The sequence below is a fragment of the Amblyomma americanum genome, chromosome 3 (assembly GCF_052857255.1).
Source record: "Amblyomma americanum isolate KBUSLIRL-KWMA chromosome 3, ASM5285725v1, whole genome shotgun sequence".
In the NCBI taxonomy this organism is placed as follows: Eukaryota; Metazoa; Arthropoda; class Arachnida; order Ixodida; family Ixodidae; genus Amblyomma; species Amblyomma americanum.
The window spans coordinates 173,734,871-173,806,959 of record NC_135499.1 but is presented as its reverse complement, the minus strand read 5'-3'; positions in this window follow the sequence as shown (position 1 = coordinate 173,806,959).

The following is a 72,089-nucleotide window of genomic DNA, read 5'->3' as shown; positions in this document are numbered from 1 at the left end:
AGTTTTCGCATAGAAGTGTGCACATGAATGGTCGGGGCGCGCTTTTTAGTTCGTGTCTTTGTATCTGAAAGGATCAGTGCTACCGCAGCATGCTCCCAATAAATTCTACGCACGTACCCGTGTACCTGTACTAAATTTGCGTTTCCCTGCTTTCTCTTTCTGCGTCCCGGCAGCCATTATTTCAGCACTTTTTCCGAACTACTGCACCGGAAGACTTCGCAACACCCTTATTTTGTCCTTTTATGAGCCGCAATGTGTTGTATAGGCTGTCTCCGCATCTATCCTTTCCTTTTGTCATAGTTGGAGTGACCCGTGTAGTAAAACAACTATTATTTACTATATGCGAGTTGAAAACCAAAAGTTCAGACTTGTTTGAGAAGACTGCCATTCCACGGCATTTTATTGAGAAACGGCGTGGTCTTCTTTCTCGAATGTGTCTAGCGTTTTTCACCACAATAACTTTGAGCGAAGAAAAGCTGCTGAAAATTATGACCGGTGCATGCGCTGAAAAAGCAGGAGTTGAATGAAGGTCACAGATGGCGCGATAATCGATCGTGCGAAAAAGCTTCCCACTGGCGCACTTCATGCGATTGATATTGAAGATGACGCCCCGTAAAACAGGTGAGGCGAAAAAAAAAGAAGAAAGAAAAGAAAACTGTAATGGGATTTGGCGGCGGCGTGCCCTGTGAGAATAAACAGACCGGGAATAGGCTACGGAAACGAACTCATTCCTGACACTTTAGGATCGAAAAGCGGCAAGAAATGGGTTTTGGGAGCTAGTTTTCTTTGTTTATTGGTGCTTGTCAAGCTTACTTTATAGAGCGAAGTAGACACCTGATTTCCATTTCTACCGCTCCTCACAACCGCGAGCACCAAACTAACCTGGAGCTACTTACTCTGATTTCCCTCCTTTCAATGCAATTTTACAGGGACGCGACGACAGATGCAGGTAGACGACGCGGCGTATATAAAGCAGAAACGCCCGCGCTCCCCAAAGGCACAACATTCCATGCTGTGTGAAAAACTGAATTTCATATCAACCGCAATTTCTAGCTGCACTTCGCAGCGATATTGCTTTTAAACAGAGTCCTATTGCATCGTGTAATGTGTCCATGCTACCTTGCCAAGCGCTGTACTCTCGTTAACTTTTTGCATTATAATCTTGTTTGTCTGCAGTGTGCACCGTTCATTTTTTCTTCAGCTCTCGCAGAGTTGAAATAAATGCCTTCCTCACACAGTTTTTCTTTATTGCGCTTTAGTCTTGATATATCCTGCTTAGTCCCGAAGTGCAAATTGCGTTATAACATCACATTTAAGTTCGAAATTATGCCTGAAATATCTTTCGGCGCGTTTCTAACTCTTGATTTTGTGCTTCCAAATGTCCTGTAACAGCAAGTCGTGAAAGCTTTTAAGCACAAAAGAAAATTAGTCTCCTCTAGGTTCCAGTGTCCCTTGTGCGTGTAGGTTGAATTTTAATGAGTACCGTTTAGGTTCATAAATTTGCTTTAACACGTGTTTTAACGCACGTGAATCCACTTGCACTTCCTGTCCCCCACCATAAAATAGGCTGGCACTGGCATCTACCTTTTTTCGAGCTACTGAAGAGAAGTAAAACCGTATGCTTTGGTCAAACTCACTACATGGCAGTATAGGTGCTAAAATAAGCTGAGAAAAATATTTTATCGCACTTAACATCCTTCCATGGCTTCAGCACCTCCGTCTCAAACAGCGAGTTAAGTGATGATATATGTGCCTATTATCTATCCTCATTTTATTACGCTAGCCTTTCTCGACAGTGAAAACAGATTCGCGCAGGACAGAGGTACCTAATGTGAAGTTCCCCTGCTGACATTGCTCCAAGAGGAGTGCAATTTTTGTTGATTGAGCACAAGACAGTAACTGTGCTCAAGCAGTCAGATATCTATGGAGGCGCTTAAGTCACCTTTAGAGTGCAATTCGATAGCATTATATTTCACATCTGTCGCAGCATTTGTTGCACCATCTTTGTGGGTTTGCGTCAGTTTGCAATTTTCGCTCCATCAGCCCCCATATTTGGACTTCAAGCTGCAGTAGAAGGTATTCGCTATCCTAGAAGGTGCAGACATTTTCATATATCGCATTTGTTTTGTATGTTTCTGCCAAGAAACTAGGTTGCATACAACCCCATCTCTAGGTTGTGATGACGTCACAAGGTCACGTGACCTCTCATTACCAATCAGCAGATTTAGACTCGGTCATCGGCAGTGTTCGGTGTGACAACTCTGTTATCGCATTAATAGCAGTGGCTTTACCTCTGTTACGTGCGTTTCACGAAAAAAGACGCTTCTGATAATTTGAACAAACCACTCACTCTATTCTAGCAACAGGATTGGCAGCTGTTGGACCACGTATGCCCCACTAGGTGACCGCATGGTACACGTGAAAGCGGCGCATTGAACTCCTGCTCTCATCGCACCACCGTCTGTCAGCTCTTGTACTTCCACCCCGGAAAATGACGCATGTTAACGGCTCGAGTTCGATGGTCGTACTCGCAGTTGTGACAGATGGTTTGTACCACACCGCCGTACCGATTATCTCTGTCAGACCCTACAGTACCTACTTCCATTTCTTCTGAACGATTATGAAAAGAAGGATGTATATTTCGAGACCTACAGTAAAAAACAACTGCGACAGTATTTTGTAACCACTAAACAACCTGTCTACAATAATCGTGCTAACTTTGTATTGTATGTAAATTCCGCTATGTTTTCTGATGTTCAGGAAGAATTGAGGCCGAACGCCGATCACCTGAAATTCTCATTAACAACGATTGTTTTGTTAATAATTGTACGGTATAGTTGTTCGAATGATTGTTTGAAGATATGTACTTACACTGTAATTTAGTTTTTAACCACTGCTGCCTTGTACGGGCCCCCAGGCACCTTTCAAGCTGTCGTAGAACAGCTTTTACGCCTGGGGGCCTTCAACCTCGAGTTCAAATAAATAAATGCATTGAAATACCCGAAGCCTATTCGGCGAAATTGCGCTTCAGGACAAAATACCACAAAGGACTGCTGTCGCATTAAGTCGGCGGCTGGGGAAGAACGGGCTTGCAAGAAATGTGTCTAGGGTCATTTGAAGCAAGGCTGAATGGTATGCCAGTTGGTGGGACATGTCGACGAATAATTTTTACCAGCCGAAAAAAAGACGATGAACAAGAGGAGAACCTACACAGGACAAGGCTGGACTAACAACTGACATATTTATTGTGCACATTCCGTAGAGTAACCGTCACGAATGCGCCAAGCCAAACCAGACAACCTACGTTTAATTACTCATGAAGTCAATCTATTTCGTTGTCAGCACAATCGACGGAGAACTGGCGCAAGCATCACCATGTTTATCGATCAGATAGACTTCAAGGCCTATCTGAACAATAGATCAACAGTATAAATGATGAAGTGGCCTTCAGCACTGAGGTCCTGTATCTGAACGGGTGGAAGATGCAAGCAGTACTCCAAGAGCTTTCATGAGAGTTGTTGCTCAAAGCCACAGCAGTACCCAATCAAGTCTACATATTCACATACTTGGGGTGCTGTAACATTTCCTGATATCGGCCTTGGCACGCACTATCAAACGTCAAAAAAAATACAAGAAAATTTCCTGGAAGCGTAGAAGTTAGCTAGACGGCCGGAAAATCGGTACACATCGCTGGCCAAGATCGCCTGCCTGACCGGGCACCGCTGCGACCGCACGACAGTGTGTACTGCGACGACCACCTCAGCCGGAAAAGCCGGCAGCGAGCACAGCTTGGCGCGGTCACCGATTACCGAGCAAGCGTGGAGGATCGATTCCAAGCGGGGCCAGGCGTGCAGCGCTGGCGACTATCCTTCCGGCGCCTGGCGGGGACCCAGAAGGTCGGCGTTTCTCGCGGAGCCGCGTGACTGCGCCCGCCGCGCGATCCGCGATGTGCCACGACTGGGTGACGGCCGTTCAGCTGTCATTGGGCGGCGCCACTGTGAAAGCATTCCCGCACTCCTGCGCTCTTTCCCCTTCTTCCCATTCTTCTCTTTATACCCATCTGTTTCCACGTTTTTGGGCACGGAATGGTTTTAGCTTCCTTTCTCAGAAAACGCGGGTGAACATCGTCCAGAAACCGTGTCGAATCGGAGGCAGAACACGAATCGAATTTTCCGAACGGTACGAACGGCTTGGCGCCTACATAAAAATACCACTACGACAGGTGCAGAAGCACATTGTGCATGATGAAGATCACGTTGTCGGCGGCAGCTCTGCAACACTGTGTATGCTCAGCGATTGCACCTCATCATCGATATCATACTCATCAAACGTGAGATATAAGACACTGGGCGCCATGGAAGAAAAGAGAGGGTGGCTGGAAGTGGATGGTACAATAGGCGCATATTCTCGCGCCCGAGCTACGCCACGGATGTTACGTTTGTCTTTGGCTACAGCCCTGTGTGGTTAACTCGTGAGTGCGTTCGTCTCTGGCTCCTTCTGTGCTTCGAGAGGCTGGCGGCAGAAGTGCTTCGTGGTGTGGGTGGTGCCGCGAAGCATGGCGAGGACCTGACCCACTTCGGGAATGCGGCTTGCGCCATCCATCCCCTATCAGTGCTGCCCTTGCACTGCAACGCTCACATATAGGCTTGAAGAGGAGAAAGACCAATTTTTCAATCTTATAGCATTAGAGCTATACCATAAGCCTGCTGTCCCGGTTAGCTCAGTTCGTAGAGCGACTGCTCCGGTTAAGTGGCGGTCTCGGGTTCGAACCCCGTACCAGGTGAATTTTTCTTTCACTACGAAGTTTCTGAGAAAGCTGTATATCTTTCCTTTGTATCCGTATGGCTGCGCTTGGGTGGATGCCAATGAGTAAGTAGTCCCTCAGTGCCATTAGAGTTCTCGTCACATCAAATCTCCGACGGTGACCGCTGTCACAAAAATCGTTGATTGTTCGAGAAAGGTGATCCGACTTTGTGACCTGTTCAGAAATCTGCCCTGATGGGTCTTCCTGATTGGTTGAGAAGCCGCGTGACCTTCTGACATGATCGCAACCTGCGCACCGAATTGTGAGCTTCCATCAACAGAATAAAAATCATAGTCAGAAAAAATTGGGGGGGACATTTAAGCTCCGCCTTAAGGGTATGACACGATAACGAAATCGGTTAATCCGGAAGGCCATTCCGTACTTTACATTCACAGATCCCTGGGAGTCCTCATACCCTCAGGTCGTAGTGGGTGTAGCTGCCCTGCAGATGCTCCCAGGGGTGGGACTTGTGCGGCTCAGGTTGCTCTTCCCGAGCGACGAGTCGTTATTTTAACTGCCACCTGCAATGGTGGGCAGGTTGTGATGACGGCTCAAGGTCACGTCACCTAGATGGCCCACCTTCCTCCTAGGTTCCTCTCTGGGCACCGCCTGCCAGAGGCAAGGTCGTGATTTTTCTCTCACATCGCGGCGCCGGATTTTCTGGGTAACGGGTCCTTTGACGCAACGGCGTTAAAATGTGATATATGCAAACATCGGCACTGTGGCACCCCCGCAGATACCAGCTACTGCAGGTGGCAGTCAGAATATGGTGGTTTGTGGACCGACAATTGCAAAGAAAATGACGAAAACATACACAGAAAAATTGCGACAGAAGCTGGGACAAATGTGAAATCTATTGCTGTCGCATTCCACTCTGAAGATGAATTAGGTGTCCTCATAGTCTAAGGAGTGTGGACAACCTTAGACATCGATAAACCAAGTGATCTGGCCGGCTTTCGTAAAGAATACTCGACAATAGACCATATTCACACTATCAATCAGGCGATAGGGAAATGCGCAGAATACAACCAACACCTATATATAGCGTTCATTGATTACGAGAGAGCATTCGACTCAGTGGAAATCTCAGCAGTCATGCAGGGATTGCGAAATCACAGTGTAGAGGCGCCTTATGCGAAAATACTGGAAGATATCTATAGCAACTGCGCAGCTACCATACTCTTCCATAAAGTCAGCAATAAAATTCTAACAAGGAAGGGTGTCAGGCAGGGAGGCACGAGTTCACCAATGGTATTCGCCGCCTGTTTATAGGAGGTGTTCCGAGGCCTGAATTGGAAATAGTTGAGGATAAGAGTTAATAGAGAATGCTTAATATTGCCTGATGATATTGCCTTGCTGATGAAATTGAGCTGATGATATTGCTTTGCTGAGCCAATCAAGAGATGAACTGAAAAGCATTATCAATGAGTTAGACAAGCAGAGCAGAATGGTGGGTCTAAAAATTAACATGTAGAAAACCAAATTAATGTTCAACATTGTAGCAAGGGAACAGCAGTTCACGGTTATGTTGGTAGCTAGGTGCGGGAAGTGGTACAGGAATACGTCTACTTAGGGCAGGTAGTGACCGCTGGTCCGGATCATGATAGGGAAATAACTAGAAGAATAAGAATGGGGTGGAGCGCATATGACAGGCTGTCTCAGATCATGAAGGCTGTTTACCAATATACCTCCGCAAAAAAGTATAAACAGCTGCCCCTTAGCGGTAATCACCCATGGGGCAGAAGCGTGTAGGCTAACGAAATGGGTTCAGATTAAGTTAAGGACAGCAAAGTGAGCCATGGAAAAGAAAATGATAGGTGTAACATCAAGAGGCCGCAAACAGGCAGAGTGGGTGAGGGAACAAACGCGGCTTAATGACATCCTAGTCGAAATAAAGAACAAATGGGCTTGGGCAGGGCATGTAATGGGACGGCAAGATATCCGTTGGTCCTTAAGAGTAACGGAGTGGATTCCAAGAGAAAGCAAGCGTAGCAGAGGTGGCAGAAAGTTACAGGGGTGGATGAGATTGCGCGGATCCAGTGGCCGCAGCTGACAAAGGACAGGTTTAATTGGAGAGACACGGGAGAAGCCTTTGCCCTGCAGTGGGCGTAGTCAGGCTGATGATTATGGTAGTTTTTTCTCTTCCTCATCCCGGTTGAAGAGACGCTGTTCACAGTGCCTCCCTCACTTCTTGTTTATTTCAGTGATGTCATTATTTTTAGTTTAGTAAAACCAGGTCCACTCAACTGCTTTAATCTGTGTAGCGTACTTCCTTACCAGAAACTTTCTTTCCACATCGCATGACATTAACCTTTTAATGCTAAGTGTCGTGAATTCGCGACATACGGTTTGGCACCGAGTACTCACTGCAACATAGATTTTTTATGCAAAAGTTGATGCCAGTATATTCTCAGAAATCAGCGCTTTCCGTAAATTTTTTTTCCGTCACTGTAGGCCAGTTGCATGGAAAATGGGAGCGCAAATGTTCGACTTCCAGCCACCGTAACGGAATTCCCCGACCCTAACTGTCTGACAAGTGTTCCCAAGAAAGTAGGAGATTTGTTTGTTGAAAAATTGTTTACAAATTCTGGTCCTTCGAGTTGGTTCTAGGCTCTTGATTTACTCTATCGCATTACTCGGTCTCTAAGCAAAAACGTGAGGCAAAGCCAAATGTTGCTTATTGGCGACTTACCGATTTCTGCAATTTCAGCGGCGCTAATGTGATTTTGGCACCGGCTTTTGATTGTGGGCGATCAGATAGCCTAATGTGGCAGCGATAAATATTCTTTCATTCCTTTATCATTTTGTCATCCAATCGTTAAATAAAAATTATGTTAGGAGAGGCGTCTGCGTTGAGTTCGCACTGTTTTCAGCATTCTGATTACTCCATGGCATGTACGGACGATACTTCTCTCGCCGAGCTTTCACTTTCTGCTCCATCACAACTGCAAGGTAACTTTAATATTAGCAAGGAGTATTTGGCTACATCAACTTCACGAAAGGATCAAGTCGACCTTGAGACTTTCAGGACCCTCTATCAAAACTATAGACTAAGGATGAGTCGCGTAAAATGTAGCGGCAGTTAACTGGCCTCGTTGTTGTACGAGCATCAAGTGACGTCATCTGACATAACCCTCAATCACAAGCATCTCTCGCGTGCAGCTCTGTGGTTAGGGAAATGAGCGACTTAGCTTGGGAAAGGCTCGGCCCGGCAAACTTAGGAGACCGTTAAGAAACCTTACTGTTCAGAAACAGGTAGTAAGAGCGTTCCACAGCTGTGAAGTTTCTTATAAATGCGGTTCTTTTAATGTTTCAGAGCGTGTTAGAAGTATTCTTTCAGCTCTCCATATCGTGCCGCTTAGAAAGACGAACGGTGGTGCTACGCCCTTCTCGGCTGCGTCATCATTCGCTTCACAATGCCCTGAAGCGGCGACAACGGCTTCGTGGGGAAGCCACAGTTTACAGGACCCTCGCCAGCAATTTACGGCGGCTTTCCGGGCCTGTCCCGAATGCGACGCGATAGCTGGGTCATGGCAGCGCGCCATTAATGCAGGGGAGGGAAAATGAGCCGAAGATTACGCAGGCTGGGGCGCAATTTCCTATGAAACGCAGGCAGACTCACGGGTTTTGCCGCCGTCATTGTGCATGCCGAATAGGTGCGCCAAACTCAATCTAGTGTAATATCCGTGATTATAACTTGCACACGTGGACGAAAGCCTAGGGCTGGGTATTGTTTCAGTCCTTCTGATCTGCCTTGCTGTCATGTCATTTTTAAACTGGCTTTACTGTGACATTTAAATAGTGCTGCAATATGCCCTAACGTACATTATTTCTTCATGTATACGTTAACCTGAGGCGGGGATACATACCGGTATCGCCCGATTCTAACCCTTATCTCGTTTTTATGCTCACCTTGCAAAAGGGAAAGGCAAAGATTGTGCAAAAGGCAGAAGAGACCATCATTTATGAAATTAATATTGGGGCTTCTTGATAATTTATGGCCGAGTAAACAGCGTATTAAAGGTGCAGCTCAAAAACTTGTGAATGGCGGCACTTTGACTGTCTCTTGTGTAAGACCTTCTTAGGTGCATGATCTTTTGGAAAAAAGGCGCTTTAGTCTTCCTGTACTAGTTCTTCGTCCGGATCTTTTCCGCTCTGCTTCGTTGGCCATGGCCATTCCTGCTTTTAGGCGAGTCCTCCCCTCTCTGACAGTTATTTTGCGCTGCCTACGCAGCACAGTATGTCGTTCTCCGGACCATCGTAGCAACGAGCCCTCCAAGTACGTTGTGAGCTTCATTCTCGAGTAGCAGCAAGGATGTCCAACTGGTTTGCCTGTTAATGGTGGCGAGGAAAAGCAGCAAACACTGCACAGACTTGTCGATCCAAGCGCATCAGGCAAAATTACAAATCCCAAACTAAGGAGGCTGAACTTTTTACCTTTCGATTGCAATCGCACTGAGGCTGCTCTTAACGTGCTTTCGGTATTGTACCCAATTGTAGCGTTCTTGCTATCTTAAGGACCAACTTGTGAAAAAAAAAAGGCGCACGTTAGGACCGGCCAATTATGATACTGCATTAGGGGCTACAGGAATCGGTTGTGGACACAGTTGTGAATCAATAAGTTGAGTCAAAGTGTGCTTAGAAGTAATACTTTCTCCAAGAAAGCAGTATAGGGCAGCATGTTATTTCCCGCTGTGCTTTCCGCATAGATAATGGTAAAAAACAAAGCAGGGTTGTTTGGTGGTTGATAGAATTGGTGGTTGTTGTTAAACAGTGTGCAAAATATATATCTTAATTTTTATACGCGACACGCATCTTTATAGTAAAAGTTCAGACCTGAAACTCCCAACTCTCTGACGTAAAATATTGCCGAAAAATGGCGATTTCTTCAAATATTTCAGCTGAAGCAAAAAAGTGAGGAGTCGATATCAGGAAAGTCATTTGGGAGTGTGCTACCGATCAATGACACTTTGTTGTTGTTTGTTGTCATCGGCTTGCTCGCAGCCAAAAACAAAAATTGCTCCGATGGAAACTTTCGGAAACGTTGACAGAAATGGTTTTTCGTCAATAATAAAGTGCTTGTAATCGTGGCCGAGTGGTAAAAAGTTTACATTCAGTCCTTTTCTTTGCTTTCACCCTAAACGAAGCGGTTTCTTTGGACGCATGTTTGGTTTCATTCAGTTCGCACACTTTCGAGGACAGCGATGGCGATTAGAATTATTTCTGATCGAATGCCGAAACCTCGATGTCTAATAACGCATGGGGACCTTGCACTAAAGCTTTTTCCTCGCATGCGAGAGAGACTGGTTTCAAATCATAAAGGCATGTGGAAATTGTTAGTCTTCTTCAGCAAGCGTGCAAATCATTGCCGTATTTTCATTTAAGCTCAGTTTTTCAACGCAGCGGCACCTGACGGAAGAAAAGAAGAAGGAAAATAAGAAGGACGAACAAAGCGCTAGGCCAAGAATTAACTCTACTAAAGTCCTATTTTCAATTCCTAGTACCTCACAATGTTCTCCTCAAAAAGTCAGAAGGCGAGGCATTGCTATATAGCCACTGAAGTTTTAAAGAGGCAGCAAACGAGTCGCAGCAACTGTTTTGTAAACAAGAAAAAATAGAAAATAATGAACACCCGCTAACGGAGCTTTTCCACAATACCAGGTGTATATGCGGACTCTGGCTGCATTCCTCGGGGGCTCACGAGCACACTAATGCGCAAATCTGAGCGGTTTGAAATGACGGCAGCTACAGCCACCTAACATGATCTTTGTCCGCATATCGCTACATCCCTGCCTTATTAGGTTTGGCATAATGTGATCGGGAACAGACGCCCCCACAGCGACGTCAACACACGATCGCTCCGGTTTCGATACGGAGGCTAAGGAGTGATCTCATCGCTGTCTCATTTGATCTCGCTCCGGCTCAAGGCGAAGTGGCGGCGGCCTTCGTCTCACCAATGTGCTGAGACGCGACTGCTATACGCCTTGCGGCTAATTCCATATGACCAGGCCGTGGATGAAGGCGGGCAAATGGGTGTGTGTAGGAGCAGCCGGGTCCACTTTCCCCGCAGAGCTCGTTTCCGCAGTAGTCGCGGATTCGCACATAAAAGCACTGGCGGTGGCGTGTTAGACCTGTTGCAATGTCTTGAGGGGACTGTCGACCAAAACTGGTTGTATCATCTTCCGCAATTGGAGCAAACCGCATGTTGTGCCGTATAACATGCAACGAATCTTGATTTGAGTTCGATCATTTCTCGTGAAAACTCATAGCTCCCACGTGCACAAGTGAAAGTTAGGAAAAAACAGTCCTATTTATGTATGCCAGGCAGGACATGCGTACAAGCCACATATATAACGAATACTATGGGTAAGAGATTAAAGGCAAAAATGCAAGTCCACGTCTTACGTGTGTGAAGTAGTCTCACCTACGTAGGATGACTTCTCCGTTGATGCAGTGATGCATCTTTTATGAAGTGGCGGTCGTAGCCCGTCGGTGCCGTGTCAGTTGGCTGGGGTTGACCACGTCGTTGGTAACGTGGTCGGTGACGTGTTAAGGAGCAGTTGCCGGCGCCGTGGCTGGTCATGTGGTGCGGTTTCCAGAGGATGCGCTGACTGGCGAGGCGCGCTTGGCGGCGGCGGCTTCGGCGCACCAGCTGTGCTCCAAATGACGTCACTGCTCCTCGCGCATGCGCAGCACGGCTCTCCTGGTGCCACGCGAACCTGCTCCACCTCGGCCAGTGTAGCTTACGCTACTAAACTGGCCAACAAAGCATGCTGTCATCGGTGATGAACTCTCCCCCGCGCGAGCAGCAGACGACGTGTTTCGTGCTTAAGGCTGCTGCTTCCTGTCTACGAACTGCTACCTCGACATGACGTGGATCTCTCGCCAGTTTGACCGAAGTTCAAGTTGCAAACTCTCCCGCGATGCGAGTTCCGTCTATGCACCAATATTGTTTGTTGCAGCTCGTAATGAGCGTGGCTTCCGCGTTAATTATCACATGGCCATTAACTAATAACACCGAGTGGCAAAAGTACCATGCCCCTTGTTTTTTAACTTGCAAACCATAGGACAAAAAGCTGGCGTATAATGACGTCTACAGAGACCCGTCGGATGTTGACAGGGGCTGGAGTAATTATTCCGCTCGGGCTATTGAGCAAAAACAGAAATTACGTTCGGCATCTATGAATGCCTGGAGAGGACTTCCTGAGCAGTAATTGAGGCCCGTATAAATCGGATATTTTAAAGCTAACGTAACGAGGCCGGACTGAAAATTGCACTCAACCTTCACAAATATTTGATTATTATTTTCATTATTTGCCTACATATTTTTAATGCGTACCACTGAAACGTACGAAAAATGCAAAGCTTGAGGGAAAAATGGCTGGCGGTTTAACCTTGCTAAGCACAAAATATTGTGCGAAAGCATAGTTTTCTTGCGGGTGGACACTAGCGCCATGATACCTGAAAGCGCGATTGAGGTGTCCGCTGACCCTAGGAGCCAACTGTGCGCGGCTTCAACTTTTTCATCTTCAATATCAGTTTACCGAATGCAGGCTGGTGGTAATGGTGAAAAGCATTTATTTAGATATATTGTCACGTTGGCGTTAAGCGACCGCGAGTCGGCAGCGGCGTAGCCCTGGACGAGCGTTTCTCCAACACTTCGTTCTCCTCTTCTTGATAGGCGCGTTCGTCTCCACGAGCGCTAGCGTCGATATGTACAGAGGTGCTCGGGGAGAGGCCCCTAGTGGGTCTCGTCTCTTACAATACAAGGCGGGGTCCCTCATTGCGGGACTCCGTTGGTCCTGGCCGCTGCACAGGTCCGCCGAACCAGGGCCTGGCAGCCGAGCAGAGCCGCCTCCCAGTCCTCTCGGGTAGGGGAAGGGGTGATGGGGGGAGAGAAGGATTTTTCCTGCTTGCCCAAACCATGTGAAAGGTATCGGCCACCTACCCGCAGAATGAGCAGCGGCCGTCAAAAGAAGAATCAAAGTGCTTGAGAACCGCAGGGCACAGCAGGGTGTTTGCAAAGAGCCTAAGCAGAGTTCGTTCGCCAGCTTTACCCAGTCCCTTCATAGGAACCAGGCAGCGCCGGTGTGCGGCACGATAGTGCTCAGTAATATCATTAAAAGAAAGAAGAGGGCGGTGATCTGGGTTAAGGTCCTCCCAAGGAACACCATGCAGGTGTTCCTTGGGACAAGGTGCAATGCACAGCGCGAGAGTGTGTTGCTGCTTAACGCGGGACATGTTCGGCAAAATACCATGTGGAAAAAAAAATTGGCGGTGGTTTAGCTCTGGTTAAACCTGGAGTGAGGCGATAGCTACAGCTCGCCGAGTGTAACTTGGTCACGCGACCAACCACGTGACGAACCACGTCATCAGCCACGGCGCCGCGCCGCCGGCAGCTGATCCCCGCCACGTGACAGCGTGGCGGCGCAGCCACAGGGTGGAGGCGCCGCAACGCTGAAGGCTCGAAATGCTACCGTAATGTAGCTGTCGCTACAAAAAGCTGCGATAACCTAGTGCTCTCACCCAGTGGCCAGCGAAGCTGTACTGTGCTCGGTACCGCTGGTTCAAGCACCAGTCGCGGATATTTATTTGATTTATTTTTATTTATTGTTCACTTGGCACAAACCTACAAAAACCGCAAGATCTTTCTCGGAGTTAACCGATCTGTATAATGCGTTCGTATTAACAAAAGCAGCTACTTACAGATGTGTTAAACGCAGCTTCATGCAACAGTTCTTAATTTCCGTTGTAGTTGTAAATGCAAACTTGTATCCTAATTTTATTCCTTTCTTTGTAGCACCAGGCTGCCTCGTTTAATAAATATATTAGATAGATCGTGCCAGGAAATAGCCCTGCGGTACAATGGCCCGTTCTCGGGCACCCATCAAGAAGGGAGCATTTACGGTGCGCTTAATGAAAACATGTTACACGGTACTTCCATTAGCAACGCTTCCGGAGGCAGCAGTTTTCTAACATGCTCCTCAGGTGCTCTATAAAAAGTCGCTTTGAGAATTACATTAGCTACTTTTTTAATGTCGCTTTGTTCCTGTTTTGGATAAATTAGAAGTGTCGCCTGTGAACAAGAGGAAGCCAATTTGTTTGCAAACCTCAAGAGCCGAATTAATTGTTGAAACTTCGATACTTTCCTGTCATCGCATGCGGTTACGTCACTAAACGGCGACGGACGCTTAAATTGGATGCAGCAAACAAAAAAGAAATAACATGAATAAGCTCGCTAGTGATAAGCTGAGTTGGGTAACTTTTAATCAACAGCAAAGCACTAATCCGCGCTTGGAATTAAAATAATTAAGTGGTGATAACATCTGCAAACACATGATGGTATGACTGTTGGAAATTTAATTTTTTTTTTCTTGCTTCGTTACACGAGCTCATTGCTCAAAGTGGTGAAGATAGCCGGAGCAGTGCACTCATGTCAAGTTCATTTTGGCCACTAAATTGCTGTTGACGACGACTGCAAAAAAGCGTTTGTAAAGTCAGACTGACGCAATTAAAAAGAACATCATTAAAAAAAGTTTGGCTGTGCGCCATATTTCAGGATAGCTTCGCACAACCCTTTATTCCTCGTTCTTTTTTGCCAAGATTCTAGTCTTGTTGCGCAACTTGGAGTGTTCTATACTGTTGCGAAAATCGGGCAGAAATGTCGCTACTTGTTGTTGTTGTTACCCTCACACAATGGCACATGCCCGCATACGGGGTTGGCCAAGAATATGCCGCTACTTGTGACCATAATTGCAGTAACTTCTTTTCTTTCTTTAACGCGGCATGGCAATGACGCGGGGCTTATGAGGAATTATTCATTTATATTTTTTTTCCTTTTCGCCAGATCCATTTCTTCCCTCCAGCATTTAAGAGGGCCGCTTCATGTCGGCAATGTGTTTTACTTCCAGAAAGTAAGAAAGAAAGGGAAACGAAAGAAAGAAAGAAGGAAAGAAAGAAAGAAAGAAAGAAGGAAAAAAAGAAGGAAAGAAAGAAAGGAAGAAAGAAAGAAAGTAAGAAAGAAAGAAAGAAAGAAAGAAGAGAAGAAAGAAAGAAAGAAAGAAAGAAAGAAAGAACGAAAGAAAGAAAGAAAGAAAGAAAGAAAGAAAGAAAGAAAGAAAGAAAGAAAGAAAGAAAGAAAGAAAGAAAGAAAGAAAGAAAGAAAGGGCACTGCGTTTTTCTCACAGAAAAATTTCCTCTTCACACAGAAGCGGAACGGACTTTCTCTTTGTTCTTGACATGTTCACCCGCATTTTAATATTATTTTCATGCTTGAACGGCTTTCTCGCGCTTTAAGATCCTTGTCGTTTGTCAGTTAAACATTAAGCTCTATAAGCGCCTATTGAGGTTGAAATTTAAAGCGGACGCATTTCCCGATCTGCACGATGGCGATTCAGTCGATGATGAGAGAAACAGGTTGAATGTCACAAAATATAAGCGCCGCGACTAGTACACTTTCAGTGATTAATTATAGCCAGTTAACATTCTTTGTTGCAAAGTGTTACAAGATGCGCTTTATGGTTTTTCGTTGTGTCTGGGGTTTCGTTGTTTCCTATATTGAAATATTTCCGGTACCTCCCCCCCCCCCCCCCCTTTTCGACCTTTGTAACACCATCAGTCATGAGAGCCTCTAAGGGTATTTTATATGAATGAATTAATGAACAAAGAAACAGAAAAATTGCGGTTTAATTTGTGCTAAGCCTAAATTATTTCAGGAATGCGTGTGTGCTGACACACGGGGTGCTGGCTGACCCATGTTCTGTTGCCATAAACAAAGCACAGTTTTGTTTTAGAAGGCGTTGTTGCTCTCGCGCCTCTTCTGCCCTCAAAGAGTGCGCCTGTCGCTTCCGAAAGTGATCGTGTTCTCCGCGATCGGCGGCAGTACTAGTGGAAGGTTACACCGATGACGATGCCATTATGTGAGATCATATTTATTTATTTATTTATTTATTTATTTATTTATTTATTTATTTATTTATTTATTTATTTATTTATTTCCAGTTCGCTCATGGCCCATGCAAAGGGCATTAGAAAGGGGAGTGAGCGGTTTCAAAGTGGTACATAAGAACAATGCTGAGCAGGTTTCTACAGTAATAATGAACGCGTGTAGAGTAAAATAATGCAGCAATAATATGCAGTATTACGGGCAAAGAAAATATACATTACACATAGCTACAAAAATATGCCTTGTACATAAACATATTAGGGTAACAAACAGAACGATGCAAGCCGTGGTATCAAAAGGTTTAAGTTGTTCAGAAACAGTCGGCAGTTGACGAGTTAGATATCAAAAACAAAAATGGTCGTTAAAGCAAGAGCGCCGGGTTTGCCAAGTACAGAATTTTGAGCAGCCATTGCGCACACGCTCATTGGTCCAAAGATTCCAGATTTTCGGCCATCTCGCGTACAAGTGGCGCCATCTGGCGTTGTCACCGCGATTCTTGTTTTGAACTGGTGTGTACAGCGCGGCGGCGGAAATACTTCGCATCAGGGCGCACGGGCCACAAACTCTCCCGGACTCTTCCAGAGAAGCTCTCCAGACTCTTCCAGACGGTTGGAAGACCGGTGGCTGAAAAAAAGGCCAGTGAATTAATGACAGTACTTTAGGATTTGAAGATGCAATTGCGCAAAAGTCAATGGATTGTGCATTTCGAAAGGGTGAATCCATACAATACTGTTTTAAGTTTGAATTTTTTTTAACTAAATAATTATATAAATGTGACCAGATTGATGCCACCGACCTCCCTCCAAATAGGGTGCTCCATCCTTTCTCCTTTCTTACTTCCTTTTTTTTTCCATGTTTTGCTTTGCTTTACTTTCCTTCCCGCCCTTTGTTTTTCTTTCGATGTTTTATCCCTTCAGTATACCTGTTCGCTTCCTTCACCCTTTCTGTGCCTTGCGTTGTTCCGTCCCTCTTTCCTTCCATGCCCATTCATTCCCTCTTCCTATCTTCACTTCCACTTTTTTCCCTTTTCTTTCCCTTCCTTCCAAATTTATTCCTCTCTTCTCATACCCAGAAATTCCTGACGAGCAAATTTTAGTGCTGGAAACTATTTATGAACGTAACTGTTTTCATATACCTTTTGCTCCGCAGTAACAATCAAGACAAGAAAAAAACATGCCACACGCAATAATCAGTGTCCAATACGTCAGTAGCCGAGCGCTCTAACCACTCAGCCACCGCGGCGGCTGCGTTTTTATGGAGGCGAAACGCTAAGGCGTCCGTGTGCTGTGCGATGTCAGTGCACGTTAATGATCCCCGAGTGGTCTAAATTATTTCGGAGCCCTCCACTACGGCACCTCTCTCTTCCTTTCTTCTTTCACTCCCTCCTTTATCCCTTCCCTTAGGCCGCGGTTCAGGTGCCCAACGATATATGAGGCAGATGCTGCGTCATTTCCTTTCCACAAAAGCCAATTATTATTATGTTCAATACGTCAACGCCCCATGCATACGATGACAACTCCATAGCCTCTATGCAACCTCAGTTTCGTTCAACCGAGAACGTTGCCACATCTGGGAGAGAGAACGCATTTTAGCCAGCAGGGGTAATGGGCCTCCTTATATCATATCAAACGATGCCAGCTTGTCGTCCTCGCGTCATGCGCCGCACTTTTTCGCACAGCTCTCAAGACATTAGAGAGGAAGAGAAGAAGGCTAGAGAGAGAAGTCTGCACGATTGCCAATTAAGCCTGTATGAGTCGGAGGAGTTATCGATCACCGAAAAAGTGCTCTCACATCCGAAAAGGACCGAATGGCGATCTGTATTCGCGTCGCGGCTCCAGACTGAATTCCGTTGCCCGGTCCGGACAAGTAGCCGCGGTGTCCGCACGAACGGCTCCACGCCACCCCTATAAATATTCAATCGATCCTAGAGCTGTCAGAAAGGTTGCTTCGCGCGGCGTCGCTTAAGGACCTCCACCGTCTCCATCGCAAGAAAGATGCACCTCTCGGTCCCTTGCGCACTGCCTTTCTGCTGACATGGGGCGTCGCTTGTGCTCTGAGATTGCTGCATTCCAATGCTTGAGGGATGGGCGCAGCTCTGCCGATCACCTGCTGTCTGGCTCCGTTTTTTCTGTTGCTGCTTGTCGTTGAGTGTACCAGCAAGCATTCCAGCTGATTCGAGTAGACATCGGATGAGAGAAAGCTTCTAATAATCAGAACCGCATAGCTTTAACAGGCAATCTAAAAATAACAAACGTATTTCTACTTCACCGCGTGGCAGTCATGGCTAAACACAGAGCGACTGCGGAATTCTCAAGGTTGGCTGACTGCTCACCGCATTTTGCCAGGCGCAAGGCTGCAAATAGCTGCGGCACTAAATCTTTGTGCTGCATTAAACCACTTAAGCAAGCACCGCCCTTTTAACATGATACCTTTAAAGGCCCCGTTATGCAGTCCGGTGTCAGCGTTGTCGACGTTGTGAACGAAAAATCACGATCATGTTCCTGGCAGGTAATGTCCTCAGAGCAACATAGGAGGCAGGTGAGCCCCTTATGCCACATGAACTTGTGGCTTCATGAAAAGCTGCCCACCGGATAGTGAGCAAAGTGCCCATCGGGGGCGGTGGCAGTGAAATTAATGACTGGACGCTCACGAAGAGCAACGGGGGCTGCGCAAGACCCGACCCTGGGAGCACCTGCTGTTGCAAGGCAGTGGCTCATCGCTTAAGCGCTGTGCCAGTGCGCCAGGAGCGGTATGAAGACTCCTAGGGATTTGTGAACGCAAAGTAAAGGAAGACCTTCTGCACATATGAGAATCAACTCATTACGCTATCGCGTCATACCTTTTTAGGCGGAGCTTAAGTCTCCACTCGAACCTGTTATTTATTTGTTTGTTTCAATCCATAAGGTTGTAGAACCGACCGATAGCCTCCATAATGTCAAGCAAGCGTCACAAAAAAACCCTCAAGTAGAGCCTTCGGGTTACCGGAGGATAGCGCGCAGCTTTGAGTTACTGAGATGCCCTCTCTACTTCGTTCGGGAGCTGCTGTGCCGGCAAGCGTAATGGTGACTGACCGATTCTGGAAATTTCTCTCTCTCCTGAGCAGTCGCGTCGCTCGCAGGCGCGCGGCGGCGAGAAAATGCGAGGAAATCTCCGACGCCAATAGACAGTGCATGCCGTAGGACCTCCGTTCCAGCGCTTTCTAGAGGCGCTACAGCACGACTTTCGGGCCAACATCACTTCAACTCATCGAGTCGGATCAGGGGAGCAACGCGCTTCAATACGGAAATCAACTTAATAGGGACGACCAGATCAGCGTCCTCGGTTCTACGGACTGTATGAGTGCCCGGTGAATAATTTGGGTAATTGTTTGCCTCTTTTGTATTAGCGTATTATATTGTGGCCTCTCAAAGATGTAGCTCTCTGCATGTTTACTCATGTGCCAAGTTTAATCTCTCTGTGCCCTCATTGTCTGTACTATGTAAACAGTTTGTTCCGTGATCTTTTGACTCAGACTCATTCTCTGTCTTGCAACCTACAAAAACTTGGAAGCAAATGGTCGCCCACCTATTATCACATTGCAGCGCTCTTTCGGCGAAGCTGCCCTTGTAAAACGTGGCCATCTGCAGTGTGGGACCGGAACTGCCCCCACAGACAGAGTTTAAAAGCGCGTATGGGTGCATACTGTATATACGACAGCCGACTGAGGCCATCCACGCAAAGCGCATCATGGCGCCACTAAAGAACACCTTCGTTTGCGTAAAGTGACCCGGTCATCGACAATGACCCACCGGCAACACGGCCAGTTCTGCAATTTTAATTTAAAGTATACAGAGATCGCGCGCAGAAACCGCCTTTTTCTGACTTTGTTACATAAAAAAAGAATGGGAATGTAATTCACTGTTTTCTGTGCAACGTTTATATCGATGTTTCGTTTTTTTTTGTCTGTAGTGTCAGACGAATGAGCGTCTAAGAAAAGAATAGCTGTACGAATAACAGCATCATTGTAGGGGATATCAGCACAACGAAGACTGAGATTCCCCCGTCTCAGACCACTGCAGATGTAGAATTTTTTTTGTATTATTTCAATTTCCGGCAAAAGGTTTGTTTAAACTTCATTGCTTCTTAGCCCTTCAACATATACAACACAGCGGACGCTTATACACTCATGTACATATCGCATCCTGCCTTTCCGCTTCGTCAATGCGCACTATAAAGACGTACGTGCTCGGGTGTTATGTTCCGGTATATTCTCCTGTGATTTATGACTTCGTGACAAGGCCGCATTCATTACGTGTAATGCATAATACAGCGCCTCCCCGTGGCTCAGTGAAGCACGGTGCTTTCGCTCGTGCCAACCATGAAGTGCTAAATTTAGCCTGTATAAATGTACACGAGAGGCGCAGCGCTTTAGCGATGGGCGTTTATTCCAACGAAGTTTGTTACCAGTCTCTCCAGAGGAGAATTTTTATAGTTACTATCGCTCGGTGCCTGTACTTGTAAAAAAAAAATGCATTGCCTGCGCAAAAAAAAAAAAAAAAAATTCCCCCCACCAGACGATTCCGCATGCAGCCAGCGAGTGCTTCGATCGGCTGGATACGTCCGGAACGATAAGTGCTAATTATACCAGGAGGAGGCCAGGAGTACCGGACAAGTACCTTCATGCATTATCATGACAACTTCCATCGAGCGTATGCCATGAGGAACTGCAACCCTCCTTCATCTTTGAATAACATATAAAAAAGAAAGGTTTGGTAGTTATTGCTTGGTTCAGTTCTTCCCTTTTCCAAACACTACTTTGATTAGAGCTTAGTTTAACAATCTATAAGCCATCATTCTATGGCAGGCAGTGGTTTTCGATGATTATAATAACATATTTTAATGGCGGGAGGGCATCTGCATTAGTTTTTGTGTGGGCTGATCGTTTTCAACTGTACGCATATTTCAACACGCCTGGTATTAGATAACAAACGCGCTTTTGCGTCTGTCTGACTGTGCAGGTATTTTCAAATGCTCTAAATCGATTATAACATAGAACGAGATACTTCAGAGATTCCAAACTGATTCTGAGGCACTTCCCAGAGGTGCTCTATTATCTCCTGCTATGGGTCACATAACACTAGGAGGAGTGCAAGAAAAGCGTTTGTTCCTGCGGATGCTTTTCGGATAGAAAATGCCGAGCCATTACATAAAGTTTCACCTTGACCTTTAGCTTCGGTTTTTGTTGAAATTCCGGCACCCGCTTCCCCGCTTCCCCGCGGTTTAGGGATGATGCCCGTTTGAGTTTGGCAAGAGCGGTAGCTGAAATAATTTCATGCTTAGAGTGGAAGGGTTGCGTGCTGAACCTGCCACAGTTTCCGGTGGCCGCATTTTCTTTATTCTCCAGAACGCCCTTACCCGCCGGAAGCACATGACAGGAACACCCCCCCCCCCCCTACATTGAGAAGAACCCCACTCACCAGAAACGCATGACAGTAGCCCTTCAACCTCCCTACCTCCACTATCCAGAAGGTGTCCACACACTATAGTTGGATACAACTTGAAAAAAAAAAGCAGTTGTTAACACTGTGCCACGGTCCACGGCCTACTGTATTACTCCACTTGCCAGTCGCAAAAGTAAACGAAGTCAGCTTTTTGATGGTTGACTTTATTAATCAAGGCAGGTATCAAAATTCTAGAGCTTCTAGAACTTTATTCTTGCGATTAGCTTCTTAACTAAGTGACAGAAGTTTTAGCAACGGGCTACTTATTGTAGTGGAGGAATTCGGTGCGCCGTTCCTGAATGTGGGTGGAGCTTCACTGCAGACTTAAGTTGTATCCAACTATAAAAGCCAATGGGAAGCGCCCGGCACCCACACTCTTTTACTGTCTACGCCTCCAACCTCAAGAGGGCTACCACACATTTACCCTCCAGAAAACTACCACCCATCTTCACCCACTAGAAGCCCACACAACAGCGGAATGAAGCACAAATCCACATTCCAGAAGGAACCTCCTAACACTAGACCATGTGCGGAGCCCACCACTTCCATCGTCCAGGAGTATCCACCCATATCCTTCCTCCAGAGGTCGCAACCCATCAAAAGCCCTCCAAGTTGAAGGACGCTAAAGTGGCAGCAAATAAATTCAAAGACGCAAATGGAAGCCGACAAACATAAAGCGAAAATCAAAACGGCCGTCGCAAATCCACCGCGTCAGTTTCCGTAATCATCCGTCAATAATTTTTTTCTGTTACGGTTTATGCTTTCTTGCGCCTCTCCTTCAAACACAAGTCATGTCAACTTCGGTATAATTGGTATAAACAAATAAACAGGTTAATAGTCACCCCTTATCTTGTGGCTTCCTACTACCTGTCTTTCGAAACTGCAGCTGTTTCAAAAATGAGGGCCGCGGGTATGCTCTTGCATTATTCTGGCCGCTGCCCTTCACTGCCTGCTTTTGCACTGATCCCGCTAACTGCTTGTTACACGTAGCACATCGTGACCGCGGCACAGAGGTTCTGGGAAGTCGACACAGAACCATACATCGCACACAGAAAGAAAGACCTCGCTCCATTAAATAGGAGGTAAAGCCGAATCTACCCCGCCCAGTTTAGCCTGACAGGCTGCATCTGCTCACCCTTTGCATGCGCAGGCACACATTGCTTTCCGCGGCCAACTGTTTCGCTTCATTCGCGTTTTTGCAACACCCTCGGTATGGTGATAGAAAAAGCAGGAGGAAAATACCGCTACTTATATCGGCACACAATGCATCAACACTCTGTCATCGAGACTACAACGGCTCTGTCATTCTGTCGGCGCTACTGGAGCCGTGGTAAAGCTACATATTCCTTCATCCACAAAACTCGCCTTCTCTGGGCATCGGGGGCAGCAAGGCGAAAGGCCGTCTTTATAAGCTGTCAAGCGGTGCCAGCCTGTCCTCGTAACCTCACTCGCCACTCCATTCCTCCGCAGCTCCCTCGCCCTGAGAAAAAAAAAAGCTGGGCTCGACAGGCACGAGAATCGAGAACGTGGAAGAAGGAGGGGAGGCGGCTTGCGATTGCCCATTAAGCCGAGTAGGCCGAGGGTTATCGATCACACAAAAAGCCTTTCTTCAACCAAAAAAAGTCAGCATCGAGGCGCATTTTGCGTTCGCCTCGAGCCTCCCCGCGGAGTTTCGTCCGCCGCCTCGGACGTGTCGCTGTTCTCGGTCGGCTCCACTGGGACGGGCGGCCTCCAACGGCCGGAGATGAAGGACGGTCATTGCTCAAGGGCCTTTTCCTCCGTCTCCTTTACCAAGATAGCAAAGCGTGTCTCTCTACGGCCGCGCTGTTTTTGCCCGCGTTTCAGGCATATCCGGTGCCTCTTGTCCTTTAGGATGAAAGAGCGTTTTCTGCCGTAGAGATGGACACCGCTTGCGCTACGTGTGTTATTGCAGATATCCCTGTTGCTTCAGCTGTGTTTCTCTGCATATCCACGCGGGCTGGACCTGTGATTGAAAAAACAAAAGTTTCTTTTTACTAGTACACAAATCAGGTCCTTTGATTACAGGTGCAGAGAAGCAGCAATTGCACAATATCAGTCAACCAATAAATCAATCAAACAATTCATCAGTCAGTCAGTCAGTAAGTAAGTCAGTCAGTCAGTCAGTCAGTCAGTCGGTCGGTCGGTCGGTCGGTCGGTCGGTCGGTCGGTCGGTCGGTCGGTCGGTCGGTCGGTCGGTCGGTCGGTCGGTCGGTCGGTCGGTCGGTCGGTCGGTCGGTCGGTCGGTCGGTCGGCTGGTCGGCCGGCCAGTCGGTCGGCCAGCCGGTCGGTCGGCCAGCCAGTCGGTCGGCCAGCCAGCCAGTCGGTCGGTCGGCCAGCCAGTCGGTCGGCCAGCCAGTCGGTCGGTCGGCCAGCCAGTCGGTCGGCCAGCCAGTCGGTCGGTCGGCCAGCCAGTCGGTCGGCCAGCCAGTCGGTCGGTCGGCCAGCCAGTCGGTCGGCCACCCAGTCGGTCGGTCGGCCAGTCAGTTGGTCGGCCAGCCAGTCGGTCGGCCAGCCAGTCAGTCGGTCGGCCAGCCAGTCAGTCGGTCAGCCAGCCAGTCAGTCGGTCGGCCAGCCAGTCAGTCGGTCGGCCAGCCAGCCAGTCAGTCGGTCGGCCAGCCAGCCAGTCAGTCGGTCGGCCAGCCAGTCAGTCGGTCGGCCAGCCAGTCAGTCGGTCGGTCAGCCAGTCAGTCGGTCGGCCAGCCAGTCAGTCGGTCGGCCAGCCAGTCAGTTGGTCGGCCAGCCAGTCGGCCAGTCGGTCGGCCAGCCAGTCAGTCGGTCGGCCAGCCAGTCGGCCAGTCAGTCGGCCAGCCAGCCGGCCAGTCGGTCGGCCAGCCTGTCAGTCGGTCGGCCAGCCAGTCGGCCGGTCGGTCGGCCAGCCAGTCGGCCAGTCAGTCGGCCAGCCAGTCAGTCAGTCGGTCGGCCAGCCAGTCGGCCAGTCAGTCGGCCAGCCAGTCAGTCAGCCGGTCGGCCAGCCAGTCGGCCAGTAAGTCGGTCGGCCAGCCAGTCACTCGGCCAGCCAGTCAGTCAGTCAGTCACTCGGCCAGCCAGTCAGTCAGTCAGTCACTCGGCCAGCCAGTCAGTCTGTCAGCCACTCGGCCAGCCAGTCAGTCAATAAATCAGTCAATCAATCAATCAGTCAATTCTTCAATGCATAAATCAATCAGTCAATTCTTCAATGCATCAATCAATAAGTCAATATAGCTTTCAATAAATCTGTCACAGCATTACCTCATAATAACGAACAAAGGAATCGAATAACTGGTGCAGTGCACCAGATTGCGTTTTAAGTCAGAACTGTGCATGCATCTACTGCACGACTCCCGACAAGTTTCCGCACACGCTACCTTGTAGTAGTTGCTTCCTGCGCACGCACTGGCTCAAAGAAAAACGCACAGGTGCAAAACATAAAGGCTGTGCTGGATGAAGAAGAGAAATGCAGTGCTACTGTGCTTCCTGGCAGAGACGCTAGGACCATGCCGCTTGCATAAATAGTTGATTTTTTTTTAAACTCCCAGCATGTACAATTAGCCGCAAGCCACAAAGTAACCGTTTTCCTTTCCCGTTGGAATCTCCGCCGTCACTCGAAAGTACACTTCAGGCGATAAGAAAATCTGGAAGGACAGAAGGCTTGCAAGTTGGTTGCAATGCGTGGTATAACAGTGCGGAAAACGAGTACATATGAAAAACCAGACAACACGTGCGCTGAGCGAGCGAGTTCCAGACGGAAAATGGAACTGGAGGCATGCTTTGAATGGGAACAGCAGCACTGCCCAGCCCAGCGATGTTTCAGCTTCTGCCATAGCACTAAAAAACTGATGGAAAGTAAAAAAAGAGCGAGCTGTGTGCCTGCGCTGTGCTTTAGTATTATTTTTTTTCGGTTTAGAAGAAGCTACCGAGAGCTAGCGCGTTTATTTGACGGCTACAGATCTTGCGCCAATATTGAAGGGTATCGACGAAGCAGTGGTAATATTATTTTCGAACGTTAGAGGAAAATGCCGCTCTGGAGAGGACGGTGGGAAATGGTGCTTCACTTTTACAATATTTCAGTCGGTTTGTTGCAATTTTATGAAAGTATATCCTTGCTGTCTCTTTTGAAAGCAGTGACGACGATCTCAGTGTTTTTTCTTGGCTATGTGCTGTTGTTCCTTCCTTTCTTCTATTACTTTTCACTTACTCTTGAGCGTGCACTGGGGTCAGCGCTTAACTAAGCAACTACAGAAAGTCGAACTTCCCTTTGCTGCAAGTACTGACACACAGCACAACACGCGCTTCGCAACTGGCGGGAGCAACGATTTTCGCCTACATTGTTGTTTGTATCCGCCGACAGGCAATCGACCACTGTATCAAAATAACAGCTTCAGTGGCTTCGGAAACAATCAATAGATGGCGCTGCATGCTTACAACTTTGTTCTTGCCCGCCAGTGTTTAAGTATAAGCAAACAGCCCTTACTTTTCGAATAAGCATTGTATGTGAGCGATATGACACGATCGCTATAAAGAGCTGTGAGTACACCGATAAGATATATTTACTAAGATAATATTAGATAAGATAAGATAACTATAAAGTGCACCAATAAGATATACACTAAAGACACTGTACGAATTCAAAATTGCTCAGATCATTCACAGATTCATAGTAACTAATTATCCACTTCCCATCACTTTGTTTAAAATTCGTTACTAAACACAAGAGCTGTCAAAAATAAAAATTTTAACCTACCTTCATGTCAGAACTTGTACAGAAAAAGGCTCGTAGAAATTAACGGCGCTCTTAATTGGCATTCTTAGCCACTAAACGTAAAAAGACCCTAATTTTACACCTGCTTTCAAGATGTTCTTTTTTCAGAAATATTGTCAATGATAACTTACTTTATATACATTTTTTGTATAAACAATGCCTGTTATGAGTTATTGTGTCATGGATTGTATTCCTTGTTTCATTTGTTCGCGCGTTGCATTTATTTTGTATCTTATGTTGATTATGGACTCGTTACTAGCCAACGGCTATAGGACCATCAATGTTTGTTTTTCGCAAGATATGAAATAATTAAATAAATAAATAAATGAAACGTTAGAAACGTCGCCCTCTAGCCCGAGGGGCTAAGTGAAAACTGATTCACTTCTGCCACGCCATAATGCATTATTTACTAAACGGCTCCAACTAGAGATATGGCGCGGGAAAAAAAAATAAAAATGAGCAAACAGTACTTCACGGAAGCGATGAAGTGGCGATGAAGTGGGCGTTCCTGACTGCTGTTCTGTTGACGTGGCTCAGCTACCCAGGCTGCGGGGCAGTGGCTAAGTACCTGGCGGTGTTGCGTTAGCTTGCTAAATTTCTCCTTCTTTTTGTCTGTGCCTGTTTGCTCCTGTTCTGGAGTGATTGGGTGCGGGACGAGAGCTTAATGTCGACTTCTTCTCCTGGCCAGGGGTTTTCCCTTTGGTCGGCATCTCTTCCTAAAGACCAGCTCCCAATCGATCTCTTTTTCCGCAGCGGTGTTTAAAGCATTCCAGTCGCATTAGTGCCTTCCGATGGAGGCGCTATCCGACTGAACAACCCGGAGGCAGTGCAGGCGGCCCTTCAGTCCACATCGAAGCACTTTATGCACATTACCGATGTCCGGCAGTTCGGCAGGGGTGGTGTTTTGTGCCGGTCGTCGGATAAAGACTGTATTGAAGATCTTCTAAAGTGCACGACCTTCGCCAGCTACCCGGTGAGCGCATTCATTCCGCCTCATCTCGCATGTTCCAAGGGCTTGGTCCGAGGGGTCGACTCTCGATTGAGCCCTGCGGAAACGCTTGAGAACCTCTCGCCTGCGGGAGTGATTGCTGTCCATCGATGCAGCAGGCTGGTTGACGGAGTAAAAATTCCTACGGAGTCCGTCATTGCCACATTTTCAGGATTATTTTGCCCTTCAGAGATTAAGGTGTGGCCATTGGTTTTTCGAGTAGATGCCTTTAACTCTCGGCCCCTTCAATGTCAAAACTGCTGGCGATTTGGCCACAGCGGCAAAGCCTACAAATCGGCCTTACGCTGCTGTGCCTGTGGGGAACGTCATTGCAGAGAGGAATGTCCTGAATGTCCGCTCTTGTCTTCTTTGGCTTCGGAAGCTACCCCTCCTTCTGTAGTAATCGATTCCGCTCCACAGGGCCAAAAACAATGTGAGCAACAAAAGACCTCTCAGCCCTCTCCTTCGAATAGCGTTATGGACGCATCCTCTATGGAATGTATTGATATGGAGTCTGATCTCCGCGCCCAGAAACGAAGTGGGTCTCCTCTGAATATTGCAGGTCCATCTTGCCCCCAGTCAAAGACAAAGAAAAGTAACGCAAGTCAAAACGCTAAGACCAGTATTCTAGAAAAGGCAGTCGCGGCTGCGGCACTTCCGCCAAGATAGGGTTCTTAAGTGTCCTCCAGTGGAATTGTCGATCAATATTCTCAGCTTCAATAGATTTAAACTGCCTATGCAATCAGCTTCTACCAGATTTAGTTGCTTTACAGGAAACATGGCTAACTCCAAATTTCAATTATCATCTGAAGGATTACCATCCGTTCCGGCTTGACCGGTCATCACGAGGGGGAGGGTTGTTATTGCTCATATCTAAAAAGTTTTGCCACAGGGCATGCATTTCTTTTCAATATGCGGACAATGAATGTGAAATCCTTGCGGTTGACCTCAGTGTCCCAGGTCAACAGCCCTTTACGGTAGCTAATGCATATTTCCCGTCTGGTGTGCGTGACACTCGGCCCGTTGACTCACTCATGTCTAGTAGCTGATCTCAGGTTCTATTACTTGGCGACTTCAATTCGCACCATGTGACTTGGGGGTTTAAAACAGACAGCTTTGGTTCTAGGCTATTTGATTGGGCTTCTGGCAACAACTTGATCTGCAACAATTCCGGATTGCCTACGTTTGTTCGCAGTCAATGCCGCTCTGCCCTGGATTTAACTTTTTCCTCCCCAGTAATATCTGTTATGTCTTGGGCGCCTGTTGACAATGCAACAAACAGTGATCATCTACCGATTAGTTTCAAGTTTGCGTGTAAATTAACTCTTCCTGAGCGACATCAGCGCACGTTAATAAATTACAATTGCTTTAAAGACACTCTAAAATCAGCCCTCCAAATCACTTCAGACACTCCCGCTCAGATAAGTGCCGAAAGCAAGGCTGCACATCTATGTTCAGTACTGGACCATGCAAGGCAAAAGTCTGAATTTTTGGTTAAGAGAACAAAGGGTGCAATCGCGAACAATTGGTGGAATTCTGAGTGCACGCGTGCATATAGACGACGGAAAGCAGCTTGGAAGAAACTTCTCATCAATCAATGCCCAAAAAATTGGCTGGATTATAAGTATGTTGCAGCAACATTTAAGCGCACTGTCGCCCGTGCAAAGGAGGAGTATAATACAAATCATTATGATTTCCTTTCCCAATCGGGAAGTAAACGAGCCTTGTTTAGTTTCATGAGGCGCAACAAGGTGATTCCTCCGACTGCCAACATTGAATCCCTCGTTCAGTCCCCTGCTGACATCGCAAATGCCTTAGAAGATATTGCGTTTGGCCTAGAGCTTCGCTTTACATCTGCTTTACCTTCTCCTACTATATTCACATGCACCTCAAGTGATTTCACTGAGGTCTCTATGCCTGAGCTGTCGCAAATTGTTCTGCGCTTATCCCCAGCGGCTCCTGGCCCCGATAAGGTCACTTCATCTATGATCAAAATTTTGTTCAATGAATCTCCTGCAGACCTGTTGGCTCTAATTAACCATTCTATTAAAGGTCCTTGGATACCGCATGAGTGGCGTCTTGCTGAAATAGTTCCATTGCTTAAAAAGCAAGGAGAGGGCTTAACTTTAGACAATATACGCCCTATTTCGTTAACATCGAACCTAGTGAAATTGGTGGAAAGGGTCCTTCTCGGCCGTGTCATGTCATTCATTTCAGAAAATGCTGTATTGAATGCATGTCAAATTGGTTTCAGGCCGGGTTGTTCAATTTGGTGTGCTCATACTGATATTGAGAGTCGTATTAAATTAGCTCGCAATAGAAAACAGTTTGCTGCGCTTGTCACCTTGGATATCAGTAAAGCATACGACAGCGTGGAGCACTCGACTCTATTACTAAGATTACAGGAACTCAACTTCCCAAGCTATTTTGTAGCCTGGATTTCTGTTTTTTTAGAAAATAGAGAATTTTACTGCTGCCAAAATGGTATTTCCTCAAGGAGATTTCCACAGACAAGAGGTGTTCCGCAAGGATCAGTTCTCTCCCCTGTTCTTTTTAACATTTTTCTAAGCTCAATTCCATGCATTCAAAATGTGAAAACTTATGTGTACGCCGACGATATTGCATTTTTTGCATCAGCAGGTGACATTCACACTCTTTATCGAACCCTGCAAAATTACCTCAATGTTCTTGACAACTGGCTAGGAAGAATTCATCTGTCCCTTAATGTGAAGAAATGCGCATTGTTAGTATTTCCAGTTTCTGTTCCTGTAAACATCTGCCTGGTCTATAGAAATAACATAATACCTCAAGTTCAGACGGTGAAGTATCTCGGTGTAATATACGACTCTACTCTCTCCTGGCGGCCACACATTGAGCAAGTTTCTGCAAAAGGAGTTCGGGCCATTGGCATCCTGCGCAGGCTTTGTAGTGCTAGGTCAGGCATGAGAAGGCATACGCTTCTGATGATTTATAAAATGTACGTCCGCCCAATTTTGGAGTTCGGGTGTGTTTTATTCTCAGGAGCTCCTGCCTATAAACTTCGCCCTCTTGTGCTTTTGGAGCGTGAGGCGTTGCGCCTTTGTCTGGGGCTTCCAAAATATGTCGCCAATGCTGTTCTGCACCTTGAGGCGCGAATGCCTTCGTTATCAGCTAGGTTTCGCCTTTTAACAGTTCAAACATTTTTAAAATTGTGCGACTCCCCTCTTCACGCTTCCAGTATAATATTTCTTAGTCAACCTTCCGCCTTTTTTAGTGCTGCCTGGTCTCGATTTCATACCCCGCAGATATGTTACGTGCAGTCCCTCCTTGATCGCATAAATATCCATTTCACTGATGTCCGCCAAATATATAACAACTCCTCATCTGTCCAGATTGAATTCGATGACATTTTCCCATCGAATGCAAAGCTGCAGTCCTTCCCGCTTCTTCAGGGTCTATTGCAGGACCACCTAAGGTCCTTTCCCTCTCATGTTCTTATTGCTACCGATGCGTCGCAGGATCGCGAAAAGGCAGGTGTGGGAATTTTTTCACCTTCACTGGATTGGTCTTTTTCTCTCCGTCTTCCTGACTTCACTCCAATTTGTCTGGCTGAATTATTAGCAGTAATCTTAGCCTTACGAAAATTAGAATCTACCGTTTCCCAGGTCGTGGTTATGACAGACTCTCTGTCCATTTGCTCTTCCTTATCCTCGCCCACTGACTCTCGGCCATTACGCCTCTTTAAGTTCCTGATTCCGCTGCATCTAAATTCGGTAAGGTTGCTTTGGGTACCAGGTCACATGGGCTTTCACTTAAATGAGGTTGCAGATTCCTTAGCAAGAGCCTCTCTCAGCGGCCCAATTGTTGCTGTCCTACCATCGTGTGCATATACAGCTGCGGTGAGGTTTCGCAGCTACACAATATTTCAGGAATTTGCTGCCTCGGCTCTTACATCGTCTCCCGAATATCAGCATCTTCTGCATCCTTGGAGTAGCAAAGACTGGCGCTCACGCAGACTAGAGGTCTCTTTCACGCGCTTGCGTTGCCGGGTTCCCCTTCTAAATTTCTACCTTCACAGATCAGGCCTGGCAGCTTCCCCACTGTGCCCTTTTTGTGCCGAACCTGAGACAATGGATCACTTCCTGCTGTTCTGCCGCCGCTTTTCTCATTTGAGGAAGCGTCTTTTGCAAATTCCATTTCATCAACTGGGCTTGCCTGTGTCTTCCGCGGTTGTTCTTTCCATTGGCGCTTCTTTGCTTGGACGAAGCGACAGGAGTGTGCGCTCTGCTGTGCAAAATTTTCTTCAAGAAACGCAGCGACTCCCATTCTAATTTCTTTTTCCTGATCTCTGTCAGTAAGACATTGCAACATTACAGGCATTGTGTACTATTATGCACATTAAGCAATTGTCCCGTCTTCGATCTCCAAGTTAACTGGACCCCTTTCCTTCCCTCTTCCAATCTATCAGACTACATACTATTTCCACTGCTTTTCCCGTCAAAAATTTCCTGTATCCAGTAATTAACCGCCTGTGTCTTGGCCACTCCCCCGTAGTGGGTATGTGCCAGCAACGTCTGAGGCCTTCCTTCCTTCCTTCCTTGAAGTGGCAGGATGTCTGGAGCGGCAGAATTCTGTGCACGCCTTTTCTTTTCTTGGATATGGAAGCGGCAATGCAACATGCATGGCCAATTATATACCCAACCTTAAATACAGTAACCAGGCCCTACTTTGCTATTGACGACAGATCCAAATATAACAGCGCTAGTCACGATTGTTATTTTGTCGTAAATTACTTGCGCTTATTTTGCTGAAATGCAGCTGACTTGTTTCCTTCTTTTGACACTGGGATCCTTCCCTCCGAGCCAATGCTGTTTGCTATATTCATTTTTTTTTTTACCATAAATGACCTCTCGCTATACATTTAAGTCCAGCGTACCCTGATTTAAACCTATAAAAATAGCACTGCTCTCATCTCACCATCAGATTGAAGCACCGGCGTCTCGCTAAGCCTCGGCGCTTCTTACGAGTCAACTGTCTTCCAGCATAACCTCCCTTGTCGCTCCCAACTGTGCTCTTTTATGTCTTCTGCCATGCTTCGTGTGCAAGCCTGTCAAATTGTTGTTGGGGTTGTTTTGCCTTTGTTTTCTGTTATAATTTCTCGTTACACGTGTGCATGAATTCTTCTTTCCACTTGAGAGCTGCAGAAATTGACGTGACAAAGATTGGCTAATGTGAGAACCTGCAAATAGCTTACAATATAGCTATCCGCATTCCATATTAAACAAGCTATAGTTCCTTCTCTATAGTTTTGTCTATATTTTCTTGCATTTTGTACAACAATAAATTTGATTCTGATGTTTTCATTCGGGTATTATGTACAGAAGTCAAGAAAAATATTTTCGTTTCTTTTGTAAAAAAATCAACATGTCCCGAGGCTAAAGTAACCCTTTGGTTTTTTTTAGTGTATTTTGATTCAATAATGCCCTTTTCTTCTCCCATGAGTTTTTGTGGCGTAACTCTTTTCCTTTGACTCGTTTTTCATTTTCGTCGTTTCACGTGCGCTTTCTATTGCGCTTATTTTCCATCTGAGCTGAATAGTTATTAGCCTGATGTAACGTTCAAGCAACGTATTCAGTGGCTACATTTATTACTGCATATTTTTATAAGTACTGCGTGGAATGTTACGCACACCGAACATCAACAAGACTGTTCAAATCTTAAGGCTCCGTGGCCAAGACACTGGAATAGAACACCGCCAGCTTTCAAAGGATTTCCCAGTTACGTACTGCGCGGCTTCACAAGTTTTGAAGAGATATATAGACTCAGTGAAGGTTTGGATTTTCGCCCATCATCCGAAAACCGCATAGCAAGCAACCAAATTGCTGAGAAAGGCAATGCTCGCACTAGTAAAAAAAAAAAAACTCTCGACTCTCTTTTATCAACATTTGTATCACGGTTTGCAGAGCCGTAATGGTTTTTGAGACTCCATATTTAATGTTCTGAGCTAAACACCAGAAGCGGCGCTCAAAATTATTGCACCAGTGAGGAGAATTCTGCTGCCGGAATGAGCTACACAAAGAAATACCTGGTTGGGATATGCGATCAGCCGAAGAGATTTATATCATTAGACGAATCGAAGCTCTGGTGATGTGTGAGTGATGTAATTGGTTAGATGCGGCGCCCCAAACGCCCTTAATATGGATACCATCATCAACTTTCTATGTTAAACAATAGAGTCGAGAACGGCGTGGCACGGGGCCGATTTTCCTCTCGTGGAGTTGGCATCTTTTATCTAAATGAAGGTACCATGAATAAAGAGAATCATCAGGAAATTTTTGATAAGGTTAAGCTTCCCTACGTATTCAAAAATTGGTGATTTGGATATGTGTTTCGACAGAATAACGACCAGAACCACACCCCTATGCTCATCAAAAAATGATTGAAGAAGAAGAGCGCAAACCTTGCGGAGTGGCCAAGCCAGTCTGCTTACAATAACTGAATTGGACATGTTTGTAAAGGCTTTGGGAGTCGTCTCAGGGACAGAAACGCTAGACGTACCCAGGAAAAATTTGACTAGCTACTGCGAGAGTGGAGAAACATAAACTAGACGTTCAATAACTGATTCTTTGGCTCCATACATAGAAAGTATGCATCAGTCGTCGACGCTGAAGGCTTGCGTGCGATGTACGCAATTTAGTGGGGCCAAAAAAAGAAATAAAAATAAAATTGCCCAGCCCGCACCACTACATGCTGAGTACAGGCGGCATTTTTTTGTTGTGAAAAGACACGCTTAAAATTGGCGCATAATTTTCTAATAAAATCCATATTATCGCAGATGGTTTCGCGTAGTGCAGGAAGCAGTTTCTCATTAAATTTGTTCGGGGAATAAATTATGGTTCATTACGGGGGTAAATATTCATAGCTATTGTGCAAAAACCTTGTTATTGTCTTCCAGTGAAGGTAACGAACAAGTTGGAGTGCGATAAAAGAAAGTTATATTCTTGAAGCAGAAATAATACATCTTTTCGTTCCCTACTTCCCGTCCTTTTTTTTTTGCGTTAGTCTGCGGAAGCGGTAAGCTCTCGGAACATGTTGCGATCCCAAGTTTTTCGAATAGTGTTTGCTCGTATTTATGCAGTTAAGCTGCTTATCAACTGCTTTCGAATTAAATCACAGCTCTTCAACATAAGGTAAAAATTTGTAAACCAGGTTATGGGTATTTTCTTCTGCACTTCAGAAGAATCCTACAAAACCTTCAGAGGATCGAGCAGTGTGAAAGCAAACTGCGAGAACAGTCTGAAAATTGCAGTGATGTGAAAAAAAACTGTGCAGGCATCTAGGCTTTCTTGATGAAGGGTAGTGATTTGGGCCTGTTGGTTCATCACAGAAAAGGAAAATATGCAGCGCAAAAAGTCAGCGCTTGTGTTTGTATTTCTTCTGTCGTTCATGCGTTTTTTCTTTTGCGCTGCATATTTTCCTTTTCTAGGCTTTCTTCTTTTTCATTCCAGAATTTTGTGTGTTTTTCTTGGTAAGAGAAAAAATAAAGGAAGAAAGACATTGCGAGGTCAGTTCTCCGCTTTCACACTACTGAATCAAGAAGGTTTGTCTCCGTGTTCGTTGGAGAGGAATATTGCCACCAATGCGACTTAAGTAATACCCTTGAGGTCCTGCATGGATCAAATGACTCGCGAACTACCCCGGTACTTTTATTTTGCTTTCCCAGCTGAAAACCATTTTCCTAACAGGCACACACAACTTCGTATCTAAAAAACAAAGACTACACGAGATCAATAGCTAGAGGGTTTCCGTTCAATGCAAAAAAAAAAGTAGAAGTAGCTTCACAAGTATCGCTTGCTCTTTGCTTTTACTGCGTCGACTGCATAGTCCTCTTTCGGCGGGAAATTTGTTATCTGTATTTGTGTTTGCATGTGCGTGCGCGCGGGAGCGCGTGTGTCTCTGCATGCCTTTTCCGGGCATCCTCCGGTTCATTCATGTAGCAGCGAAACAAGAAAAGCGATGGCAAAATTAAACTCAGACAAGCAGTGGAAAGACGATCAGTGCAAAAGTGCAATATTCAACTACTGCTGCTAACGCAGATTTGTCGGAACACGTTGTGTTTGTAGTGTATTCCGCGCACCTGTGCACTTTTTTCTTACATAAGAGACACAAAAACTGCACATTTACGATCGTGTTAAGAAGCCTCTCGGCAAATTTTTGCCGGGCCTCTGGAAGAGATTATTCGATTACTGAGTGCTGCTTAGGCACGAGTGCTTTGCCCAGGCTACAATGGCAACGGCTCGCGCTGAAGTACCAGGGGCAAATCTATGCATTAAAGCCAGCACAAACGGCCTTTTACGCTTCTGGGCACGCATATTTCGCGTGATTAAGGCGGAATCTTTTTCTGTCACCACACACTGTATAAGCCGCCGTTGCTGACTAATGAATTGCAAAAGCACAATCGTCTTACGAAGCCGTTTTAGTTTCAGAACACCATATAGAACCAAGGAGACATTATTATTAATAATGTTTTATTACTAATTCTTCAATGGCGCCAGGTTAATACTTGACGCGGATGTCCAGCAGTAAAAGCTGTCACAATCTATAAAGAACGAAAAAACCGCACGCCCTCTTATACACATGACAGCAACACAGAAGCAAAGAAACTCTTAACTGACAGAAACAAAAGAAGAAATGACATGAATTCTTTAGTAATTTTTCTCACAGAATAATTAGAACAAAAATATACAGAAGTGTTTTGAAATGAAGCTAGAAGGAGTCACAAATGCAGTTACAACTAAAGGCAGGAATAACAAAACATACAAAACATATGTTGAGCTTGCCGTTGCTCGCAAGAAACTTGCAGCACTACAACTTTCATTATTTCCTTTTTTTATTTCGAGTCAGTATTTCTGTGAATAGCTCAATGTGTGTACGACTTGTTTGTTTTTGCCTATGTGATGATACATGTGGAAAGGTACTTCCTGTAATGCTGGGAATCCTTCAGATGTGCACATACAAAAGTGGTTGACTCGCACTTCTGCTGCACTGCTCTTACTGAAGTCCAGTATAAGAAAACTTACCTTCATTTAGTAAGCAGTTGAAATGTCGAGAAGCTCCTAAGCAGCATGTGTCAAGCGCGTCAACACTTAGGATTTCATAAGCTATGAATGTTGTGGTTATAGTTCGGCGGGAGGGAACGATTCCCTTGTAAGCATGGCTTAAGATGATGCTGCTCAGATTCTCAAGCACTGACGTCGAGGTGTAGGGGGCAAGGCTTGCTGTAGCGCAGAACTCGTAAAGCACAAATGTTGAGCCTGCTACGTCTATTTATCGTTCTTTTCAACAGCGATGTTAATAGAGTCACTAAAATCTGAAGTAGTTGCGCTGCTCCTAATATCGCATATTCGACAAGGAGCGTGAATCTTGGACATCTCACTGATCTCAAGGGGCACAATTTTTCCTTGACCACAAGGGCTATTTTCTCACAAACTTCGCATGGGGCACCAAAAGCACGGGGCTTGTCATTATCAGTTCAGATAGCCTTCATATTGCCAAGGTTTCAATATAGTTTACGTAAGTTCGCACAGTAGGCTCTCTTCACAGCAGTCATAAGAAACCTAGCCAGAAATTTCTTAAGCGGTTATTAAACCGTCCTTCAGTAGCACAATAACAGGGTACGGCTAGAGAGAGCAATAACTGATGACACTAGATGCCATTTGACGTAAAGGCCACTTCTATGAAAGGGTATTTTACGCAAAATAATTAGAGGACTGAAGCATGCTTGCAACGTGCCACCCTGAACTGCACGTTTAAAAAATTACTGCCATCGAAAATAATTTGTTACAGATATTAGGCGGCAAGGTTTATTGCTGCATTAATTAAATCGATGCTGTTTCGGGCCAAGCATGAAGCACAAGCCGAAAACGCCAATGCAAAACACTAAAACGGTAATAAAATAAGGGAATCCTTGCTAATGTTTAATTTTTATATGAGAATTCTTGTAAGGAGGCATTGCTCCAAGCAATCTTCTTCTCCATGACTGATCGCAGTGGTCTTCGTTTAGCCTTTGGCCTTTCATGAAATCGGCTGCCATTTCTTGCGAAGCAGGGCGCTTGGCATCGGCGCCGGCGGCAGTTGCTTTCGACATACCCGCTCAAAAGGCTGTCTACCTCCGTACCTACGAGTATAATTAGCAGAGAAGGATAGGGACTTGAGAGGCTCGTGGCGACACACATGTGAAGGAACCCAGCAGTCACTGAAACTGAGGAGAGCATTAGTATTTTAACATTTTTTACCTGAATGATAGATTATTATGTTTCAAGTAATTCTTCCAGAAAAAAAAACAGATAAGCTACAAATTTCTTATTGATAAATGTGACAAATAAAGAAGTAGAAACATTCTAAGAGTGCAATGTTACGTATCCCTGCAAGAAAGAAATGACGTATCTTGCAAAATCAGACTTTGAATATCATGACAAATATAATTTAATCGCAGCGCTGGCAGACAAGGACACATAGAGAACACACAGATATAATTGCGCTGACAGCGCTGACAGCGACTGCCAGCGCTGCGATTTCATGATGTTCGACAACTACCAACCAGCGCAGCAACATACCCTGCATCATAAATATATTATTTATTCGAAAATAAATTCTGGTTACCTTTTACCTGTTCCTAAACCAAGCCTTCATTTTTGAGATAGTTAATATCTTGCTTAGTTTTTGCTGGGCATTGTGCTCGATTACATCCCACGTTACTTAGGCACATTAGGTCACTACCAGAGGAAAGCTTGGTTAAAGAGAATTCGTGCTTGTGCCTTACGGTCTAAAAAAACATCAAGAAAATAAATAAATTTATATATTATATAACAATTAGTATATTATAAGGCCTGAAAAGTCTTATCCTTTATCACTGTTTAATTTAATTTTCATCACTGTCCATATACTCCACTGCAGTAGCTTTGTCGAGCCGAGCCGCGCAAGCCTCCTCCGTATCTGGTTTAGAAGGCCTCTTTTCTTATGCATTCGTTTGTATAATCGCAATAAAATTATCATTAATCTTAACGATACGACATTCATTTAATAACAATCACAATAACATTGTATATGTTGAAAATATCGTAAATGAGTAATATTTTGCATTGCTTTCTTGCCTTTAATTCATGCTGAGAGGTGCTTGTGAATACTAATTCGCCGTTTTGAAAACAAGTAAAGATGACACCTCCAAAATCAGTTTTTTCTTCAACGCGTATTTTTGATGCTGTGAGCAGTGGGGAAACGATGTCGCTTCCTCATTCTCCTGAATTACTTTGTAGTGTTGTGTAATTAGATGAATTTCGAACATATTGCAGAGCTCGCCAAGACCGTCGTGCTGTTTTTGTGTCCAAAATTGAACGAAAAGTGCGAAGAAATTCTGCTCCAGACACGTGTTAAAAGATATTTACTGTTATGACATAGGTATGAATCCCACGAGTGATGCAATGCATGGAACTTAATTTGAAGTATGCAGAAAGTATGCCCCATCTTGAAGCTCTCTTCTCTTGGAGTGTGAAAGTAAAAACTTTATCCGTTTATTGTCATACGCATTCCTGTGCATTTCATACGGAACAGCCACTCAAGCTGCTCTTCAGGCCAAGAAAAAAATAAAAGCTTCCGAACAAAAAAAAAAAGCTGAGAGAGATCATGAGCTTGTAACCTAAATAGGTGAGTGTTTGCTGTGGTGCGAGAGAAATGAATATGCATAGTGCATGCATAGTTAAAGCGTATAATATGCTTTCCAACAGAACTACACGTGCCTTGAGGTTGTAGCTTCGCTATGACATCGACCGTCTCGAGGGTACCAGTCAGAAAATTAAGCAACGTCATGCCTTCCGCCTGACGTCATTACTGTCTAGGCAGCGGAACTGCCGCGGCGACGAGTTTGGGCCCGGACCCGAGACTTATTCGTTCTGTAACTGTTTGTTTCATTTTGTCTTCACGCGTATGCAACAAAGCCGGCGCGTGCCGATCTATTTAGTGCCGTCTCGCCGGTCTTCTCCACGGACGTAGTCTACACAGTAGTGCATAATCTCTCCGGGGGATTAGCTCCACACCGCTTGCACCGGAGAGGGCCTCTGCTCATCAGGCGCTTAATTAAAGTTACGAAACAGGCGCTGCCCGCCACTTGCTCAGTCTGCAACACTTTCAGTGCGGCTGACGACGAACTATAGACGCCGCTTTCCGTTACCTGTATGTATGATCCAGTCGTTAATGACGAAGCGGTGGCAAGCTGTGACTCCCCTCCAGTTCAAGCGAAAATGTCCTCTAAACTTCGCACATAATCCTTCGTCGGACTGAAAACCGCATCACCGCGTTTTCGCGTATCCAGTGTGCATAAATTTTCGTCCGAGAGGGTTCCGGCCTGTTTATATATTCCCCCTGTTCCGGCTCCGTTCTTATATGGTGCCTCTAGGTCAGACACGTGGAAACGTTCCTCAGCTACCGCCCACCCTAATATATACAGACGTTTATGATAGACTGCGCGCTCGTAGGCGCGTCCGTGCGTCACAGGCTTCGCTGATGTTGAGTGGAAATCTGCGGAAACGTCCTCCTTTTCGGTTTGCCTAGCGTGAGAAAGATTTCAAGCAGACATCTTTGGGAAGGTTCACTCATGTGGGGGCAAAACAGTGCGCGTCATTACATCACTAGAGACGATGAACACGACTGCGGGCTGCATCAGTCAATAGCGAAGGTTAATATTTTACTTGTCTGATGACGTTTAAAAAGCCATGGCAAATCTGTAGGACCTGGAGTTATTTCGGCTGACCATGGCTCTGTAGTGGACACCTAAGGTTCACCGTACAGATGTTCGTAGACGTCGCCTCGATAGAGAGGCGGCTGGGAGCAAAGCCCGTGGAACACGTGCTGGCAGCTGGGCACCAAAGCCATTCGAAGGGAACCTGAAAGGAACTAAATACGTTATGTATGTAGCTGTGAATCAGGTGGTAGTTTCTGGAACGTAGTAATGGAAAGAGAAGTCACCGGGGCGCACAAAAGGTGGTCTTGGCCAGTTGGTGCCCCTTGTACTAGCAATCGACTGATTTTATTACCTTTTATGAGAGCCAGCGAGATGGACTTCTGATTCCGTTGGCTGATGAAAGAACTATGTTTTCGATTGCCTCGCGAATGTACAGGAGAACTTTGTTTCCTGCAATACGTGTGAACGCAATCCGTAATGAACCTTCGTTTTTTTTCTCTTGTCTTTCCTATTTCTCTTTTCTTGCTTTCTTTCTCACTCCTCTGCTTTTTTAATTTCGTTCTTTTGTTCGTTCCTACAGTCTGTTCTCTCTCTTCCTTTCCTTCCTTTCTCTCTTCTTTCTCTCCCGCCCTCGGTTATTTTATCTCGTCCCGAATTCTTTGCCTTTTTACGTCTGTCTCTCGTGGTGTCCCGGTTCATTTTTTTTTTCTCGTTACACCAACCCCAAAGGCGGGCGCACAAAAAGTTGTGACGCAGCTTGAGGCACCCTTTTTACATGGGCGGCATGCAATCACGGAGAGACTACCCAGTGAAGTTTTTTTTTCATCTTTTCCTCTGCCAATGTCCATAGACTGAAAAGCCAATATCTGAATGCCGTACTGCAATAGTTTTGCGAATCCTTCTTCGTGGCAGGCATTACTTCTGCCCTGTTGGCTATGCATGGAATATGGCGGCACTGCGCACGGCTTGTTTGCGATCGAGTCCATGAAAGCGTTGTATTTTCGGCTACACGCCTAAGGTGCAGTAAAAATTTCTTTTGCCTGACGAAGTGACGATCTTGAAGTGAATGTCTCAGGAAGGCGCGGCTGCAGCCTCTTGGTCGATGCATGTCCTCTTTCGAGCCATTTATCGACAGTGTAGAGCAGGCTCGATTTTTCAATTGATGGCGAAGTACAGTGGTAGCCTTTTGCTTCTTCACTCCTGCCTTATATTTCGTTTTCTTCCTTCTAACGCTATACTGTAACCGCCGGGAATGCTGCAAGTGAACGTTTCATTGTTGAACTCCCGTGTACCTGTTTCACTCCCGTGTACCTGTTTCACTGTTAGTGTTTCATAACACAAAACAAAAGAATACTCAAAGAAAGTTTCTGCCTGCTAAGCCCGCCGGCGATTCTGAAATGTCCGCCTTAGCTTTTCTTTTCTAGGCTGTCCTTTGTAGTGTCTTTCGTATTTAAGTCGTTTAAACGCAGGGCCAGAAACTCATAAGTGCGCAATAGTAGCAAACAATCACTTTTTGCGAACTTATGGTGAAACTCACAACTTTTTTCCGGTTTTATGTAAAACATGCACCACTCTCCAAAGATGGTACTGTGACATAATGAAAACGTGCTAATCAATATTCTCCTGCTTGGCAGAAAAAAAAAAAGGTGAGAAATCTAGATCTGAATGCCATGGATTCCAGGTCGCAAAGGCGTAACTGGCAGCCAGCTTTTCTATACAAACTAATTAAGCGCACCCATTCATACTGGAACTTACTTCGCGCTCAGGTGAGTCGAACCACTAAATATTTTATTGGCTGTCTATATTATGCAACTGTGCGAATTCCTAGTACTTGCATCAGAGGCCGAGTTTCTACTTTAACCAACGCTTTGAACGGAAACTTAGCAAACCGCGACTTATGGTTACCTGCAGGGCTCATCTTAATACGAATTGGTCAAACTGCGCAGGTGGCGCCTTTTTATTTCTTTGCCCACATTCGGTTTGCAGGAGCAACCTGCGTGTTAACAGGAAAACATTTTGTCTTACCACAGTCCGCACCAAGCAGCCATAGCTTTTACTGGGGAACAAGGCCTTAGACAATGTATCTGATTTCCATATGATCATTTTCTTCTGTTGCGGCGGCCATCGACGACCTTCAGGCAGGGTAGGTTTCACAAATTATTTTTAAACTAACAGGCGTCCTCGGCCTAATTAATAAGCGTTTCATGAAAGCTACCGGATGAATCGCAGATTATACTTAGGAGACTCTCCCTCACATAACGGCGGCTGTCAGTGTTACTCTCATCTGAAATTCGTGACTGTAGTCTTGGAATAAAGACTACATATGTCGCTAATTTTTGGCAGCCTCTGTGTTTTCCAAGGCCATCCCTTGTGGGTCTTTAGGAAGCGGAGTAAATGCCTGATGCAACGCAAATTTATTACCAATTCTTTAGATGTGAACTGTCGAAAAGTCTCACTTGTTCGTGGCCGTTCCACGCAGCGTGATAGGTGCCCGTAGATCTTGCATGATGGCTGACGCGAAATGCATGCGGTGATTCACCATAATCATTTCTGTTCCAGATATAAACTATAGAGTGCCGATGTTGACGACTTGGATAGTTGTTCACAACCCAGTTGTGAGCGCTTTCTATTCAAGGTTTCGTTCATTTCGCACACGTAACTAGTGTTTTAAAGATTTTTCCTTGCCATGGAGAGAAACTGTTTATATTCTTTTAAATAATGACCAAGTTTCAGATTTATCTCTATCAAAGTTTGCTCCCCGGTATTGTTTAAAAATTTGTTTGTGTACTTACGTACCAAAATGCTGAATCTGTGTTAATCTCATTTGTTTTCTGTTCCTTGCCTGCGTTATTATGTTCCATTTAGTTACGTGTAATACATCCCATAGTGATAAAATCTCCAGCACAGATTAAATAGTTTATAAAAAAACAATGCATACAGGGTACATACACGAAATGCATACATAAATTAAAAATAAATACAGCGGATCGTAGAAAATGTATTTACAGAATGCTTGGAAATGCCTGTTCTTGCAACGCAAGTACCCGAACTGCACTGACGCAGCCCATATTCCTCTAACCTGCTCCGGAATTGCATGACAACGCTAATTATGCGTTGTCCAGAGTCCCCGTGTGTTCATCGAGAGCTACTTTGACAGTGTTGTCGCTCAATTCTAGTCTATTCTGTGTATTTCAAGGCTATCCTGGAAGCACAAGTTAACAGCACTGAAGTATGTTTTTTCACTTCTCTAACGTTTAACTGCTGCTTACACAGTTATTTGCAAAATATGTGCATCTATTGAAGGGGCAATATTTAAACTGGTTTATGAAAGTCACACCACTTATCTTTATCAAGAAATTATGATTTTCTTTCAGGAATGCACTCCTGACTCCTGTGCTTCTTTAGGCGCGGTAACGCTGAATAGAGAGAGGACGCTGAAATAAACTCGTGCACAATACGTTGGAAAAAAAAAATGAATCAAATCAGGCGATGGCGTGGTAACCCAGCTTCTGAAATAGTGCAAGGCTGCCGGGATTGCGATTCATATTAAATGTGACGTCCCATAGAACGAAGGCGAAGGAAAAAAAATAAAGAAAACTCCATCTAGACTTTGCGGCGGTGCATACCGTGAAACTGAACAGACTGGAAATCGCCAGCCGAAACTTTTTTCATTCCTGACGCTTGCACCCGATTGGCCACAAAGAATGGGCACAGCATCGAGTTTTTTTTTTGTTATGTTCTTATTCATTTTAGTTTTCAAGGAAACGTGAACCTCTAATTTCACCATTTGCTATTTTGCGTAGAGAGAGCAGGAAATTAACTTAAATCTGTTAACTGTAATTTCTTTGCATTCAAGCAATCTAAGAAGAAAACGCAGATGGATGCAGTAAGACGTTGAGCAACATATCAACGTAAGCTGTTCCAAGGCAGGACTCAATCTTGAGTTTGATGGCTTCATAAAATGTAGAATCAAATGTCGACTTTTAGGAGAACGTTCTGGCCACAGAAATTTTAAGCCGTTGTTGGATTAAATTGCATGTCGATCATAATTTTCAGCCAGCCTCCTGAGTGGCATTGTCATAGATTACACAAGCCTTTACTGCATATGTGATGTCACTATGCAACTGGCTATCACCAACTTTATTCATTTTACTGGTCTTCATCTGCAGCGTGAGGCTTATTTCATAATTGCTGCAGCTCTCGCAGGGCTGAAAGAAGTATCCTCTTGTTATACTTTCTTCCATCTCAGTCAGTACATATGTTAAGCACAGCTGTAAATTTGATCCCATTTGCTTATGTACACTAAAATAGTCTTGCTTCAAACGCACTTTACGTCTTGCGCTGTTCATACCGGAAAGTGAAATGATGCCTTCTGTGCGTAGTATCTATTCTCATCTTATTACATTTACCTCACTCACCTGTGAAAGCAAACAGCTCCGGGCTCAAGGATGATGCCAGTTATTCTCCTATCACCAAACAGTGCAATTTCCACAGTGATAGGTGAAGGCAGTAAGTGTCAATGCGCTCTTGATAGCTACCTTACCGGCACCAAATATGCAGTCACTTTTCTGCATGCCTGCATCTGCAATCGAATCCTGGTGGCTAAATATGCTGACGAAAGTTAATATAGCTTCGCAGCCCGCTCACTCTGTCAAAGGGCAATCAGAATTACTGTGCGGTGCTTCACGTATCCAGAAAACATTGGTTTTAGGCAAACTCTCATAGCGCCGGCTTTAAGCAACGTAAAACCTACGGCAGTGCGGCACAATGTTGAAAGACTGCGTACCGGTCCTATGTGCAGCATTTGCTGTGTGCCACTGAGCCGAGGGCGCTGTGGCATGTCTCGTAGGCAGTAGAGGAGAGTCAGATGGGGAGGAGGGTCTGATGGAGTAGAGGAAATGCAGGTGGGTGTCCCATCTGATGATAACGACATAAATATGCAATGGAACGTAAGAGTGCTTTATTCCCGCACATTTTTTTTTCTCGTATAAACTGGTTCCCATCGTTCACAGCTCTTCTTTCAAATGGACGGAAACAGGTATCGACAACACAGTAGTGATTTCTACACAATAGCAATGATGCCTTTCTCGGCTGTAAGAACATTAATAAGCAGCGCACTGCGTTATTCAGTTACAAGATTTGAGAGCCCGTGGAAAATCTTTGGTACCGTGATGTTTGGAGAGCCTTCGGGTAAAACGTAAAAGAAGTTTGCAGGGGCGACACTATCAGCGCATTACCTTGTCTTTTTCCCGCAAATATGAATGTCGCCTTGTAGTTGCCGACAACAGATATCAAATCCTCTTTGAGAAAGAGAGAGAAAAGAGCGTATTAGCATCCATGAAATCAGTACTGACACAATCTACGAATTTCTTTCTCTCTCTCTTACGTTCAGCAAGGCTTTCCTCGCCACACCCTTACAATCGCCTGCTCTTCTTTGCTGGTTGAAAATTTAACCTTGTGATTCGCAATTAATTCTCTTTAACGACTGAAGGCATGCAGCATGACTATTTGTTCATACAGCTCTACTCATCGCGCATTAGTGCCTCAATACAAAGAGGAAATGAAATGGCCAAACTGCATTTTCTTCACAACCCTGTGACCGCGAAACATATACTCTCATTCCTGGAACAGCTAACTAAATATCTCTTGTTTAAGAGATTTGAGGCGCTGCTTAAACAGGCTGAGAAAAATTGCTCATTTCACCGCTGCTTTTATTTTGTTTTTTTGCACCTGTCGTGCAGCGTGCACATCTTGCCCTCATTCCACCGTCTAATAAAGCGAACGTGCCAATATTCTGCATGATTAGCGTAACGTTGCTTATGACAGACACTTGGGATGTGTTGTTTTACGGACGTATTTCGATAAATGATGAACTGACTCAGCTGGAGTACTCGTGCTATTGTTAAGCACATGAGGGCGATTGTATCATAGCAGAGCAAAAGCTGATAGCTGACCAATCATCTATATAATTTCATTATTATGTTTGCTTCTGCACTCAAAGTCTTTGTTGCTTGGCGTTTAACGATTTTGACAGTGAGGTGCATAAAGACTTTGAGGTGTGGTACCTACACGGCTTGAAGCTGCAGTAAGCCAAGAGTTTTGGCGCTAGTTGCATTTTAGTCTACTACGTGACGAAATCGAGGCAAACAAACATTAACATATTTCGTTTGCTATATGTATCTGAGGATTTCGAAATTACTACAATACAATTGACTGTTTGCTCTCTGAGAGTTTATTCATATAACATCTTTATCCAAACGCATCGAAAATAAAAAAGGAAAAGTGGTCCGAGCATATAGGCGTACAGTAACAGCTACACAACCTCAAAGCATGAACACATCAGTGCCTACAATCGCGCGCGTCGTCGGGCACCGCTGTTGACAGCAGTTTGTACTGCGGCCACCGGGAGATGAAAAATGCCAACCAGTACAGCGAGCGATTATGAGAGCGAACATGAAGGACCGATGCCACGCGGCTGGCCCAGGGCTGCAGGAATGGTGTTTCAGCTACAGGCGGGCTTCGGAGGTCAGGAATTCTTTCTGGGCCGCATGAATGCACCCGACGGGCGATGTGCGCCGATCCAGCCGTCTATTTCGGCACTGGGGAGCGCACCTGTGGAGAAGTTCGCACTCTCGCCCAATATTTCCTTCTCTTCTCCTTATCCTCAACACATCTTGTGTTTTTGGTTCTTCTACTTCCTCGATTACTAGGTGCCGCTCAGGGATTATTCTTCAAGACTACCTATTTACGGTGTCATTGCTCGAAGCTTTTTCATCGCTCATTCTTCATTGTTACTTTTGCTGCCCAACATTGTATATTACTGCCATGCCCAGGAATTTGTTCTCAGACCGTCTGGCATAAAATGACAAAGACGTGACGCGAGGCGTCTACTACGAGGATTTGCTGCCCGAGAGGCTGGCATTCAGAATTGTAATTCCTCCACTGAATATGAGGGGGGCTGTCTTTTTTTTAGCTCCGAGTTTTCAACTTTCATACCACCGCTGCAAACCACGTTCGTATTTTTATGCAAAGTTTCGCAATATCGCCTTTCTTTATTTACATGAACGGTAAAGGAGAGGCTGGTGCTGAATAGCGGCTCTGGGTACTCTTTTTCACTAATTCATAGCAATCACTTGGACCAGCGATGTACAGTTCAACATAACACAAACGCAAACAGTACACATCATATTAAACAAAGCACATGCGTCAGTACATATCGCCTTCAATAAAGTGCAAATAGGTTCACAAAACTTTGCGGAACCGGTCTCAGAACTGGACACTAGGCAGTGGTTGAGGAATTTATAGGAGTTTTATGCGCTATACGGGTTTACACGCATTAGTATTCCTCGTAAACGACTTGTAATCTCCCAACCTGACTGGTTTGCAACACAGTCCTCCTTGGTAGCTCTGTAGTGAAATAAATGCACGACGCAACTTGAAAAGCCCGCGATCTCGATCGACTTGCCACAGCTTTCAACGTACGTATGACGTTATATTCTATTTTCCAGGAATTAATGGGAAGTAAGAGTGTTCAGTCCAGTTTTGCACTGCTCACTATAAATGCACACCTCTTAATATCACATTTAACAAGAATTTACTGAAATGGTGGTTACAAACGGACGCATACCACTTTAATACTTATGCTCTTGACATGAATTCCGTCCCTGCGAAGTAAAACCAGTTCATCTACTGACTATATACCCGTCGCCAAGTGAGGAAGCCTATGCGAAACATGAGTGTATTTTATTCCCATCCTGAAACGGTATAGTTTTGCGTAATTTCGGTATAAAACATTCCCTTTTGGATGTTAGGGTCCACTTAGATTTCACTGTATTCATATTTCTATTTGACACGAGTGGTCTCTATTTTTCCACAATCACCAATCGGAACAGCCGAGCTACAAAATTTGTAGACAGTAGGAGGAAACGTTTTTTTCGCGTTTATTGCCAATAGGGTAACGCAAGAAAAAATTAGAACCATTCGAAATTCCACAAGAATCATTTGACGTTCTAGCAAAACAGCTGCTCGGGGTTCATTGTTGCGCTCGTTAGACTCTGAACACGCATGCGATAGGTGGAACACCACCTATTAGACAATCCGCTTCATCTTCTGAGTGAGGACCACCAACTCTGTGTTGTCCCGGTATAGTCGTGGTTCGCAAAAACCTGCCATGTTGTTTGTTTACAATACTCGGGTTACGACTTGACTTCAATCTTGTCTTGACCTCATTTTCCCGCGTAATGTCTGAAACAATTAAAAGATTCTTCTGATATAAAACCTGCTGAACAAGTATAATTGAGACTCCGAAAAGACGGCTATATGTCACGATGTGTACATGTGAGGGGGCGATGGAAACTGTAAAGAAGACTATGTAGGACGGCTAAATTTATTCTCCTTTCATTCCTGACAGGCTTAGCTGCAAGGATTTAAAACTTTGAAGTTTCAGCAACACGGGATAATAATTTCCACCTGAAAAGGATATACCTTAATGTCGTGGGCGCGCGCATCACTTCCAGCATTTCTAAATCTGCTTAGATCACCACTATGTTCAAGTTTAAAAGTTGAGAAAATAACAAACCGCTAGGTAGCCACTAAAACAGAAAGTGAGAGAGGTAAAAAACGACGTGCTGCAGCTTGTTTATGTGCGACCGCGTTAAAAACTGTGCGTCCGGTAAAACAGCTTTGCCACATTTTAACTAAGTTAGCGGCAGTACACACTTTACAGAGTAAAAACATGCGCCAGACGTTGCCACAATATTGCAACCAAGAGGAATCTGGTTCTGGAATATTTAATTGAAAGCAAGAAAGTGATAAATAAAGTTTACTGTGCACATGCACAGGAAAAGTTAGGTACTAAATGTGAGAGAGTCATTTGCATGAGGAGCCACACAGGGCCTGTCAACGTGCTTTTGTTCAGCGGCTTCTGCAAAAAACCTAGGGCCCTTCTTAACTATACACTTAAAGATGAATATGCTATACGATTTCTCCTTTTCCTCTCTCTCCCTCGCCTTTCCAGAGCAGGCATGTTGCGTTCCAGGACTATAACAATTAATGCACTATTTATTTGTCTTTCCTTCCTTCACCGGACGAAAATTCTTTCTGTATGTTTTTCGCAAGGAACAACACACATCGATGCTTCATGATCTGTTGTTTTTTAATTATTATTCGTCGAACTCTTCGTCGAATCACGCTTGGCGACACCACAGGTGTAGAAAACTCCAAGCTATGTTGCAATTGGAAAGTCAGCGTTCTTTTATTTGTTTTTTTTCAGCCACTGTCGTCTACTTCCAATCTTCAGGATAACGACCTTAAAATTTCTCTTTAAAAACAGTGCATCGCGTGGTACCGACTGCGAGCAAATGCACCAGTGTATGCCCGCCAAGGCAACACTCTCCTCAGGTACTCGCGAACGCGCCAGTGTGCGAATCTCGGCTGCTTGCGTGGGCGAGCGAACGCGCCGCTGGTACTCGGCGTTATTAAGTTTGGCATAATGGAAGCGGGCGGAGACGTCGCATCAAATGGCTGCTCTGGGTTCGACCTGGAGGAGAGCGATGACTGCTCTCCTCTCTCTCTCGTTCGATCTGACTCCGGCTCAAGGCTGCGACCTTTGCCTGGACAAATGTGCTGAGATGGCGGCTGATGTGCACTCTGCGGCTAATTCCATTCGACCCGCGAGTGGAAGAAGAAGCGAGATTGGGGGTGCAGGCGAAGCCCAGGCTCCTTTTCACGGCGAGCTTATCCCCGCCGTAGGCACGAGACGTAAATACAAGCACTGATGCTGGCGTCATTAGCCCCGCTTTGCTGAGAGGATTATCCATCAGAACACATTGTATCATCTTCCGTGATCGGCGCAAATCCCGTGATGTAGCAAGCAACATACAGATATCCTTATTTCGGTTTCGTGCCTTTGCATTGGGAAGTTGGAACGCCTTCGTAAACAAGAGAAGGTGAAGAGCTAAAAGCACTATTACCAAAGGGCGACTGTATGGGAAGAACATTCCTTTATATCAATGCGCTATGAATAAGAGATGAAGTTTATCTGGCTGCAAGTATTGTCTTAATACCAACCGCTTGCGCATTCTGCACGGCGCGGTTAAAAATGGCAAGCAACACCACACGCGCCTCGTACATTTATGCTGCTGGAATAATTACACCAATTTTGGAACTATTTCTTATTCCGAATATAGAAAGGCTGTTACTTCATCTTTTTTTATGAATTTTGAAGAGAATGGCAAATATCATTCCTGCAATGGCAGAAGAGTGGCTAGAAATGCGCGGGCTACCCGGAATTCCACGAAAGGTGAAATCTGTTGATATATTTACTTCCCTGTTTGGTTGTTCGCACTTTTTAACTTCTTTTATTTATAAATGGTGAAAATGGGAACGCATGGACCGGGTGATAAAACGAGCATAAACAGATAAGGCGACGTGAATGCAAGGATTGAATAAATTAGATTTAGAGACTAACGTCTTCCTGAATGTTTGGAACATTTCTTTTTAGGGTGGGTAACTTATTCACCAGGACATTCAGCCTTTTAAGCCCGTTCTAGCTTGCTCAATTTTTCTGCTCTCCAACCTTGCTTTCTCGCGAGTTGTAAACCCTTCCCAAAAAGTGCAACAAACAAATGCCTCATTTTGAGGAGCTGAAGCGCCGGAAATTCGTCTGAGTCTTGCCCGCGTCTTCGGGCGTTATTTCCTGGTTTGGTGCTTATCTGACGACTACAAAAATTTCCGTAAAGCGACTAGAAACACGTCAGTGAAAAATCTTTTCAATTTCCTCACTGCGCCTTTTTTCTGCGCCTCACGAAAGACTGAGTCGTCAGTTTTTAATCATTTGTATTCTCTATTTTCCAGTTAGTGGTGCTCGCAGTTCTGTCTAACGCAATCTTTGTAGCTTTTTTCTAGGTTCTTCCACGCAGCTTTCTGCTCGACGCTGGCCGCAACTGAGAACTTTGCTTACTTGACGCGGACGTACAGCGTAAATTTCTTAGTTCTTTTCTTCGCAGGAGGCAAGAAACGGCGTATGTGAAGAGCGTTAACGCGTTTGCCTTTCTCGATAACAGCAAAACAGTCGCACTGCACTGTTCCCTCGTACGCCTTCGACGCATCAGCCTCCGTCCTGTGTGAAGAAACCTATTATTTCGTGGTTTGGGTTCCAGCTATCTGAGAAATACCATTTGTATGTGATGCTTGCTTTCTAACGTTTAGTCCTGCTTGTTATCTATAGGTTGCCGACATCTATAGAAGCTCATCCTCAGAGATATCTTTTTCCAAGTATAGTTGTTACAATTTTCTCTCCTCATTTTTATTTTTCTGTTCGAAGCGTATGCAGGGGCATCGAGAGATTTCAGCTGGGTTATGTCGTCTTTTACATGCTGTTCTGTTTCTTTTTAACTACAAGGAACTACATTGCTTTTTAGTTTGTTACCCCTAGCGCCAAAAGTTCTTAGCGTCCAGCCATCGAGCAACTGACAGTTGTTTTAAGCATGAAAGGCTTATGGCACCCATTCCAGGCAAATTTAGGTAAATATATTTCGGTAATCGCGGCGAACATAAGCCCGGTGTCAGCACAACAACAGCAGCGTCACCTCCAAATTTCTTAGACCAGTCGGGCATCGCCGCTGTTTTTTTATCCTCTATTGAGAAGCCTTCTTACCTAACGCGTTAGGTAAGAAGTCCGCCTTCTGTGTTCTCGTTATACATTCTAAGGCCTGTTTGCGCCTCACCCAGCCCTATTTGCGCCTCACGAAAATTACAGCGAACCCGTACATTCGTCAAGAAAGGGCAACCAATCAGGAAGTTGGTCGTGTACAGCATATAGCCCCAGCACCAAAGGCCACTGTTTTCTGAACACAAACTTCGTTTTTCGACAGGTTAAACAAATGGATCACACGGAATCCTAGATCCTTACAATGCAGGCAGAAATTTTATAGTGCAGGGCGTGATCTAAAAGTTATTTTAAGGGTGCACTAAAGCATGTCCCAAGAGAACACGGCATCATGAAATCGCACAATGAAATAATCAATGGTCTCTGATTACCCACACACGCAACAGTTCTCCGACGAAGCATAAACGTCCCGTTGGCGCGAAGTAACCTCTTAACGGCCAAGGGATCGACACGTGGAGTTTAGAAAAGCAGGATTTGTGGCTGATTCACTTTTCATCCGCGGAAACTGCTTTAACAAAATGGTGTATAGAAACCGCAGACAAGACTTCCGGTACATTGATATAGGAAGTAAAGAATCGATTAGAGCCTGTCTTATCGCCCACTGTTGAAGCCGTACAAGTGTTCCAATAAAAATCGAATGTTGAGGAAATGGAATGTCAGCCCCTTACTTAAGAAAACCTCATAAGCTTCCCCCACGACTATTTCGCGTCGATGCAAATAAATAAAAAAAAATTGGTGAACGCATTGTCGCTTATAATCGCTGTTATAAAAAGGGTTTATTCGCCGTTTTGAAAAAGCAAAACACTTAGATGTCCGAGGCGCACTCTAGAAGTAGAAGCAAATTGTATCTACGGAAAGGCTCCCACATAGAGCGCCACTCGAAGGTAAAAACAAAAAATTTGTACGCAGTGCTTTCAATTTTTTTCTCCCCCATTGCGGTGTTAGCACTACGTAGTTGAGCCTCGCAATCAAGAAGAGTACGCACACTTTCACCGCGCTTACGCCGAACAGCTGTACGCCCTTTCTTTACCAATATGTACTATCACGCTCAATATGACCTGCAACTCACGAGCTGTGGCAACAGCGCAGTTCACGAAGCTGTGCTAGCTCTATATAACTGAAAATTATTGCATCTAGCCGTCAATGAAAAGAGCAAGGAACACTGAATGCCTGGGCGAGGTGGATGACCTGTGTGAATGCGCATTGATTTACTATAAAACAAAAACCTCATTTGTCTCACTTAGGTCGCACAGAAAGTAACATTTGTCGCAGAATTTAACTGACATTTTTTACTAGGTTCCCCATGCGTCACAAAGCGCAGTACGATGAGCGATAATGCTCGCGACAAAAACAGGATGCACCTTCGCCAATGCTATGTTTCCTCCTTTCCTATGAGTCGAGCGTTCTCTCTTGACCGATTTTCTATTTTCTGTATCTCTGCACACAAAGTGAAACACGCTTCGCGACCTGCCGCCGCACGGCGCTACCATCATTCTTGAAGCAAAAGGCGGCAACCTACGTTTGCATCCCTGTTTGGCGTCTGAATTCGAGCATTGGTATCGGGAGAGGCTTTGGAGGCGTTTGGCCAACTCTTAAGAGTAAGGCGTGTCTCCGCTGCCATCATACCCTTGCTTCAAGGACATTGTGTCCAAAGGCATATCCAAGACTTTATTACATATGCAAAACTTAATACTTGAGCTACTTTATTCCCGGTTTCGGTACTTATCTACACGAATGTAATACACACTCAGCTGCGTTGATATCATGTACGTTTATGAGCTCTAGCAGCGGAAAGATATTACCTTAAATTATGGATGTGATAACACCACCACACAGATAAGCTCCAAGCAACTGGCAAGAATTCTAGAAAAACAGAAGCCAGAAAAGCTGGAGAACACAAATTTAAGGTATTGTCAATAACACTCATGTCAAACACTTTTTCTTAGCTACCATTCCTGGCCCAACATCCATACGCTGAGCCGTGAGAGAATTTCACTCTTAGATAAAGGCGATGACCAAGTAAGATAACAAAACATTGAGTTTTAATATCCACATGATATGCTTCTTAGACATAAAAACGCTTGGACTGAAGGGCGCCTATACCAGTAGTTTCCACGTTCGTATCCAAATCGAGGGACAGCCGTGCGAGGTTTGTTAAGCACTTATTGCCAAGTACGCATCGAAAGAAAGATAAATTGTGCCAATGAAACATCGAGCCTAATTATCCTAATCGCACGCTAAGGGCTTCAGTCATTACCACAGCTCTCGTCACATTGACGCGGGCTGCCAACGCAAACGCGCGAATCCTCTCAAGCATTCATTTCCGAAGCCCCCGAACAGTCCTCGGAAGCGCATTAACCGCCGGCACCGTCTACTTTCCCCTTACCCTCGTTCTGTACTCGCCCTCTCCCACACTTCTTTTCTCATTTACCACAAAAACACTGCTGCAGTGGCGACGGATATTGAAGCTCTCTTAACTACAAGTTGGAAGCAAGCCAGCTAGCTTCGAGAGAAGGAAATGAGTCTTCGGAGCCAGAGGGTCAAGTTGCGTATGTAGCCGCGCCGTGGGCTGCCGTGAATTGCTAGGCGACCAAACGTAACGGCAGAAGTGAAACAATACGGGGACGTTGATTTGTCTTCAAACTTTTCAAACCTATCCCTGTGAGATTTTACAATCATACTCTCGTGCTGATATACTCAGAAACATTTTTCCTTATTTGTGTTTTTATCAGCAACAAAGCTTGCCCCTACTGCGTCGCTATCAGGCTATTGTTTTTCGTGTTTCTAATTGCTCACCTTCACCTTCACCTTCACCTTCTTTACTATCACCTTCTTTACTGCGAGAACTTAGCCGAGCTCACCGACATAAGGTGAGGCGCAGCACCATTTAAAAACGCCGTCGTACGTGCAAAATTAATTAGTTATCGACAGTACCCGCCAACAAGACCGCCAGTTCTGCGGCCTTAAATCGAAGTACAGTTTTTTTCATTCACAAACTAGCACGTTCTGGCGCCATTACAATCATATTACGAGAAATTAAACGAAAAATTTAGTTTACTCGCTCTCCTCAGACATAATTTTATTTGTTTGTCATTTATCTCGAAGCTATTTTATGCTGCAGTTTTAGGCGAGTGGGTTCTCGGAAAAAAAAAACCTATTGAAAGAACATCTCTCTACGAGAAACGAGCACAACGCGCGGAGATACGGCCCCATCTGATCGCAGATTAGGTGTAATTCTTTTTATTGCTCTTCACTGAGTTTTGGGCAAAAGTTTTGCTTGCTTCTCCTCCTCTCCGATACTCAAAGCAGGCGAGGTTTATATACTGTCGTAGTATGTATCGCATCCTACCTCTGTTTCTACTCCTACCCACTTAGTCAATACGCTCAAAAAGACAGACGCACCGCGGGGGAACTCGGACCCGGTATAATGCTCCGTGATTTACGATTTCGTGACACAGCCACATTCATTAGACGGAATGCATACGAGAACGCCCCTCATGGCTCAACCGAGTGTGGTGTTTTAGCCAGTTCTAGCCCGTAGAAATGCACAACATTGGCTCGGCAGTTTGACGATAAGGACTTAGCCAAACAAATTCGCTACTGTATGCCGTGTGTGTAATGGGGCGTCTTTAGTGCTTAGGGATAGCAAATGTGATACGCACGCTAATAAACTATTGCCGGATACGCACATGCGTGGAACCGGTAACTGTTTCGATCGACCGGCTCCGTGCGGGAAGATAGGCACTAAATATGCCAGACAGGCCCGTCGGGTGCTTTCCTGTGATACAATGACAAATGCATTCGGCTGTATTCCGCCTGAGACAGCAATGGCGCTTTCGGCCCTTGTGTAAGTGTGAAAACGAAATTTTTGTAAATATCCTCGAATTTGTTTCTTCGATTAACTGCAGGTCTACAGTCAAATAAGGAATAAGCTTCAACATATTTCTGCCAGTGCTCTATAGCAGGCCTTCTCAAATAGCGGCAGTTTTTGTGCGGCCTGGTCTTCTCGAATTTACGCGAATTTCAACATTTCAACAATTTCAACAATCGCCACACACTGCGACATGTGACGACGTTGACCGACTGTCCTCAGGCGTCGGAGAATGGAGCTGCTCTGTATGTGTCGGCATTAGTTGCAATTGCCCTAGGGGAGCTGGTATAAAAGATATTTTTTTTTTTGTTTTATATCAGCTGGACGTAAAAAAAGACGGTCGATTTGCGTAGTTAAGAAAAATATGAATTAGCTGCGCTAGCGCTGTGTGACTATTGTTTTGCTTTGTTCATCGTGCACCTAGGTCACGTGGCCTTGTGTTTGTGACGTCATAACCACCAGATGTGTATTATATATATATATATATATATATATATATATGTATATATAACGGATTGATGACGCCCTTGACTCTCTCCAAGGCGCCGAATATTTCTCCACCTTAGACCTACGCTCAGACTATTGGCAAATGCCTATGCACGAGGCCGACAAAGAAAAAGCTGCTTTCGCAACTCCCGATGGACTTTACGAATTTAATGTTATGCCCTTCGGCCTCTGTAATGCACCAGCCACATTTGAAAGAATGATCGATACCGTACTTCGTGGCCTGAAGTGGAGAACCTGCTTGTGTTACTTGGATGACATTGTTATCGTTTCTTCAACTTTTCAAGACCATCTCACGCGCTTGAATGAGGTTCTCACGTGCCTCGCTTCAGCGGGCCTTCAGCTGAACACCAAGAAGTGCCACTTTGCACAGAAGGAAATTACAATTTTGGGACATCTTGTTAGTCGCGACGGCATTCGTCCAGACCCTGAGAAAATCATCGCGGTCCTGAACTTCCCTCGTCCTCAATGGACTGCAGATTTGCGCAGCTTTCTCGGCGTGGCGTCTTATTTCCGCCGTTTTATCAGAAATTTCGCAACTATTGCTGCTCCACTTCATGAGCTACTTAAAGCACACAGCACCTTCGTGTGGACTGACCAGTGCGACACTGCTTTTACCAAGCTCAAGCACGCTCTCACATCGGACCCTGTCCTTGGCCACTTTAGTGACATCGCTCCAACAATTCTTCATACTGATGCCAGTGGTCACGGTCTCGGTGCTGTACTTCTGCAGCGCGACGCAGCTTCGCGTCAGAAAGTGATTGCGTTCGCCAGCCGAACCCTGACTCCAGCAGAGAAAAATTACACCATTACCGAGCAGGAATGTCTAGCAATCGTCTGGGTAGTCTAAAGATTTCGCCCTTACCTGTACGGTCGCCACTTCACAGTTATGACCGATCACCATGCCCTTTGCTGGTTGTCTTCGCTCAAAAATTTGACAGGACGTCTTGGCCGTTGGGTTCTACGCTTACAAGAGTACCACTTCAACATCCTTTTTAAATCGGGTCGCCAACACAAGGACGCTGACGCGCTTTCTCGCTGCCCACTTTCGGAATCAGCCTGCTGTTTTTCTACGCAATGCCTTTCCTCCTCTGACCAAAGCCGACCCTCTCCGACGCACATCACAGCAGTTTCTTTTGACGGCTACAACAAACAAGCTCTCCGCTCGCAGCCACTAGCCGACGCCTACTGCCGTCCCATCATCGACCACCTTATCGGCGCTTCGAGACCACCCAATGCTCGACTGCGCCGACAGCTACGCAACTTCAAGCTCGAAGATGGCATCCTACGCCGCTACGTATATTGCCCCGATGGAACTCGCTGGATCCCAGTCGTGCCGCGGGTGCTTCGCTCCCATATCCTAGCGGCTCTCCATGATGACGCTACTGCCGGTCACCTCGGTTTCCACAAAACCTACGACCGCGCGAAGCGACGTTTCTTTTGGCCTAGCCTATCCTCCAGGGTTGCTAAATACGTCGTTCATGCCTCCTGTGCCAACGTCGCAAACGGCCGACTTCTCCACCCGCTGGCCTTCTTCAACCCCTTCCCTATCCCGCCACGCCGTTCGAAGTCGTCGGCATCGACTTATATGGCCCCCTGCCTCTCTCCGATCGAGGTAATCATTGGGTCATCACAGCTGTCGATCACCTTACGCGATACGCCGAGACAGCACCCGTACCCACTGGCTCGGCTCAAGAGGTTGCAAATTTCTTTTTGCGATCTGTTGTGTTGCGGCATGGTGCTCCCCGGGTGCTCCTAAGTGACCGCGGGAAGACCTTCTTATCGACAGTTGTTGCCGAAGTTCTTCACGCATCGTCCATACTTCATAAGACAACCTCAAGCTATCACCCCCAGACCAACGGTCTATCTGAGCGTTTTCATCGCACCCTATCGGATATGATCTCCATGTACGTGACACCGGATCATCGAAATTGGGACACTATTCTTCCGTTCGTCACTTTCGCCTATAATACAGCAATACAGCGTACTACCGGTTACTCTCCGTTCTTCCTCGCTTACGGTCGTCCTCCCACCACCATTCTGGACAGTTCTTTCTTCTCTACGCCTGAATATCCCTCCACATCAGTACCTGCCCAGTTTGTATCCCGTGTGGCCAGATGCCGTCACCTTGTTCGCCTCAACACTGAAGCCTGCCAGCAAGACCGCAAGAGTCGCTACGATTCTGCTCATCGGGTGGTCTCTTTCCGACCAGGTGACGAAGTACTCCTTTTTACACCACTGCGCACACCTGGCCATAGTGAAAAATTTGTCCACCGCTACCTTGGTCCCTATCGGGTCATCAATCGAACTTCTCCTGTGAACTACAGTGTCACACCTGTTGTTCCTCCAGCCGATCGACGCCACCGTGGTACTGAAATTGTTCACGTTCCCCGTTTGAAACCGTTTGTGCGCCACGGAGCATCGGTTGTTTAGGAGCGGCCAGGATGGCCGCTTCCGACCCCCCGGGCAGATTGTGTGAGCCTTCCAGGGATCATCTTCTTTCTCTTGTACATACCATCATCATCATCCCGCGGCTGCGCTTGTGGCACGCGCCTCGGGTCCGCCATTAGAAAAACGCCAGGCACAGCCATCTTGCCGTCTCGGCCTATCCTTCTTTCACAAACGTCTTGCCGTCGCGGCCTGGCCTTCCTTCACAATATATATATATATATATATATATATATATATATATATATATATATATATATATATATATATATATATATATATATATATATATATATATATATACACGTTGTTTCTTCTAAAATCGGTTTTTTTCTGTTAGAAAAGCGCTTTTCTCGGCCCAGCATTGTCTGCAGTGTAGTACATCAGAATACAGCTAAGACATGCTAACAAGCAGGTTGGTAAACTAGTATTGAATAGTTAAGTTTTAGCTATTACTGCCGGCTCACTAATTATTGATTGGCTTGTAGCCCACCGTAAGTAATGTCCATATAAGTTTCTAGAATTCCGAAAACATGATTATCCTCGGTGCTGCAGGCCTGAAAATTTGGCCCAACAGCTTACGTGTAGCCAAAATTCCGCAAAAAAATTTATTTATTTTTATTTCGAGACAAGCCAAGCACGTCATTTCGGAAGAGTTTATACTTGTAGCACCGAAGCTTGTGTCCGCTCACGCCTCCCTCATTTCTATTTTCGAGCAAAGTAAATTTATTTAACATTACAACCCGATATTGACAGTATAATCTCCTGCCTTCAGATTTTTTCAGATCTTGGAAAGCTCCGTCCCTTTGTTTAAAACTCCGCGTGATACATAAAAAGGCACCCTTCCGTTGAACACGTAGGAAATTCTCGGGCAAATTATTTACACTGCTGTAAACAAGAATCTTGTGGAACGCAAGATTACAAATATAAATAAATTCGTGCTCAAGAAGTAACGCAGTGAAAAAAAAAATACACTAGAGGCCTTCATGGGACAATCAAGCTGATGGGCGGTGTTGCTGTTCGCCCCGTGGCGCAAACATCGGGGCGAAAATATATTAGCCCCGGAAATTCAGTATTATATTATTGCCTGCCACCGCTCCATTGCAAGGCGTCTATGAGAAAGCAGACAGAAAAAATCATTGTATAGAAGCGCCGTCGGGAGATTATCAACAGCGGTAAATAAATGGCCTACTTTCACGAACGATTTTCTTCTGTTTTGCTTTCCTTCGCACGGTACAGAACGTGTGGTGCTGCAGTCTTCGGCTTTCAATAGCGGAGCCTGTCTAGTCTTCAGTTTCTGGAAGGTTTCTTTGGCGCTATCGTTTACATGCGCTTCCTTTCTGATGCTCCGTAAATCGTTTATTTTTTTCACTCTCTTTTCTTTCACTGAAGTGAGTCCGCTCTCGCAGAGCGTCGGCTCTGCTTGGGTTTTCGCTGCCATCGATGCTCTGTTCTTTGTGCTTCCTTTTATGACAGGAGGCGGAGAAAAATTTAACATTCGCCGGGAACACCGTGGCCACTTTCAAGATACAAGCCAGGAATGATTCCAGCAGGAGAGTTGCACTCTGACATTTTCCGGCGCTAGCTTCTATTATGACGTGTGGAGGTTTTGCATCGTCTGAAGCAGTGAGCTTTAATGACGTTAGCAACATCATGCGTGTGGAGCATGATGCGAGGTATACCTAGAGTGGCAGCGCTACTTGCATAGAAGCCTATACGTTCCAAACATGGCGGCTTCTGGTGCGGAGCTAGCGCCCTCTTCGAAATGTGCTGACAACTGAATTGCGACGTCATTATTAAAAAAAACGTGACGTCATATCCCTGTCATTTTTGACGAAAGAAGTAAATTCTTGAACATCTCGGGGTCCAGCGCGACATACGAGACAAAGACGAAGAAAAAAAGACACGACGAACGCGGACTACTAATGCGCTTGTTGTTTCTTCTTTCTTCTTTGCATCGTATGCCGCGATGAAATTCTAGTTGTTGTTATGAACAGGATGCACGGCAGCCGAAGAGAATTAAAGCGAAGATTCAATCGACCAGGATGATTTCGACAGGTCATTTGACCCCACGAGGACACTACGAAAAAAGATGTGCTAGGAACCTGCCTGCGGTATCTTTCCCCCGCTCTTCAGGAAGTGGGGGAGTTAACCTTCCCTTTGTCTGTTTCCTCGCAAGACGCGACCGACGGTGGTCAGACGACAGGGGAAGAAGACAACGACGCCTTCCCGAAATTAACCGTGAGTGACAAGTGCCCGTGTTTGCATGGACGTACAGCTTCGGACGAAGTAGCAGCGGACCTCCAAATCCTCCTCGCCCAGTCCCACGGAGGTCCGCGTGCTATGTGCGGTGACTCTTCCGATCTGCGCCTCATGTGGTGAAAGGGGCGGAGCCTAAGTGTATTTAACGGGCATCCTGAGCCGGAAGGAACGCTCTGGGCATTGACGACAAGGCTCAGGATGCCCGTTAAATACACTTAGGCGTAATTATGTTTCTTCAATGTTCCAGCAAACTTGTTTGTGTTTTCGTTGTCCCAAACGACAGATTTCTTCCTTCCTCATCCCTTCTCTGACCAAACAACGCTACACTACATACCAACAGCCAGCCATACTACCCGGCTCGTAAAATTGTTAACGTACCAACAAACCAAATTATTTGTCTTTATGCCGGAGAGGTACAGCTATAGGAATAGTACTTTCTCCCTGTTTCAGAGCCGTTCTTGAGTACGCAAGTCTGCACGCAATGGGTTGTGACAGAATTGTGCCGATAGAATTCAGCTCGCATAAAAAGAGACATATGCGCAAATTTTTAACCACACTTAATCTTTTAGTTGAAAACCATAACACACACACAACAAGGAACAGCGATACAACAAGAGGTTGCTGAACTAACCCTCAATACAAGTTTAAACTTTGCACGAGCACAGAACGAGCTAGTTTCCTCCTGTGCATAAATGGCTAAGATGTGCTGAATATTGTGCTGCAGTTCCCCGTTGACATCAGGGCTGTTTTTTAGAACACATGGAGCACAGACGTTTCTGGCTGGTATAATCATTCAGTGGAAACGGAGTACCACACAGTACCAAAGCGACTGTAAAATTCTACCGTTGGAATGCTGAGCCAGAGGAGAAGTTTTCACTTTCACACTTTCCTACGTAGCGCCAGTTCTTCGCGTGCTGCGTGCTCTTCGTCTCTAACCAGACCGTCGTTATGAAGGCAGCACCGCAAAAACTGTATGACAGAACTGTGGCTAGTATGGAAGAAAAAGAGTGCGCACACATATCCGACGAGAACATAACACGAGGACAAGAAAAATTGGCGGTGCTTTAGCACTGGTTAAACCCGGAGTGACTCGATAACTACAGCAGGCCGAGTAGAACTTGGTCACGTGACCGACCACGTTGCTAACCACGTGATCAGCCACGGCGCCGCGCCGCCGGCAGCTGCTCCGCACCACGTGACCAACCACGTGACAGCGTGGCGACGTAGCCACAGGGTGGCGGCGCAGCCACGCTGAAGGCTCGAAATGCTACCGTAATGTAGCTATCGCTACAAAAGTACGAAAGTACGGCAACGCTTCAAATCAACGCTGGAAAAAGGGCAAGCAGCCGCACGCAACGAAGACACGTGATGAAAACATACGCCAGCCGAGACCGGCAGTAGCAGTAGCCAGCAGCTCTTGGCAAGCAAGCCGCAGGATAGTCATGGTGGATGACGTAAGAGCCGCTGGCTTCTACGCTCAGGGAACGTGAACATACATATTATTTTATCAGAAAAGCGTTGTTCTTTTCAATAAAATGCACACAATTAAAACATTTTAAACGAATAGTTAAAATTGTGTTTTATATTGTTATGAACTACAAATACGTAACCAATTATTTTTCTCATAATTCCTGTTTGTGCCCATACTTCATTTTGGCGCTCCAGTTCCGCAGCCTTACTGATGTCACCGAAGCTGGGTTCTAGACCGCATTCGAGCTCCGCCTTCGCGACCTATGTCAATTGACCTTGCATGGTGTGTGGCTTCCGAACGCACCATCGCTCACTCCGCACTACTGTGCCATAAAGTTGGGTTGCCTGAATCAGCATTGCAGCGGCTGTGAACTTGAGGGCCAGCAATGGCTCCCTAGAGATCTCTGTCCATCCCTTGCTCAGTTTCCTTTTTGAAGGACTGATATTCTAAACTGCAGAATTCGGTTCGGTACCCGAGTCGAACGCAGCACGACTGTTCGTCCGAGTCGGATCCTAATACTTAACAATATTTAACATTATGTGACCTAATTTTGTATTTTAGCCGCCTCGAATGGTTGTGGTTGTCAGCTGCTGACCCGAAATACGCGAACTTGATCTCGGCCGCGGCGTTTTCATTTCGATGGAGGCGAGAGGCCCGTGTACTGTGCGATGTCAGTGCACGTTAAAGAACCCCGGGTGGTAGAAATTACCAGGAGCCCTCCACTACGGCGTTCCTCATAGCCTGAGTCATTTTAGGACATTTAACGCCATAAACACACATTTTATATTTTGGATGGCTTTAATAGTTGTATTTTGATTTCGGGGCAAAAAATTCTCCTATGTTATGGGAAGCATAGTCTCTATGAAATATTTCCCCTCAAATATATACCTATCATTTTTGCACTTATTTCCTTACAGAATACACTTTTAAATCGACGTGTTAGCAGGATCCCTCTTTTTACCAGATCATAAGTCGCCCTAATATAATTTCTAAACGATTATATATGTAAGTCACATTTAAGTAAATATTGTTGGTAGACAGGCTACTATGGTATTAACAAGTTTGTTTTTTTATCAGAAATTTCTTTTGTTTCCAACATTAGCAAAAGGTCGTTTCTTTGCGAATAACCTGTGTTCTGCTTGAATAGTTTCAAAATTGCTTGTTAAGATTAGATTTGATGTCTTATTTGCGCCGTCCCTTTTAGATTTCACTGTGACAAGCGTCGTTTGAGTATTTTCAGAATGAAACGGCTGTTCATTTTTTTTTGTCAATGGGATGTTTTATTGGTGCTTGATATTTCGGCAAATTCACCACTGGTGCCAATATTCTTAAGTGACGGGGTGTACAGCCTACTTGGCGCACTCTTAACTCAATGTTGATCTCTTTTTAGTGAGCAATAGGGGATCGCCAACCAAGTCTAAAGAAAGACAGCCACTAATAACAAGAAAAAGCAAAATGATCTTGTACGTTCACACATTTCATAATGTTTTGAATAGGTGGGACATTTCCTTTGTCAACAAAGATGCGAAGAAAATTCTGATTCATTCAAAACTTTCTAAAGTTCGTTGCCCACCTGTGCACCGAACGTTTTTTTATTATTATTCTACTGCCGCCACAACCGCAATTCCTGAAATGAAGGCCTGAAAAATATTGCACAAGTGCTCTTTTAAGTTTGTAATAAACACCTGTTTGCACAAATGCGTCACGCCGCAGAATAAAGGAACTACGCAAGGCCCCTTTCAGGATATCTAAGAAATCAACAGTAAGTAGTGAGCAGTCTCAGCATCAACGTCGGCTGCTCGTCACCTATCGTATCTTTCATGTATTCGCGCTCTTGTTATGATTCAAATATGTTGCATACAAACCTGGCCTGCTTCACTGCATATTAACACCTAGAATGGGCAGTTTGTTTCCTTTGCCGTCGAGTTATACTGACGTATAAGTCGAACCTAAAAAAAAAACAAATCGAGATCGCTAAAAGTAAACGTACGCAACCTTCCCCTAAGCTAGGAAAGAAGAGGTCGTTATTTTCAAACTAGGTAGGAGACAAACAACAATGTAAAGATCTGGCTTCATCTGCATACGTTCAGGCATCCCTGAAGCTTGCATTTTGAGATGGCTTTTTTTTCGTTTCAGATACCGCACATATCTGCCTCAGTTTGCTAGGCGACGATCTAAAGGTCATCGTTAGCGCCACGTGTCCGTTTCGCTTTTTTGCTAAGAGCAGGTCGATACAACTGTGTATACAAAACTCGCAAACAGCGCGCTTATCTGAAATCACGAGACAATGTCATGCGGAGCACACGATTAAAAACAAAGATAAACGGAGCGGAGAGGAAAGAAAGTGAGAAGGAAGAAGTACCAACAAGCGTTTCAAAACTTGCGCTGTGCTCGCATCGTTTCACGGTGAACCATTTATCATTGCAGTCCAAAATCGAAAGTGACAGAGACAGATATAGCGGCTGCCTCAGCGCCAGGTTATAAACTCTGTCCTGTCTCTCCCCATTACCCCCTGCGTCTTGTTTAGTACGCTTTGCGTGCGCGTCCAACAACTAATGATTGTTGGTAATGAGCGGGAAGTATAATGGGCATTGTGAACAAAAGAAGGGGAACGGCCGGCAGTAATACGCAGCAACAGCGCGATGGTCATTTGTCTGGAACTTGGGCACGTGGTACGCAAAGGCTGGCGGGAAAAAAAGGAGGCGGAAGGGAAAGCATGAAGGGAAGGGAGGGAAGGAAGAGATGAATCGGCAACGACGACGGAGCAGAAACACGAAAGGAAACGAAGAAAGTAAAAAAAAAATCACCTACGCGAGTAAGAGGGAAAAACGCCTCCCTCTTTCTTTCGTTCAGAGATTATTTGTTTGGTTGGTACGAACTTTATTTGGGCAACTTCAGTGGATCATACGAGGGTGAGGAAGAGGGAAGAGGATGAGCAGGACGGCGACGGGCCCACAGGCAGCTCTAGATATCCGGCCGAGGTTGGGCCGCGACGACCTTCAAAGGCCAGCTAACGATGCGGAGATGTGGCTCCGTTTGTGAGCTGCGCAGAGCAGCATCCCATCGCTCCTGTGATTCTGTTCCTTGAAAGGAAGGTTTCGTTTTGCTAAGGCAAGTTTAGCAAATGTGCCTAAACTCCTCTCTGGTGCTTAGGCTCAACTGAGAAGTTTCCCTTCTATGTGTAAGGGACGAAAGGGGATGGCGTTGTGGCGGTTTGTTTCGACGCCAAACTACCTGCTCGGTTTTAGTCAGGGAATGGTGAGGATTATTTCTTTTGTTTTCGTTTTTATACTGGCAAATATATGTGGCACCTGTAAGAGTGTAAATGGCGGCAGCAGCCGCGGCATGGTATGTCTTAGCCGTAAATTCCCGCATTTAACTGCCGCCAAAGATAAAGCCGCGTCTAACAATGTTTAATCGAGCTTTCACTCCCTCTAACCTGGCTGAGCCGAGTTGAGCCAGAGCCAATTTTTTATGCTGACTTTACGTGGGGCACCCTGCATGCGCGAACATAAAGTTATTCTAATGCGCTGCTGAGTTCTGTCAACCAGAACGCCATATTGAAAAATAAAGGCGTCTAATGCGTTGAAAATGTTTATAAACCAAGTAAAAGAATGTTGCAGTAGAGAAACCATGAGAAGTTCTATGCTATCTTATTAGTTTCCTGGAATACCGTAAATCTGTTTTAATTGGGCCAGTTTTTTTTCTTTTTGTAAGCGAAAATGATTTGAGAATTTAACGAATCGTCTTTAGCCTGTTTTTTATTTGATGCACTGTCAATGTTAATTAGGGCTAGAAATATCTTGTTTAGATACTATCACCATACACACCGAATAGTCCGGGCTTTCTTCAAAACAAAAAAAATACTGTTTTGAAATTTTATTTTATTTCGCGGGCACACTGACCTCGTAATCCGCTCGCCTAAAACCAAGGTAGACATCTATTGTAACGTCAGGCAAGAGTCGCAATTGACAGGATTCATTTTCTGAGAGGACACTAAGCAGGCGGCTCTCAACACCATAATGAGTGCAGTGAAGAAGATACGTGCAGTGAAATAAAGGGGACAGAAAAGCGAAAACAGTTCATCTAGAGTCCCACAAAAGGAAATAAATCAAAGTGAATGTGTTTGCCTAACCGTTCCGCCTTGTTTGCTTTACTGCACGCTATTAATCAGCCTTAGCGGTGCACAACGAAAAAAAAAAAGTCCTATTTCATTCCCGCTTGTTCCTGCAATTTGAATTCGCGTGCAAATTCTATGAGGGAGAATTATTTTCCGGTCGAAATGGCCTCGTGCAAAGCGGGGGCGCCGAATGTAGCTAATTGGATTAAGTACGTACAGAATGCTTCAGCTTCTCATTCAATTAAAATTCTCTCTTATTGCGAAAATTTGTACAACGCCAAGCTTTTTTTCTTTGTTTGTTTCTTAGAAGGCTTCTAGGCAGCTCACATACTAGAAAAGTAGAGTGTGTCGTACATTTCCTTTAATACTTCTTGTGTCCAGTTCTGTCTTATGTTCATTATGTTGTGGCCCCACAAGACTAACACGCAAAAGAATAAAGGACAAGATGAAGTGATCCCTATCAAATCAACTAATTTTATTCGGTGCACACAGTGTGCACGAAAAGCGTCACATGTGCACACAAGCAAAAGCTAATGTGAAACAGCACCCCGAGTCGAAAAGTAATCACAATGGTTAGGCGTTTTTCTTTAAGATAGTCTACCTGTAGTCCTGTAGTACTGCAACATAATGAATCACTACCTACTCGGCCAAATAACCACCCTTTCAATGTTTTTTTTTCTCTCTCTGCGGCTCCTTGCATATGGGTACGAAAAAAAACCTCACGTCTTCCTGATTTAGGTGATTTAGGAATGCGAGCAAGTGTGGGAATCGTATTTGGAAATACGGCAAAAACTAATTAGTCGCTGCGCCCTCATCTGCTTTATTCAAGGCAAGTTTAAACCGCTGATCTGCCAAAGGAAAGTTCAACCCCGCGTAGTCGTTAGTTTGTCCTAGGCGTCAGCATGAACTCCATGAAAAAAAAAAACAGTGAAAAACTTAGTACGTCGAATGAGCAAATTTAGAACTAGCGTAGGGTTTTTATCAAAGAGCCTTCTCTCTTCAAAGCAGCCAGCTTCATCATGAAAGAACTTCGCAATGCCACTTCAGCAGATAACCTAGGCTATTCGACAAAGCTTAGACACAGCGCAGTGTGTCTGCTATCAGGTGAATGTTAATGAGTAGTCAGTCACTTGATCTTTCATAGGGCTCTGTTTGGATTCCATTCGCCACGTTCGAAACCGCTTTCAAACGGCATGCTGTTTGAACGTAGCCTTTGCAGCGACTCACGAGTACCATTATTCTTGTGCTCAAGTCGCATGTCTACGCCATTTTTTTTTTCAAAAGCGGGTACATCTCGTTGCGTGTTCAATCGACATGCGGTCTTCGTCAAAGTAGACAAATATTGGCGGATGGTCTCGATGTAATTTCTTAACATAGGGAGGAGAGATTCTAAGAGATTCGTTTTAAAGAATAGCTTAACACGAACACGACGTTTCAGCACTTTTTTGCCGTGTTAAAGGCTGCACATCTATCGTTTCAAAAAGTAAAGGATAGAGTCGGATCAGAAAAATCTCAACACCCTTCTACCGCTCGCATAGATGCACTCAAATAGCAGAGATGCAGTAATGACGAAATGAATCATGGTTTCAATTGAACTGAGAAGCCGTGAAGAAAGGAGCCACAAATTTCGATTAAAACACTGAAACCTTGAAGTACACGTCGTTACCAATAATTTATTGTTCACTACTTGCAAATAAGCCACGCCACTCTTATCTCACATCTTCTCTTCAAGGCTTGGCGGGATGGGGTGAAAAAATCTCCGCTAAAAATAGCTCCAAAAGTGTTTTGGTCGTACTCCAATATTAAGACTTCCATACCATGCGCTGAGGTAGAACTTCGGCACCTTTCTTCATTAGTTTCTTGAGCGGTGGTTTAAATGTTCTGCTTAGCGCTAAGACCATTTCAATGTCCCTCTTAATATAGTAGAGGGTAAAGAGACTGTAATAGGAGAAACTGTAAGCAGTCCTTGAAAGAATCAGCAGTGGATACAAGTCCAGCTTTTTTGGACGCCACTTTTAATTGTGAGGAAACAATGGAATATTGTCAGTGTTATAAACATGTTCATGGGAATGGCCGAAGATCCCGATGGGTAGCTATATTCTTCTCTTAAAGCTTGCCCAGTGATCACACCAACCGAGCAGTTAACAACTCCATAAAAACCCAATGGGGTCCGTTTTTGACAATGATTATCGGATAAATGCTAGCGCTCTGAAGAGGAATCTATGGCTATTTTTATTGTGATAGTGTAATCTTACAATAGGCGAAAAAATTGAGTTTATAAACGATTTCCTGCTGAAAAATTCGCTTGTCCACAATTTCTTGTTGTGACACTGTCGGAACCCTGTCACAATGTGCTAATGAAGTGTTCAGTTTGTGAGCGTTATAACATAATTTATCGCCTCTTTCAGAGGGCGGATGATAGTTACAGGTGAAAATGACCCAGTGAAGATATTCGGCAAGAGCCCGCTGTCCTGAAGGGGCCGAAATCTTGAGAAGGCGAAGTACAGAACAATTATTTCCCCTTCGCGTCTCTGTTATATCGTGTTCGTCATGGCTTCTTGTTTGAATAAGAATTATAATCTATTTCTTTGAGTCCCGTGAGGTCACTTAAAAACAGGTTGATGTGGTCATTACTGCAAAGCTGCTAAATGAGTGCCTCCTAATTGTGCTAGGATGCAGGTCAGGATTTATTCTTCTTCTTCTTCACCTCAGTAAATATAGGACTTTCTGATCTAACTTCTTCACTGTTGAGCCTTTGCGTGTGCACCCCTAAGATGGCATAAAGGTGACAGTGAGCTAGGTTCGCTCTTAGCTAGTTTCACTTAAAACATTGCCTTGAGTTACGCACCTCCGCTTCCCCCCCCCCCCCCCTAAAAAAAAAAGATGGCGTTAAATCAATATCTTGACACAAGGAGTGAAGTGCAGGATTAAAAATGCATTTAAAGTGAATAGAAATTTTATAGCCATTTATAACGCTGCTAAAAAAGTTAAAAAAGCCGAGCATTGTATCAACTGCCACCACCACGTATCAAAGGGGCGCTGCTGTCTTCATACATCCATCTATTTTGCTTGTGCCCGTCCCATTTCACCTAGAGTTGAGACATTGGCTGTTGTGTTACAAAAATTCGCCATCGGGTCACATTTCTTTCAGCCAAACGGCGGTGTCACCGTCACACCATGCGTGATGCGCTTCCGACATGCTTAAGAGCTCTTATCATTATACTTTTTTTTTTCATAAAGCCTGCCGGCGTATCACGCTAGTACGTACTGTCTTTGTCAAAATTATACAGTCCAAGGGGTTTGCTTCCAAGCTGTGTAGCGGGGTCCTTAAGCATATTTGACAGCCCTAAACTTGGGAGGGTTGACGACTCAAGTTCCTGCCGCCTTCTTGAGATTACGGTCCCTGACTGCACAAGAGGAACTGCGCAGCAGGTCTGAGAAGCAGACCCCTTGGGCTATATACTTTTGACGAAGACTGTACCTTCAGGGATTCCATTATAGAAAACTTCATCATAGCGCACCGCAGGTCTGACCAGGCAACACGTTCACAACACGAACACCCAGGCACGCTCCCATACACGCTACTTGTAAGTCGATTCTGGTACCCTAGTGTCCCTCGAGGAAGAGCTACAGGGATTCCAAACGAGAGTTTAACGGCCGCGCCAAAGCGAATGCCCGGGCATCAGAATGCCCGGCCAACCTCCCAATAAGTGACAGAAGGCAAAGTGATTCCGCCTCTGATGTCAAGCTCTTCGCAATTTGCGATGCTGAGGACGAGGCATACGCGTTACGCAAGCATATAACTCGAGATTGGCCGACTAAGGCTTCAGAGAACGGTATGATGGGTGATAGCAAGGGTGCCCTGAATAAGGTATAATATTTCTGGTTATTGCGCCAGGCAGCCCATAAGAGCTCACGGGATATTCCTTGCAGCAGAAGCAGCCAACATCGTATTAGCGATCCCTTCATCAAATATTGGTCGTCTAACAGATCAGTATTCATTTCTTGTTTTTCGATGAAACCTGGCGTGTAATATGGCCCCTTTTTTTCCTCTTCTCTTCACTTACCTCAGCTGTGAAAAATAACAGAACAAAAAAGAAACAAAAATTAGAGCCAAGGGAAAAAGAGTTGACGCGTGAACAACGCACAGCACCATGGTTTTGCGACCAAGCGCAGCCGGTGACGAGACGGAGGAAATTTGTGATTCAGATGAGCCGAGATTTCGGCAAACTTGCTTCCTGTGCAAGCAAACAAAGGCGGGCGAGTGGGTGCACGCCTCCTTGCCTCCTTACATGTCTTTCTAATGCATCACGAGCGAGGCAGTTGCTTGCGTACAACACGGTTCCTAAAGTGAGCGCATCGCCTGGAAGCAGAGCTACTTAGGCCGCAGGTGTCGACCAACTTTTTCTCTCTTTATCACACAAGCGGAACGAAAGCATTTCCAACGTAGGCGTTTTTGTTGTTACAAAGGCTGCTGTGGAAGGAGGACAATATCTGCATGCCTTGCCAATACAAAAGAGCCTAGCTTGCACGCCGAATTACGGCGCGATGTAGTAGACAGGAACAAACCGTTTTTAGTTATGGGTACAGAAAACAAGGATGGGCAAAATAATAATTACTCTGGAATGCACGCGGTATGGATGTTTATTTAAAGCATCTTCGACGTGCATACTTTTTCATTTCGTTTTATTTATTGTTTTATTCGGGGCCTGGAGACATTAAATAAGAGGGAAAGGGTGGTTTGAGACGGCGAACTAAAGTAGAAATAAGAGAAAAAGGTTCGGGGGGTCTAAAATTTTCCTTAGTCATCGGCTGTGTGCTGCAAGATTGCTCAGTAGTTTAAAAAAACAACCTTAAATTGCAGTGATGTGTGGCCGCTGTATAGCCTCTATGAATAGTGAACCCATCATTTATGGAATAGCCATCGAACGTATGGCTGATTAGGCTACAGAAATGCTTTTAAACGTTTTGCCCCCCAAGGAGCAACACCAGAGCAGTATCGGTGCAATGTCGGAGCATTATGTCGGCAAAATTATGCTTGCGAACTTGGGTACAATATGTTTTGCCCACTCAAGGAGCAACATCAGAGCAACATCTGGGCAATGTCAGAGCAACATGCTGGCGACATTCTGCTTGCGAACTTGGGCACAAGTCATTTTTTGGCAACTGCCCACAGCTATGGCATTTCTTCCGAAGCAAACTCCTCACATAGTTTTCGCTCTAATATGGGCACTGAAAACACAAAAACTAAACATTTCAACGAGCTACAGAGAAGAAGATACACCAAATAAATTTATTAGTATAGCGGTGTTTAGTTTGCGTTGTAAGGGCACGGTTAAACTCTGAAATGTCACGAAGATGAAAAAAGTATCTTACCAGAACAGAAAGTTGCCCAGCCTAGAACACGGCGAAGGGCATCCGATAACCAGCAGCAAAAGAGAAATTGAATTCGGGGACTCGCCACCATTTGTCTTTCCCGACAGCCGCTGGCTCGAAAGCTGTTGGCAGTCAGGCCGTGACTGAGGCCGGAACTGCTGGCGGCAGCATGCGCCGCTTCCAATCTAGGTGTTAAGGTGAAAATGATGCATTAGCAAGCTGCTTCATGTATTATTTTTTAAAGTTTATGCTTCGTAAGGAACATTTTCTCTGCTTTAACAGTATCTGGTTTAGCATGTGCTGTGTTTCAGCGCATTTTCCACCGTGCTAAGCCAAACGTTCATACCAACACTACCTCTAAGAGAAGGATTGGTAGGGAAAAAGACCATGATAAAAAAAGAAAATTGTCAAGAGCAAATATGAAAATAAAAATAATCTATTCTATAAGTTTCATACCACAAACCGGCAGTAAACATGCATTACCTTAACGAGCGTTCGGAGAAAACCCGATTTATCAGGCGACTGCATGTTGTGCATCTCGGCTGCGAGGCGTCCAACTAAACCTTAGTTGACAGTCTCGTCGGTACACCGATAAGAAACAGCGCCTTAGAACTAAACAGCACAGGGACTGACAACAGCGTGGTGTTCCAGCGCTAGATCCTGTTTCTTGTTGTTTTT